This window comes from Schistocerca cancellata, unplaced genomic scaffold, assembly GCF_023864275.1.
Source record: "Schistocerca cancellata isolate TAMUIC-IGC-003103 unplaced genomic scaffold, iqSchCanc2.1 HiC_scaffold_1114, whole genome shotgun sequence".
NCBI classification, from domain to species: Eukaryota; Metazoa; Arthropoda; class Insecta; order Orthoptera; family Acrididae; genus Schistocerca; species Schistocerca cancellata.
The window spans coordinates 455,585-527,673 of NW_026047113.1; positions in this window are offsets into that span (position 1 = coordinate 455,585).

The window sequence follows — 72,089 nt, forward strand, 5'->3', positions numbered from 1 at the left end:
CACTATCAGTTTTTCGTCCGATTCGAAAATCTTTGACTCACTGCAGTACGGCCATAAGGTGCCCGAGGCAGCGATAGACCCATGGAGACAAGTCGGCTGGAGGACGATGTATTGAATCTAGACGCAATTTGAGTGTTCCATCGTCATTAGGTGGCCCTGAATGTTACAATTCACTATCAGTTTTTCGTCAGATTCTAAAATCTTTGACTCACATCAGAACGACCATAAGGTGCCAGAGGCAGCAATAGACCCATGGAGACAAGTCTGCTGGAGGACGATGTATTGAATCGGGACGCAATTTGAGTGTTCCATCGTCATTAGGAGGCCCTGAACGTTACAATTCACTATCAGTTTTTCGTCCCATTCGATAATCTAACCTCACAGCATAACGGCCATAAGGTGCCCGAGGCAGCAATAGACCCATGGAGACAAGTCGGCTGGAGGACGATGTATTGAATCGGGACGCAATTTGAGTGTTCCATCGTCATTAGGTGGCCCTGAAAGTTACAATTCATTATCAGTTTTTCGTCCGATTCGGAAATCTTTGACTCACAGCAGAACGGCCATAAGGTGCTCGAGGCAGCAATAGACCCATGGAGACAAGTCTGCTGGAGGACGATGTATTGAATCGGGACACAATTTGAGTGATCCATCGTCATTAGGTGGCCCTGAACGTTACAATTCACTATCAGTTTTTCGTCCCATTCGATAATCTAGACTCACAGCATAACGGCCATAAGGTGCCCGAGGCAGCAATAGACCCATGGAGACAAGTCGGCTGGAGGACGATGTATTGAATCGGGACGCTATTTGAGTGTTCCATCGTGATTAGGTGGCCCTGAATGTTACAATTAACTATCAGTTTTTCGTCAGATTCGAAAATCTTTGACTCACAGCAGAACGGCCATAAGGTGCCCGAGGCAGCAATAGACCCATGGAGACAAGTCTGCTGGAGGACGATGTTTTGAATCGGGACGCAATTTGAGTGTTCCATCGTCATTAGGAGGCCCTGAACGTTACAATTCACTATCAGTTTTTCGTCCGATTCGAAAATCTTTGACTCACAGCAGAACGGCCATAAGGTGCCCGAGGCAGCAATAGACCCATGGAGACAAGTCGGCTGGAGGACGATGTATTGAATCGAGACGCAATTTGAGTGTTCCATCGTCATTAGGTGGCCATGAACGTTACAATTCACTATCAGTTTTTCGTCCGATTCGAAAATCTTTGACTCACAGCAGAACGGTCATAAGGTGCCCGAGGCAGCAATAGACCCATGGAGACAAGTATGCTGGAGGACGATGTATTGAATCGGGACGCAATTTGAGTGTTCCATCGTCATTAGGAGGCCCTGAACGTTACAATTCACTATCAGTTTTTCGTCCGATTCGAAAATCTTTGACTCACAGCAGAACGGCCATAAGGTGCCCGAGGCAGCAATAGACGCATGGCGACAAGTTGGCTGGAGGACGATGTATAGAATCGGGACGCAATTTGAGTGATCCATCGTCATTTGGTGGCCCTCAACGTTACAATTCACTATCAGTTTTTCGTCCCATTCGATAATGTAGACTCACAGCAGAACGGCCATAAGGTGCCCGAGGCAGCAATAGACCCATGGAGTCAAGTCGGCTGGAGGACGATGTATTGAATCGGGACGCAATTTGTGTGGTCCATCGTCATTAGGTGGCCCTGAACGTTACAATTCACTATCAGTTTTTCGTCCGATTCGAAAATCTTTGACTCACAGCAGAACGGCCATAAGGTACCCGAGGCAGCAATAGACCCATGGAGACAAGTCTGCTGGAGGACGATGTATTGAATCGGGACACAATTTGAGTGATCCATCGTCATTAGGTGGCCCTGAACGTTACAATTCACTATCAGTTTTTCGTCCCATTCGATAATCTAGACTCACAGCATAACGGCCATAAGGTGCCCGAGGCAGCAATAGACCCATGGAGACAAGTCGGCTGGAGGACGATGTATTGAATCGAGACGCAATTTGAGTGTTCCATCGTCATTAGGTGGCCATGAACGTTACAATTCACTATCAGTTTTTCGTCCGATTCGAAAATCTTTGACTCACAGCAGAACGGTCATAAGGTGCCCGAGGCAGCAATAGACCCATGGAGACAAGTCTGCTGGAGGACGATGTATTGAATCGGGACGCAATTTGAGTGTTCCATCGTCATTAGGAGGCCCTGAACGTTACAATTCACTATCAGTTTTTCGTCCGATTCGAAAATCTTTGACTCACAGCAGAACGGCCATAAGGTGCCCGAGGCAGCAATAGACGCATGGCGACAAGTTGGCTGGAGGACGATGTATAGAATCGGGACGCAATTTGAGTGATCCATCGTCATTTGGTGGCCCTCAACGTTACAATTCACTATCAGTTTTTCGTCCCATTCGATAATCTAGACTCACAGCAGAACGGCCATAAGGTGCCCGAGGCAGCAATAGACCCATGGAGTCAAGTCGGCTGGAGGACGATGTATTGAATCGGGACGCAATTTGTGTGGTCCATCGTCATTAGGTGGCCCTGAACGTTACAATTCACTATCAGTTTTTCGTCCGATTCGAAAATCTTTGACTCACAGCAGAACGGCCATAAGGTACCCGAGGCAGCAATAGACCCATGGAGACAAGTCGGCTGGAGAACGATATATTGAATCCAGACGCAATTTGAGTGTTCCATCGTCATTAGGTGGCCCTGAACGTTACAATTCACTATCAGTTTTTCGTCAGATTGGAAAATCTTTGACTCACAGCAGAACGGCCATAAGGTGCCCGAGGCAGCAATAGACCCATGGAGACAAGTCGGCTGGAGGACGATGTATTGAATCAAGACGCAATTTGAGTGATCCATCGTCATTAGGTGGCCCTGAACGTAACAATTCACTATCAGTTTTTCGTCCGATTCGAAAATCTTTGACTCACAGCAGAACGGCCATAAGGTGCCCGAGGCAGCAATAGACCCATGGAGACAAGTCTGCTGGAGGACGATGTATTGAATCGGGACGCAATTTGAGTGTTCCATCGTCATTAGGAGGCCCTGAACGTTACAATTCACTATCAGTTTTTCGTCCCATTCGATAGTCTAACCTCACAGCATAACGGCCAAAAGGTGTTGTAGGCAGCAATAGACCCATGGAGACAAGTCGGCTGGAGGACGATGTATTGAATCGGAACTCAATTTGAGTGTTCCATCGTCATTAGGTGGCCCTGAATGTTACAATTAACTATCAGTTTTTCGTCCGATTCGAAAATCTTTGACTCACAGCAGAAAGGCCATTGGGTGCCCGAGCCAGCAATAGACCCATGGAGACAAGTCTGCTGGAGGACGATGTACTGAATCGGGACGCAATTTGAGTGATCCATCGTCATTAGGTGGCCCTGAACGTAACAATTCACTATCAGTTTTTCGTCCGATTCGAAAATCTTTGACTCACAGCAGAACGGCCATAAGGTGCCCGAGGCAGCAATAGACCCATGGAGACAAGTCTGCTGGAGGAGGATGTATTGAATCGGGACGCAATTTGAGTGTTCCTTCGTCATTAGGAGGCCCTGAACGTTACAATTCACTATCAGTTTTTCGTCAGATTCGAAAATCTATGACTCACAGCAGAACGGCCATAATGTACCCGAGCCAGCAATAGACCCATGGAGACAAGTCGGCTGGAGGACGATATATTGAATCCAGACGCAATTTGAGTGTTCCATCGTCATTAGGTGGCCCTGAACGTTACAATTCACTATCAGTTTTTCGTCAGATTCGAAAATCTTTGACTCACAGCAGAACGGCCATAAGGTGCCCGAGGCAGCAATAGACCCATGGAGACAAGTCTGCTGGAGGACGATGTATTGAATCAAGACGCAATTTGAGTGATCCATCGTCATTAGGTGGCCATGAACGTTACAATTCACTATCAGTTTTTCGTCCGATTCGAAAATCTTTGACTCACAGCAGAACGGCCATAAAGTGCCCGAGGCAGCAATAGACCCATGGAGACAAGTCTGCTGGAGGACGATGTATTGAATCGGGACGCAATTTGAGTGTTCCATCGTCATTAGGAGGCCCTGAACGTTACAATTCACTATCAGCTTTTCGTCCGATTCGAAAATCTTTGACTCACAGCAGAACGGCCATAAGGTGCCCGAGGCAGCAATAGACCCATGGAGACAAGTTTTACTGGAGGACGATGTATAGAATCGGGACGCAATTTGAGTGATCCATCGTCATTTGGTGGCCCTGAACGTTACAATTCACTATCAGTTTTTCGTCCCATTCGATAATCTAGACTCACAGCAGAACGGCCATAAGGTGCCCGAGGCAGCAATAGACCCATGGAGTCAAGTCGGCTGGAGGACGATGTATTGAATCGGGACGCAATTTGTGTGGTCCATCGTCATTAGGTGGCCCTGAATGTTACAATTCACTATCAGTTTCTCGTCCGATTCGAAAATCTTTGACTCACAGCAGAACGGCCATAAGGTGCCCGAGGCAGCAATTGACCCATGGAGACAAGTCTGCTGGAGGACGATGTATTGAATTGGGACGCAATTTGAGTGATCCATCGTCATTAGGTGGCCCTGAACGTTACAATTCACTATCAGTTTTTCGTCCGATTCGAAAATCTTTGACTCACAGCAGAACGGCCATAAGGTGCCCGAGGCAGCAATAGACCCATGGAGAGAAGTCTGCTGGAGGACGATGTATTGAATCGAGACGCAATTTGAGTGTTCCATCGTCATTAGGAGGCCCTGAACGTTACAAATCACTATCAGTCTTTCGTCCGATTCGAAAATCTTTGACTCACTGCAGAACGGCCATAAGGTGCCCGAGGCAGCAATAGACCCATGGAGACAAGTCGGCTGGAGGACGATGTATTGAATCGGGACTCAATTTGAGTGATTCATCGTCATTAGGTGGCTGTGAACGTTACAATTCACTATCAGTTTTTCGTCCGATTCGAAAATCTTTGACTCACAGTAGAACGGCCATAAGGTGCCCGAGGCAGCAATAGACCCATGGAGAAGAGTCGGCTGGAAGACGATGTATTGAATCGGGGCGCAATTTGAGTGATCCATCGTCATTAGGTGGCCCTGAAAGTTACAATACACTTACAGTTTTTCGTCCGATTCGAAAATCTTTGACTCACAGCAGAACGGCCATAAGGTGCCCGAGGCAGCAATAGACCCAAGGAGACAAGTCTGCAGGAGGAGGATGTATTGAATCGGGACGCAATTTGAGTGATACAACGTCATTAGGTGGCCCTGAAAGTTACAATTCACTATCAGTTTTTCGTCCCATTCGATAATCTAGACTCACAGCATAACGGCCATAAGGTGCCCGAGGCAGCAATAGACCCATGGAGACAAGTCGTCTGGAGGACGATGTATTGAATCGGGACGCAATTTGAGTGTTCCATCGTCATTAGGTGGCCATGAATGTTACAATTCACCATCAGTTTTTCGTCAGATTCGAAAATCTTTGACTCACAGCAGAACGGCCATAAGGTGCCCGAGGCAGCAATAGACCCATGGAGACAAGTCTGCTGGAGGACGATGTATTGAATCGGGACGCAATTTGAGTGATCCATCGTCATTAGGTGGCCCTGAACGTTACAATTCACTATCAATTTTTCGTCCGATTCGAAAATCTTTGATTCACAGCAGAACAGCCATAAGGTGCCCGAGCAGGCAATAGACCCATGGAGACAAGTCTGCTGGAGGACGATGTATTGAATCGGGACGCAATTTGAGTGTTCCATCGTCATTAGGAGGCCCTGAACGTTACAATTCAATATCAGTTTTTCGTCCGATTCGAAAATCTTTGACTCACAGCAGAACGGCCATAAGGTGCCCGAGGCAGCAATAGACCCATGGAGACAAGTCTGCTGGAGGACGATGTATTGAATCAAGACGCAATTTGAGTGATCCATCGTCATTAGGTGGCCATGAACGTTACAATTCACTATCAGTTTTTCGTCCGATTCGAAAATCTTTGACTCACAGCAGAACGGCCATAAAGTGCCCGAGGCAGCAATAGACCCATGGAGACAAGTCTGCTGGAGGACGATGTATTGAATCGGGACGCAATTTGAGTGTTCCATCGTCATTAGGAGGCCCTGAACGTTACAATTCACTATCAGCTTTTCGTCCGATTCGAAAATCTTTGACTCACAGCAGAACGGCCATAAGGTGCCCGAGGCAGCAATAGACCCATGGAGACAAGTTTTACTGGAGGACGATGTATAGAATCGGGACGCAATTTGAGTGATCCATCGTCATTTGGTGGCCCTGAACGTTACAATTCACTATCAGTTTTTCGTCCCATTCGATAATCTAGACTCACAGCAGAACGGCCATAAGGTGCCCGAGGCAGCAATAGACCCATGGAGTCAAGTCGGCTGGAGGACGATGTATTGAATCGGGACGCAATTTGTGTGGTCCATCGTCATTAGGTGGCCCTGAATGTTACAATTCACTATCAGTTTCTCGTCCGATTCGAAAATCTTTGACTCACAGCAGAACGGCCATAAGGTGCCCGAGGCAGCAATTGACCCATGGAGACAAGTCTGCTGGAGGACGATGTATTGAATTGGGACGCAATTTGAGTGATCCATCGTCATTAGGTGGCCCTGAACGTTACAATTCACTATCAGTTTTTCGTCCGATTCGAAAATCTTTGACTCACAGCAGAACGGCCATAAGGTGCCCGAGGCAGCAATAGACCCATGGAGAGAAGTCTGCTGGAGGACGATGTATTGAATCGAGACGCAATTTGAGTGTTCCATCGTCATTAGGAGGCCCTGAACGTTACAAATCACTATCAGTCTTTCGTCCGATTCGAAAATCTTTGACTCACTGCAGAACGGCCATAAGGTGCCCGAGGCAGCAATAGACCCATGGAGACAAGTCGGCTGGAGGACGATGTATTGAATCGGGACTCAATTTGAGTGATTCATCGTCATTAGGTGGCTGTGAACGTTACAATTCACTATCAGTTTTTCGTCCGATTCGAAAATCTTTGACTCACAGCAGAACGGCCATAAGGTGCCCGAGGCAGCAATAGACCCATGGAGAAGAGTCGGCTGGAAGACGATGTATTGAATCGGGGCGCAATTTGAGTGATCCATCGTCATTAGGTGGCCCTGAAAGTTACAATACACTTACAGTTTTTCGTCCGATTCGAAAATCTTTGACTCACAGCAGAACGGCCATAAGGTGCCCGAGGCAGCAATAGACCCAAGGAGACAAGTCTGCAGGAGGACGATGTATTGAATCGGGACGCAATTTGAGTGATACAACGTCATTAGGTGGCCCTGAAAGTTACAATTCACTATCAGTTTTTCGTCCCATTCGATAATCTAGACTCACAGCATAACGGCCATAAGGTGCCCGAGGCAGCAATAGACCCATGGAGACAAGTCGTCTGGAGGACGATGTATTGAATCGGGACGCAATTTGAGTGTTCCATCGTCATTAGGTAGCCATGAATGTTACAATTCACTATCAGTTTTTCGTCAGATTCGAAAATCTTTGACTCACAGCAGAACGGCCATAAGGTGCCCGAGGCAGCAATAGACCCATGGAGACAAGTCTGCTGGAGGACGATGTATTGAATCGGGACGCAATTTGAGTGATCCATCGTCATTAGGTGGCCCTGAACGTTACAATTCACTATCAATTTTTCGTCCGATTCGAAAATCTTTGATTCACAGCAGAACAGCCATAAGGTGCCCGAGCAGGCAATAGACCCATGGAGACAAGTCTGCTGGAGGACGATGTATTGAATCGGGACGCAATTTGAGTGTTCCATCGTCATTAGGAGGCCCTGAACGTTACAATTCAATATCAGTTTTTCGTCCGATTCGAAAATCTTTGACTCACAGCAGAACGGCCATAAGGTGCCCGAGGCAGCAATAGACCCATGGAGACAAGTCGGCTGGAGGACGATGTATTGAATCGAGACGTAATTTGAGTGTTCCATCGTCATTAGGTGGCCCGGAATGTTACAATTCAGTATCAGTTTTTCGTCAGATTCGAAAATCTTTGACTCACAGCAGAACGGCCATAAGGTGCCCGAGGCAGCAATAGACCCATGGAGTCAAGTCGGCTGGAGGACGATGTATTGAATCGGGACGCAATTTGTGTGGTCCATCGTCATTAGGTGGCCCTGAATGTTACAATTCACTATCAGCTTTTCGTCCGATTCGAAAATCTTTGACTCACAGCAGAACGGCCATAAGGTCCCCGAGGCAGCAATGGACCCATGGAGACAAGTCTGCTGGAGGACGATGTATTGAATCGGAACGCAATTTGAGTGTTCCATAGTCATTAGGAGGCCTTGAACGTTACAATTCACTATCAGTTTTTCGTCCGATTCGAAAATCTTTGAGTCACAGCAGAACGGCCATAATGTGCCCGAGGCAGCAATAGACCCATGGAAACAAGTCTGCTGGAGGACGATGTATTGAATCGGGACGCAATTTGAGTGTTCCATCGTCATTAGGAGGCCCTGAACGTTAAAATTCACTATCAGTTTTTCGTCCGATTCGAAAATCTTTGACTCACAGCTGAACGGCCATAAGGTGCCCGAGGCAGCAATAGACCCATGGAGACAAGTCTGCTGGAGGACGATGTATTGAATCGGGACGCAATTTGAGTGATCCATCGTCATTAGGTGGCCCTGAACGTTACAATTCACTATCAGTTATTCGTCCCATTCGATAATCTAGACTCACAGCATAACGGCCATAAGGTGCCCGAGGCAGCAATAGACCCATGGAGACAAGTCGGCTGGAGGACGATGTATTGAATCGGGACGCAATTTGAGTGTTCCATCGTCATTAGGTGGCCCTGAATGTTACAATTCACTATCAGTTTTTCGTCAGAATCGAAAATCTTTGACTAACAGCAGAACGGCCATAATGTGCCCGAGGCAGCAATAGACCCATGGAAACAAGTCTGCTGGAGGACGATGTATTGAATCAAGACGCAATTTGAGTGATCCATCGTCATTAGGTGGCCATGAACGTTACAATTCACTATCAGTTTTTCGTCCGATTCGAAAATCCTTGACTCACAGCAGATCGGCCATAAGGTGCCCGAGGCAGCAATAGACCCATGGAGACAAGTCTGCTGGAGGACGATGTATTGAATCGGAACGCAATTTGAGTGTTCCATAGTCATTAGGAGGCCTTGAACGTTGCAATTCACTATCAGTTTTTCGTCCGATTCGAAAATCTTTGAGTCACAGCAGAACGGCCATAATGTGCCCGAGGCAGCAATAGACCCATGGAAACAAGTCTGCTGGAGGACGATGTATTGAATCGGGACGCAATTTGAGTGATCCATCGTCATTAGGTGGCCCTGAACGTTACAATTCACTATCAGTTATTCGTCCCATTCGATAATCTAACCTCACAGCATAACGGCCAAAAGGTGTTCGAGGCAGCAATAGACCCATGGAGACAAGTCGGCTGGAGGACGATGTATTGAATCGGGACGCAATTTGAGTGTTCCATCGTCATTAGGTGGCCCTGAATGTTACAATTAACTATCAGTTTTTCGTCCGATTCGAAAATCTTTGACTCACAGCAGAACGGCCATTGGGTGCCCGAGCCAGCAATAGACCCATGGAGACAAGTCTGCTGGAGGACGATGTATTGAATCGGGACGCAATTTGAGTGATCCATCGTCATTTGGTGGCCCTGAACGTTACAATTCACTATCAGTTTTTCGTCCCATTCGATAATCTAGACTCACAGCAGAACGGCCATAAGGTGCCCGAGGCAGCAATAGACCCATGGAGACAAGTCTGCTGGAGGACGATGTACTGAATCCGGACGCAATTTGAGTGTTCCATCGTCATTAGGAGGCCCTGAACGTTACAATTCACTATCAGTTTTTCGTCCCATTCGATAATCTAACCTCACAGCATAACGGCCAAAAGGTGTTCGAGGCAGCAATAGACCCATGGAGACAAGTCGGCTGGAGGACGATGTATTGAATCGGGACGCAATTTGAGTGTTCCATCGTCATTAGGTGGCCCTGAATGTTACAATTAACTATCAGTTTTTCGTCCGATTCGAAAATCTTTGACTCACAGCAGAACGGCCATTGGGTGCCCGAGCCAGCAATAGACCCATGGAGACAAGTCTGCTGGAGGACGATGTATTGAATCGGGACGCAATTTGAGTGATCCATCGTCATTAGGTGGCCCTGAACGTAACAATTCACTATCAGTTTTTCGTCCGATTCGAAAATCTTTGACTCACAGCAGAACGGCCATAAGGTGCCCGAGGCAGCAATAGACCCATGGAGACAAGTCGGCTGGAGGACGATGTATTGAATCGGGACGCAATTTGAGTGTTCCATCGTCATTAGGAGGCCCTGAACGTTACAATTCACTATCAGTTTTTCGTCAGATTCGAAAATCTATGACTCACAGCAGAACGGCCATAATGTACCCGAGGCAGCAATAGACCCATGGAAACAAGTCGGCTGGAGGACGATATATTGAATCCAGACGCAATTTGAGTGTTCCATCGTCATTAGGTGGCCCTGAACGTTACAATTCACTATCAGTTTTTCGTCAGATTCGAAAATCTTTGACTCACAGCAGAACGGCCATAAGGTGCCCGAGGCAGCAATAGACCCATGGAGACAAGTCTGCTGGAGGACGATGTATTGAATCAAGACGCAATTTGAGTGATCCATCGTCATTAGGTGGCCATGAAGGTTACAATTCACTATCAGTTTTTCGTCCGATTCGAAAATCTTTGGCTCACAGCAGAACGGCCATAAGGTGCCCGAGGCAGCAATAGACCCATGGAGACAAGTCTGCTGGAGGACGATGTATTGAATCGGGACGCAATTTGAGTGTTCCATCGTCATTATAAGGCCCTGAACGTTACAATTCACTATCAGCTTTTCGTCCGATTCGAAAATCTTTGACTCACAGCAGAACGGCCATAAGGTGCCCGAGGCAGCAATAGACCCATGGAGACAAGTTGGCTGGAGGACGATGTATAGAATCGGGACGCAATTTGAGTGATCCATCGTCATTTGGTGGCCCTGAACGTTACAATTCACTATCAGTTTTTCGTCCCATTCGATAATCTAGACTCACAGCAGAACGGCCATAAGGTGCCCGAGGCAGCAATAGACCCATGGAGTCAAGTCGGCTGGAGGACGATGTATTGAATCGGGACTCAATTTGAGTGATTCATCGTCATTAGGTGGCTGTGAACGTTACAATTCACTATCAGTTTTTCGTCCGATTCGAAAATCTTTGACTCACAGCAGAACGGCCATAAGGTGCCCGAGGCAGCAATAGACCAATGGAGAAGAGTCGGCTGGAAGACGATGTATTGAATCGGGACGCAATTTGAGTGATCCATCGTCATTAGGTGGCCCTGAAAGTTACAATACACTTACAGTTTTTCGTCCGATTCGAAAATCTTTGACTCACAGCAGAACGGCCACAAGGTGCCCGAGGCAGCAATAGACCCAAGGAGACAAGTCTGCAGGAGGACGATGTATTGAATCGGGACGCAATTTGAGTGATACATCGTTATTAGGTGGCCCTGAAAGTTACAATTCACTATCAGTTTTTCGTCCCATTCGATATTCTAGACTCACAGCATAACGGCCATAAGGTGCCCGAGGCAGCAATAGACCCATGGAGACAAGTCGGCTGGAGGACGATGTATTGAATCGTGACGCAATTTGAGTGTTCCATCGTCATTAGGTGGCCATGAATGTTACAATTCACTATCAGTTTTTCGTCAGATTCTAAAATCTTTGACTCACAGCAGAACGGCCATAAGGTGCCCGAGGCAGCAATAGACCCATGGAGACAAGTCTGCTGGAGGACGATGAATTGAATCGGGACGCAATTTGAGTGATCCATCGTCATTAGGTGGCCCTGAACGTTACAATTCACTATCAATTTTTCGTCCGATTCGAAAATCTTTGATTCACAGCAGAACAGCCATAAGGTGCCCGAGCAGGCAATAGACCCATGGAGACAAGTCTGCTGGAGGACGATGTATTGAATCGGGACGCAATTTGAGTGTTCCATCGTCATTAGGAGGCCCTGAACGTTACAATTCAATATCAGTTTTTCGTCCGATTCGAAAATCTTTGACTCACAGCAGAACGGCCATAAGGTGCCCGAGGCAGCAATAGACCCATGGAGACAAGTCGGCTGGAGGACGATGTATTGAATCGGGACGCAATTTGTGTGGTCCATCGTCATTAGGTGGCCCTGAATGTTACAATTCACAATCAGCTTTTCGTCAGATTCGAAAATCTTTGACTCACAGCAGAACGGCCATAAGGTCCCCGAGGCAGCAATAGACCCATGGAGACAAGTCTGCTGGAGGACGATGTATTGAATCGGAACGCAATTTGAGTGTTCCATAGTCATTAGGGGCCTTGAACGTTACAATTCACTATCAGTTTTTCGTCCGATTCGAAAATCTTTGAGTCACAGCAGAACGGCCATAATGTGCCCGAGGCAGCAATAGACCCATGGAAACAAGTCTGCTGGAGGACGATGTATTGAATCGGGACGCAATTTGAGTGTTCCATCGTCATTAGGAGGCCCTGAACGTTACAATTCACTATCAGTTTTTCGTCCGATTCGAAAATCTTTGACTCACAGCAGAACGGCCATAAGGTGCCCGAGGCAGCAATAGACCCATGGAGACAAGTCTGCTGGAGGACGATGTATTGAATTGGGACGCAATTTGAGTGATCCATCGTCATTAGGTGGCCCTGAACGTTACAATTCACTATCAGTTATTCGTCCCATTCGATAATCTAGACTCACAGCATAACGGCCATAAGGTGCCCGAGGCAGCAATAGACCCATGGAGACAAGTCGGCTGGAGGACGATGTATTGAATCGGGACGCAATTTGAGTGATCCATCGTCATTAGGTGGCCCTGAACGTTACAATTCACTATCAGTTATTCGTCCCATTCGATAATCTAGACTCACAGCATAACGGCCATAAGGTGCCCGAGGCAGCAATAGACCCATGGAGACAAGTCGGCTGGAGGACGATGTATTGAATCGGGACGCAATTTCAGTGATCCATCGTCATTAGGTGGCCCTGAATGTTACAATTCACTATCAGTTTTTCGTCAGATTCGAAAATCTTTGACTCACAGCAGAACGGCCATAAGGTGCCCGAGGCAGCAATAGACCCATGGAGACAAGTCTGCTGGAGGACGATGTATTGAATCGGGACGCAATTTGAGTGATCCATCGTCATTAGGTGGCCCTGAACGTTACAATTCACTATCAGTTTTTCGTCCGATTCGAAAATCTTTGACTCACAGCAGAACGGCCATAAGGTGCCCGAGGCAGCAATAGACCCATGGAGACAAGTCTGCTGGAGGACGATGTATTGATTCGGGACGCAATTTGAGTGATCCATCGTCATTAGGTGGCCCTGAACCTTACAATTCACTATCAGTTTTTCGTCCGATTCGAAAATCTTTGACTCACAGCAGAACGGCCATAAGGTGCCCGAGGCAGCAATAGACCCATGGAGACAAGTCTGCTGGAGGACGATGTATTGAATCGGGACGCAATTTGAGTGTTCCATCGTCATTAGGAGGCCCTGAATGTTACAATTCACTATCAGTTTTTCGTCCGATTCGAAAATCTTTGACTCACAGCAGAACGGCCATAAGGTGCCCGAGGCAGCAATAGACACATGGAGACAAGTTGGCTGGAGGACGATGTATAGAATCGGGACGCAATTTGAGTGATCCATCGTCATTTGGTGGCCCTGAACGTTACAATTCACTATCAGTTTTTCGTCCCATTCGATAATCTAGACTCACAGCAGAACGGCCATAAGGTGCCCGAGGCAGCAATAGACCCATGGAGTCAAGTCGGTTGGAGGACGATGTATTGAATCGGGACGCAATTTGTGTGGTCCATCGTCATTAGGTGGCCCTGAATGTTACAATTCACTATCAGTTTCTCGTCCGATTCGAAAATCTTTGACTCACAGCAGAACGGCCATAAGGTGCCCGAGGCAGCAATAGACCCATGGAGACAAGTCTGCTGGAGGACGATGTATTGAATTGGGACGCAATTTGAGTGATCCATCGTCATTAGGTGGCCCTGAACGTTACAATTCAAAATCAGTTTTTCGTCCGATTCGAAAATCTTTGACTCACAGCAGAACGGCCATAAGGTGCCCGAGGCAGCAATAGACCCATGGAGACAAGTCTGCTGGAGGACGATGTATTGAATCGAGACGCAATTTGAGTGTTCCATCGTCATTAGGAGGCCCTGAACGTTACAAATCACTATCAGTCTTTCGTCCGATTCGAAAATCTTTGACTCACTGCAGAACGGCCATAAGGTGCCCGAGGCAGCAATAGACCCATGGAGACAAGTCGGCTGGAGGACGATGTATTGAATCGGGACTCAATTTGAGTGATTCATCGTCATTAGGTGGCTGTGAACGTTACAATTCACTATCAGTTTTTCGTCCGATTCGAAAATCTTTGACTCACAGCAGAACGGCCATAAGGTCCCCGAGGCAGCAATAGACCCATGGAGAAGAGTCGGCTGGAAGACGATGTATTGAATCGGGACGCAATTTGAGTGATCCATCGTCATTAGGTGGCCCTGACAGTTACAATACACTTACAGTTTTTCGTCCGATTCGAAAATCTTTGACTCACAGCAGAACGGCCATAAGGTGCCCGAGGCAGCAATAGACCCAAGGAGACAAGTCTGCAGGAGGACGATGTATTGAATCGGGACGCAATTTGAGTGATACATCGTCTTTAGGTGGCCCTGAAAGTTACAATTCACTATCAGTTTTTCGTCCCATTCGATAATCTAGACTCACAGCATAACGGCCATAAGGTGCCCGAGGCAGCAATAGACCCATGGAGACAAGTCGGCTGGAGGACGATGTATTGAATCGGGACGCAATTTGAGTGTTCCATCGTCATTAGGAGGCCCTGAACGATACAATTCACTATCAGTTTTTCGTCCGATTCGAAAATCTTTGAGTCACAGCAGAACGGCCATAAGGTGCCCGAGGCAGCAATAGACCCATGGAGACAAGTCTGCTGGAGGACGATGTATTGAATCGGGACGCAATTTGAGTGATCCATCGTCATTAGGTGGCCCTGAACGTTACAATTCACTATCAAATTTCGTCCGATTCGAAAATCTTTGATTCACAGCAGAACAGCAATAAGGTGCCCGAGCAGGCAATAGACCCATGGAGACAAGTCTGCTGGAGGACGATGTATTGAATCGGGACGCAATTTGAGTGTTCCATCGTCATTAGGAGGCCCTGAACGTTACAATTCAATATCAGTTTTTCGTCCGATTCGAAAATCTTTGACTCACAGCAGAACGGCCATAAGGTGCCCGAGGCAGCAATAGACCCATGGAGACAAGTCGGCTGGAGGACGATGTATTGAATCGAGACGCAATTTGAGTGTTCCATCGTCATTAGGTGGCCCTGAATGTTACAATTCACTATCAGTTTTTCTTCAGATTCGAAAATCTTTGACTCACAGCAGAACGGCCATAAGGTGCCCGAGGCAGCAATAGACCCATGGAGTCAAGTCGGCTGGAGGACGATGTATTGAATCGGGACGCAATTTGTGTGCTCCATCGTCATTAGGTGGCCCTGAATGTTATAATTCACTATCAGTTTTTCGTCAGATTCGAAAATCTTTGACTCACAGCAGAACGGCCATAAGGTGCCCGAGGCAGCAATAGACCCATGGAGACAAGTCTGCTGGAGGACGATGTATTGAATCGGGACGCAATTTGAGTGATCCAACGTCATTAGGTGGCCCTGAACGTAACAATTCACTATCAGTTTTTCGTCCGATTCGAAAATCTTTGACTCACAGCAGAACGGCCATAAGGTGCCCGAGGCAGCAATAGACCCATGGAGACAAGTCTGCTGGAGGACGATGTATTGAATCGGGACGCAATTTGAGTGTTCCATCGTCATTAGGAGGCCCTGAACGATACAATTCACTATCAGTTTTTCGTCCGATTCGAAAATCTTTGACTCACAGCAGAACGGCCATAAGGTGCCCGAGGCAGCAATAGACCCATGGAAACAAGTCTGCTGGAGGACGATGTATTGAATCGGGACGCAATTTGAGTGTTCCATCGTCATTAGGAGGCCCTGAACGTTACAATTCACTATCAGTTTTTCGTCCGATTCGAAAATCTTTGACTCACAGCAGAACGGCCATAAGGTGCCCGAGGCAGCAATAGACGCATGGCGACAAGTTGGCTGGAGGACGATGTATTGAATCGGGACGCAATTGGAGTGTTCCATCGTCATTAGGTGGCCATGAATGTTACAATTCACTATCAGTTTTTCGTCAGATTCGAAAATCTTTGACTCACAGCAGAACGGCCATAAGGTGCCGAGGCAGCAATAGACCCATGGAGACAAGTCTGCTGGAGGACGATGTATTGAATCGGGACGCAATTTGAGTGATCCATCGTCATTAGGTGGCCCTGAACGTTACAATTCACTATCAATTTTTCGTCCGATTCGAAAATCTTTGATTCACAGCAGAACAGCCATAAGGTGCCCGAGCAGGCAATAGACCCATGGAGACAAATCTGCTGGAGGTCGATGTATTGAATCGGGACGCAATTTGAGTGTTCCATCGTCATTAGGAGGCCCTGAACGTTACAATTCAATATCAGTTTTTCGTCCGATTCGAAAATCTTTGACTCACAGCAGAACGGCCATAAGGTGCCCGAGGCAGCAATAGACCCATGGAGACAAGTCGGCTGGAGGACGATGTATTGAATCGAGACGTAATTTGAGTGTTCCATCGTCATTAGGTGGCCCTGAATGTTACAATTCACTATCAGTTTTCCGTCAGATTCGAAAATCTTTGACTCACAGCAGAACGGCCATAAGGTGCCCGAGGCAGCAATAGACCCATGGAGTCAAGTCTGCTGGAGGACGATGTATTGAATCGGGACGCAATTTGTGTGGTCCATCGTCATTAGGTGGCCCTGAATGTGACAATTCACTATCAGCTTTTCGTCCGATTCGAAAATCTTTGACTCACAGCAGAACGGCCATAAGGTCCCCGAGGCAGCAATAGACCCATGGAGACAAGTCTGCTGGAGGACGAAGTATTGAATCGGAACGCAATTTGAGTGTTCCATAGTCATTAGGAGGCCTTGAACGTTACAATTCACTATCAGTTTTTCGTCCGATTCGAAAATCTTGGGTCACAGCAGAACGGCCATAATGTGCCCGAGGCAGCAATAGACCCATGGAAACAAGTCTGCTGGAGGACGATGTATTGAATCGGGACGCAATTTGAGTGTTCCATCGTCATTAGGAGGCCCTGAACGTTACAATTCACTATCAGCTTTTCGTCCGATTCGAAAATCTTTGACTCACAGCAGAACGGCCATAAGGTGCCCGAGGCAGCAATAGACCCATGGAGACAAGTTTTACTGGAGGACGATGTATAGAATCGGGACGCAATTTGAGTGATCCATCGTCATTTGGTGGCCCTGAACGTTACAATTCACTATCAGTTTTTCGTCCGATTCGAAAATCTTGGGTCACAGCAGAACGGCCATAATGTGCCCGAGGCAGCAATAGACCCATGGAAACAAGTCTGCTGGAGGACGATGTATTGAATCGGGATGCAATTTGAGTGATCCATCGTCATTAGGTGGCCCTGAACGTTACAATTCACTATCAGTTATTCGTCCCATTCGATAATCTAGACTCACAGCATAACGGCCATAAGGTGCCCGAGGCAGCAATAGACCCATGGAGACAAGTCGGCTGGAGGACGATGTATTGAATCGGGACGCAATTTGAGTGATCCATCGTCATTAGGTGGCCCTGAACGTTACAATTCACTATCAGTTATTCGTCCCATTCGATAATCTAGACTCACAGCATAACGGCCATAAGGTGCCCGAGGCAGCAATAGACCCATGGAGACAAGTCGGCTGGAGGACGATGTATTGAATCGGGACGCAATTTCAGTGACCCATCGTCATTAGGTGGCCCTGAATGTTACAATTCACTATCAGTTTTTCGTCAGATTCGAAAATCTTTGACTCACAGCAGAACGGCCATAAGGTGCCCGAGGCAGCAATAGACCCATGGAGACAAGTCTGCTGGAGGACGATGTATTGAATCGGGACGCAATTTGAGTGATCCATCGTCATTAGGTGGCCCTGAACGTTACAATTCACTATCAGTTTTTCGTCCGATTCGAAAATCTTTGACTCACAGCAGAACGGCCATAAGGTGCCCGAGGCAGCAATAGACCCATGGAGACAAGTCTGCTGGAGGACGATGTATTGATTCGGGACGCAATTTGAGTGATCCATCGTCATTAGGTGGCCCTGAACGTTACAATTCACTATCAGTTTTTCGTCCGATTCGAAAATCTTTGACTCACAGCAGAACGGCCATAAGGTGCCCGAGGCAGCAATAGACCCATGGAGACAAGTCTGCTGGAGGACGATGTATTGAATCGGGACGCAATTTGAGTGTTCCATCGTCATTAGGAGGCCCTGAATGTTACAATTCACTATCAGTTTTTCGTCCGATTCGAAAATCTTTGACTCACAGCAGAACGGCCATAAGGTGCCCGAGACAGCAATAGACACATGGAGACAAGTTGGCTGGAGGACGATGTATTGAATCGGGACGCAATTTGAGTGATCCATCGTCATTTGGTGGCCCTGAACGTTACAATTCACTATCAGTTTTTCGTCCCATTCGATAATCTAGACTCACAGCAGAACGGCCATAAGGTGCCCGAGGCAGCAATAGACCCATGGAGTCAAGTCGGTTGGAGGACGATGTATTGAATCGGGACGCAATTTGTGTGGTCCATCGTCATTAGGTGGCCCTGAATGTTACAATTCACTATCAGTTTTTCGTCCGATTCGAAAATCTTGGGTCACAGCAGAACGGCCATAATGTGCCCGAGGCAGCAATAGACCCATGGAAACAAGTCTGCTGGAGGACGATGTATTGAATCGGGACGCAATTTGAGTGTTCCATCGTCATTAGGAGGCCCTGAACGTTACAATTCACTATCAGTTTTTCGTCCGATTCGAAAATCTTTGACTCACAGCAGAACGGCCATAAGGTGCCCGAGGCAGCAATAGACCCATAGAGACAAGTCTGCTGGAGGACGATGTATTGAATCGGGATGCAATTTGAGTGATCCATCGTCATTAGGTGGCCCTGAACGTTACAATTCACTATCAGTTATTCGTCCCATTCGATAATCTAGACTCACAGCATAACGGCCATAAGGTGCCCGAGGCAGCAATAGACCCATGGAGACAAGTCGGCTGGAGGACGATGTATTGAATCGGGACGCAATTTGAGTGATCCATCGTCATTAGGTGGCCCTGAACGTTACAATTCACTATCAGTTATTCGTCCCATTCGATAATCTAGACTCACAGCATAACGGCCATAAGGTGCCCGAGGCAGCAATAGACCCATGGAGACAAGTCGGCTGGAGGACGATGTATTGAATCGGGACGCAATTTCAGTGATCCATCGTCATTAGGTGGCCCTGAATGTTACAATTCACTATCAGTTTTTCGTCAGATTCGAAAATCTTTGACTCACAGCAGAACGGCCATAAGGTGCCCGAGGCAGCAATAGACCCATGGAGAGAAGTCTGCTGGAGGACGATGTATTGAATCGGGACGCAATTTGAGTGATCCATCGTCATTAGGTGGCCCTGAACGTTACAATTCACTATCAGTTTTTCGTCCGATTCGAAAATCTTTGACTCACAGCAGAACGGCCATAAGGTGCCCGAGGCAGCAATAGACCCATGGAGACAAGTCTGCTGGAGGACGATGTATTGATTCGGGACGCAATTTGAGTGATCCATCGTCATTAGGTGGCCCTGAACGTTACAATTCACTATCAGTTTTTCGTCCGATTCGAAAATCTTTGACTCACAGCAGAACGGCCATAAGGTGCCCGAGGCAGCAATAGACCCATGGAGACAAGTCTGCTGGTGGACGATGTATTGAATCGGGACGCAATTTGAGTGTTCCATCGTCATTAGGAGGCCCTGAATGTTACAATTCACTATCAGTTTTTCGTCCGATTCGCAAATCTTTGACTCACAGCAGAACGGCCACAAGGTGCCCGAGGCAGCAATAGACACATGGAGAAAAGTTGGCTGGAGGACGATGTATTGAATCGGGACGCAATTTGAGTGATCCATCGTCATTTGGTGGCCCTGAACGTTACAATTCACTATCAGTTTTTCGTCCCATTCGATAATCTAGACTCACAGCAGAACGGCCATAAGGTGCCCGAGGCAGCAATAGACCCATGGAGTCAAGTCGGTTGGAGGACGATGTATTGAATCGGGACGCAATTTGTGTGGTCCATCGTCATTAGGTGGCCCTGAATGTTACAATTCACTATCAGTTTCTCGTCCGATTCGAAAATCTTTGACTCACAGCAGAACGGCCATAAGGTGCCCGAGGCAGCAATAGACCCATGGAGACAAGTCTGCTGGAGGACGATGTATTGAATTGGGACGCAATTTGAGTGATCCATCGTCATTAGGTGGCCCTGAACGTTACAATTCACTATCAGTTTTTCGTCCGATTCGAAAATCTTTGACTCACAGCAGAACGGCCATAAGGTGCCCGAGGCAGCAATAGACCCATGGAGAGAAGTCTGCTGGAGGACGATGTATTGAATCGAGACGCAATTTGAGTGTTCCATCGTCATTAGGAGGCCCTGAACGTTACAAATCACTATCAGTCTTTCGTCCGATTCGAAAATCTTTGACTCACTGCAGAACGGCCATAAGGTGCCCGAGGCAGCAATAGACCCATGGAGACAAGTCGGCTGGAGGACGATGTATTGAATCGGGACTCAATTTGAGTGATTCATCGTCATTAGGTGGCTGTGAACGTTACAATTCACTATCAGTTTTTCGTCCGATTCGAAAATCTTTGACTCACAGCAGAACGGCCATAAGGTGCCCGAGGCAGCAATAGACCCATGGAGAAGAGTCGGCTGGAAGACGATGTATTGAATCGGGACGCAATTTGAGTGATCCATCGTCATTAGGTGGCCCTGACAGTTACAATACACTTACAGTTTTTCGTCCGATTCGAAAATCTTTGACTCACAGCAGAACGGCCATAAGGTGCCCGAGGCAGCAATAGACCCAAGGAGACAAGTCTGCAGGAGGACGATGTATTGAATCGGGACGCAATTTGAGTGATACATCGTCATTAGGTGGCCCTGAAAGTTACAATTCACTATCAGTTTTTCGTCCCATTCGATAATCTAGACTCACAGCATAACGGCCATAAGGTGCCCGAGGCAGCAATAGACCCATGGAGACAAGTCGGCTGGAGGACGATGTATTGAATCGGGACGCAATTTGAGTGTTCCATCGTCATTAGGTGGCCATGAATGTTACAATTCACTATCAGTTTTTCGTCAGATTCGAAAATCTTTGACTCACAGCAGAACGGCCATAAGGTGCCCGAGGCAGCAATAGACCCATGGAGACAAGTCTGCTGGAGGACGATGTATTGAATCGGGACGCAATTTGAGTGATCCATCGTCATTAGGTGGCCCTGAACGTTACAATTCACTATCAAATTTCGTCCGATTCGAAAATCTTTGATTCACAGCAGAACAGCAATAAGGTGCCCGAGCAGGCAATAGACCCATGGAGACAAGTCTGCTGGAGGACGATGTATTGAATCGGGACGCAATTTGAGTGTTCCATCGTCATTAGGAGGCCCTGAACGTTACAATTCAATATCAGTTTTTCGTCCGATTCGAAAGTCTTTGACTCACAGCAGAACGGCCATAAGGTGCCCGAGGCAGCAATAGACCCATGGAGACAAGTCGGCTGGAGGACGATGTATTGAATCGAGACGCAATTTGAGTGTTCCATCGTCATTAGGTGGCTCTGAATGTTACTATTCACTATCAGTTTTTCGTCAGATTCGAAAATCTTTGACTCACAGCAGAACGGCCATAAGGTGCCCGAGGCAGCAATAGACCCATGGAGTCAAGTCGGCTGGAGGACGATGTATTGAATCGGGACGCAATTTGTGTGGTCCATCGTCATTAGGTGGCCCTGAATGTTATAATTCACTATCAGTTTTTCGTCAGATTCGAAAATCTTTGACTCACAGCAGAACGGCCATAAGGTCCCCGAGGCAGCAATAGACCCATGGAGACAAGTCTGCTGGAGGACGATGTATTGAATCGGGACGCAATTTGAGTGATCCATCGTCATTAGGTGGCCCTGAACGTAACAATTCACTATCAGTTTTTCGTCCGATTCGAAAATCTTTGACTCACAGCAGAACGGCCATAAGGTGCACGAGGCAGCAATAGACCCATGGAGACAAGTCTGCTGGAGGACGATGTATTGAATCGGGACGCAATTTTAGTGTTCCATCGTCATTAGGAGGCCCTGAACGATACAATTCACTATCAGTTTTTCGTCCGATTCGAAAATCTTTGACTCACAGCAGAACGGCCATAAGGTGCCCGAGGCAGCAATAGACCCATGGAGACAAGTCGGCTGGAGGACGATGTATTGAATCGAGACGTAATTTGAGTGTTCCATCGTCATTAGGTGGCCCTGAATGTTACAATTCACTATCAGTTTTCCGTCAGATTCGAAAATCTTTGACTCACAGCAGAACGGCCATAAGGTGCCCGAGGCAGCAATAGACCCATGGAGTCAAGTCGGCTGGAGGACGATGTATTGAATCGGGACGCAATTTGTGTGGTCCATCGTCATTAGGTGGCCCTGAATGTTACAATTCACTATCAGCTTTTCGTCCGATTCGAAAATCTTTGACTCACAGCAGAACGGCCATAAGGTCCCCGAGGCAGCAATAGACCCATGGAGACAAGTCTGCTGGAGGACGAAGTATTGAATCGGAACGCAATTTGAGTGTTCCATAGTCATTAGGAGGCCTTGAACGTTACAATTCACTATCAGTTTTTCGTCCGATTCGAAAATCTTTGAGTCACAGCAGAACGGCCATAATGTGCCCGAGGCAGCAATAGACCCATGGAAACAAGTCTGCTGGAGGACGATGTATTGAATCGGGACGCAATTTGAGTGTTCCATCGTCATTAGGAGGCCCTGAACGTTACAATTCACTATCAGTTTTTCGTCCGATTCGAAAATCTTTGACTCACAGCAGAACGGCCATAAGGTGCCCGAGGCAGCAATAGACCCATGGAGACAAGTCTGCTGGAGGACGATGTATTGAATCGGGATGCAATTTGAGTGATCCATCGTCATTAGGTGGCCCTGAACGTTACAATTCACTATCAGTTATTCGTCCCATTCGATAATCTAGACTCACAGCATAACGGCTATAAGGTGCCCGAGGCAGCAATAGACCCATGGAGACAAGTCGGCTGGAGGACGATGTATTGAATCGGGACGCAATTTGAGTGAACCATCGTCATTAGGTGGCCCTGAACGTTACAATTCACTATCAGTTATTCGTCCCATTCGATAATCTAGACTCACAGCATAACGGCCATAAGGTGCCCGAGGCAGCAATAGACCCATGGAGACAAGTCGGCTGGAGGACGATGTATTGAATCGGGACGCAATTTCAGTGACCCATCGTCATTAGGTGGCCCTGAATGTTACAATTCACTATCAGTTTTTCGTCAGATTCGAAAATCTTTGACTCACAGCAGAACGGCCATAAGGTGCCCGAGGCAGCAATAGACCCATGGAGACAAGTCTGCTGGAGGACGATGTATTGAATCGGGACGCAATTTTAGTGATCCATCGTCATTAGGTGGCCCTGAACGTTACAATTCACTATCAGTTTTTCGTCCGATTCGAAAATCTTTGACTCACAGCAGAACGGCCATAAGGTGCCCGAGGCAGCAATAGACCCATGGAGACAAGTCTGCTGGAGGACGATGTATTGATTCGGGACGCAATTTGAGTGATCCATCGTCATTAGGTGGCCCTGAACGTTACAATTCACTATCAGTTTTTCGTCCGATTCGAAAATCTTTGACTCACAGCAGAACGGCCATAAGGTGCCCGAGGCAGCAATAGACCCATGGAGACAAGTCTGCTGGAGGACGATGTATTGAATCGGGACGCAATTTGAGTGTTCCATCGTCATTAGGAGGCCCTGAATGTTACAATTCACTATCAGTTTTTCGTCCGATTCGAAAATCTTTGACTCACAGCAGAACGGCCATAAGGTGCCCGAGGCAGCAATAGACACATGGAGACAAGTTGGCTGGAGGACGATGTATTGAATCGGGACGCAATTTGAGTGATCCATCGTCATTTGGTGGCCCTGAACGTTACAATTCACTATCAGTTTTTCGTCCCATTCGATAATCTAGACTCACAGCAGAACGGCCATAAGGTGCCCGAGGCAGCAATAGACCCATGGAGTCAAGTCGGTTGGAGGACGATGTATTGAATCGGGACGCAATTTGTGTGGTCCATCGTCATTAGGTGGCCCTGAATGTTACAATTCACTATCAGTTTTTCGTCCGATTCGAAAATCTTGGGTCACAGCAGAACGGCCATAATGTGCCCGAGGCAGCAATAGACCCATGGAAACAAGTCTGCTGGAGGACGATGTATTGAATCGGGACGCAATTTGAGTGTTCCATCGTCATTAGGAGGCCCTGAACGTTACAATTCACTATCAGTTTTTCGTCCGATTCGAAAATCTTTGACTCACAGCAGAACGGCCATAAGGTGCCCGAGGCAGCAATAGACCCATGGAGACAAGTCTGCTGGAGGACGATGTATTGAATCGGGATGCAATTTGAGTGATCCATCGTCATTAGGTGGCCCTGAACGTTACAATTCACTATCAGTTATTCGTCCCATTCGATAATCTAGACTCACAGCATAACGGCCATAAGGTGCCCGAGGCAGCAATAGACCCATGGAGACAAGTCGGCTGGAGGACGATGTATTGAATCGGGACGCAATTTGAGTGATCCATCGTCATTAGGTGGCCCTGAACGTTACAATTCACTATCAGTTATTCGTCCCATTCGATAATCTAGACTCACAGCATAACGGCCATAAGGTGCCCGAGGCAGCAATAGACCCATGGAGACAAGTCGGCTGGAGGACGATGTATTGAATCGGGACGCAATTTCAGTGATCCATCGTCATTAGGTGGCCCTGAATGTTACAATTCACTATCAGTTTTTCGTCAGATTCGAAAATCTTTGACTCACAGCAGAACGGCCATAAGGTGCCCGAGGCAGCAATAGACCCATGGAGAGAAGTCTGCTGGAGGACGATGTATTGAATCGGGACGCAATTTGAGTGATCCATCGTCATTAGGTGGCCCTGAACGTTACAATTCACTATCAGTTTTTCGTCCGATTCGAAAATCTTTGACTCACAGCAGAACGGCCATAAGGTGCCCGAGGCAGCAATAGACCCATGGAGACAAATCTGCTGGAGGACGATGTATTGATTCGGGACGCAATTTGAGTGATCCATCGTCATTAGGTGGCCCTGAACGTTACAATTCACTATCAGTTTTTCGTCCGATTCGAAAATCTTTGACTCACAGCAGAACGGCCATAAGGTGCCCGAGGCAGCAATAGACCCATGGAGACAAGTCTGCTGGTGGACGATGTATTGAATCGGGACGCAATTTGAGTGTTCCATCGACATTAGGAGGCCCTGAATGTTACAATTCACTATCAGTTTTTCGTCCGATTCGCAAATCTTTGACTCACAGCAGAACGGCCACAAGGTGCCCGAGGCAGCAATAGACACATGGAGAAAAGTTGGCTGGAGGACGATGTATTGAATCGGGACGCAATTTGAGTGATCCATCGTCATTTGGTGGCCCTGAACGTTACAATTCACTATCAGTTTTTCGTCCCATTCGATAATCTAGACTCACAGCAGAACGGCCATAAGGTGCCCGAGGCAGCAATAGACCCATGGAGTCAAGTCGGTTGGAGGACGATGTATTGAATCGGGACGCAATTTGTGTGGTCCATCGTCATTAGGTGGCCCTGAATGTTACAATTCACTATCAGTTTCTCGTCCGATTCGAAAATCTTTGACTCACAGCAGAACGGCCATAAGGTGCCCGAGGCAGCAATAGACCCATGGAGACAAGTCTGCTGGAGGACGATGTATTGAATTGGGACGCAATTTGAGTGATCCATCGTCATTAGGTGGCCCTGAACGTTACAATTCACTATCAGTTTTTCGTCCGATTCGAAAATCTTTGACTCACAGCAGAACGGCCATAAGGTGCCCGAGGCAGCAATAGACCCATGGAGAGAAGTCTGCTGGAGGACGATGTATTGAATCGAGACGCAATTTGAGTGTTCCATCGTCATTAGGAGGCCCTGAACGTTACAAATCACTATCAGTCTTTCGTCCGATTCGAAAATCTTTGACTCACTGCAGAACGGCCATAAGGTGCCCGAGGCAGCAATAGACCCATGGAGACAAGTCGGCTGGAGGACGATGTATTGAATCGGGACTCAATTTGAGTGATTCATCGTCATTAGGTGGCTGTGAACGTTACAATTCACTATCAGTTTTTCGTCCGATTCGAAAATCTTTGACTCACAGCAGAACGGCCATAAGGTGCCCGAGGCAGCAATAGACCCATGGAGAAGAGTCGGCTGGAAGACGATGTATTGAATCGGGACGCAATTTGAGTGATCCATCGTCATTAGGTGGCCCTGACAGTTACAATACACTTACAGTTTTTCGTCCGATTCGAAAATCTTTGACTCACAGCAGAACGGCCATAAGGTGCCCGAGGCAGCAATAGACCCAAGGAGACAAGTCTGCAGGAGGACGATGTATTGAATCGGGACGCAATTTGAGTGATACATCGTCATTAGGTGGCCCTGAAAGTTACAATTCACTATCAGTTTTTCGTCCCATTCGATAATCTAGACTCACAGCATAACGGCCATAAGGTGCCCGAGGCAGCAATAGACCCATGGAGACAAGTCGGCTGGAGGACGATGTATTGAATCGGGACGCAATTTGTGTGGTCCATCGTCATTAGGTGGCCCTGAATGTTATAATTCACTATCAGTTTTTCGTCAGATTCGAAAATCTTTGACTCACAGCAGAACGGCCATAAGGTCCCCGAGGCAGCAATAGACCCATGGAGACAAGTCTGCTGGAGGACGATGTATTGAATCGGGACGCAATTTGAGTGATCCATCGTCATTAGGTGGCCCTGAACGTAACAATTCACTATCAGTTTTTCGTCCGATTCGAAAATCTTTGACTCACAGCAGAACGGCCATAAGGTGCACGAGGCAGCAATAGACCCATGGAGACAAGTCTGCTGGAGGACGATGTATTGAATCGGGACGCAATTTTAGTGTTCCATCGTCATTAGGAGGCCCTGAACGATACAATTCACTATCAGTTTTTCGTCCGATTCGAAAATCTTTGACTCACAGCAGAACGGCCATAAGGTGCCCGAGGCAGCAATAGACCCATGGAGACAAGTCGGCTGGAGGACGATGTATTGAATCGAGACGTAATTTGAGTGTTCCATCGTCATTAGGTGGCCCTGAATGTTACAATTCACTATCAGTTTTCCGTCAGATTCGAAAATCTTTGACTCACAGCAGAACGGCCATAAGGTGCCCGAGGCAGCAATAGACCCATGGAGTCAAGTCGGCTGGAGGACGATGTATTGAATCGGGACGCAATTTGTGTGGTCCATCGTCATTAGGTGGCCCTGAATGTTACAATTCACTATCAGCTTTTCGTCCGATTCGAAAATCTTTGACTCACAGCAGAACGGCCATAAGGTCCCCGAGGCAGCAATAGACCCATGGAGACAAGTCTGCTGGAGGACGAAGTATTGAATCGGAACGCAATTTGAGTGTTCCATAGTCATTAGGAGGCCTTGAACGTTACAATTCACTATCAGTTTTTCGTCCGATTCGAAAATCTTTGAGTCACAGCAGAACGGCCATAATGTGCCCGAGGCAGCAATAGACCCATGGAAACAAGTCTGCTGGAGGACGATGTATTGAATCGGGACGCAATTTGAGTGTTCCATCGTCATTAGGAGGCCCTGAACGTTACAATTCACTATCAGTTTTTCGTCCGATTCGAAAATCTTTGACTCACAGCAGAACGGCCATAAGGTGCCCGAGGCAGCAATAGACCCATGGAGACAAGTCTGCTGGAGGACGATGTATTGAATCGGGATGCAATTTGAGTGATCCATCGTCATTAGGTGGCCCTGAACGTTACAATTCACTATCAGTTATTCGTCCCATTCGATAATCTAGACTCACAGCATAACGGCTATAAGGTGCCCGAGGCAGCAATAGACCCATGGAGACAAGTCGGCTGGAGGACGATGTATAGAATCGGGACGCAATTTGAGTGATCCATCGTCATTAGGTGGCCCTGAACGTTACAATTCACTATCAGTTATTCGTCCCATTCGATAATCTAGACTCACAGCATAACGGCCATAAGGTGCCCGAGGCAGCAATAGACCCATGGAGACAAGTCGGCTGGAGGACGATGTATTGAATCGGGACGCAATTTGAGTGATCCATCGTCATTAGGTGGCCCTGAATGTTACAATTCACTATCAGTTTTTCGTCAGATTCGAAAATCTTTGACTCACAGCAGAACGGCCATAAGGTGCCCGAGGCAGCAATAGACCCATGGAGACAAGTCTGCTGGAGGACGATGTATTGAATCGGGACGCAATTTTAGTGATCCATCGTCATTAGGTGGCCCTGAACGTTACAATTCACTATCAGTTTTTCGTCCGATTCGAAAATCTTTGACTCACAGCAGAACGGCCATAAGGTGCCCGAGGCAGCAATAGACCCATGGAGACAAGTCTGCTGGAGGACGATGTATTGATTCGGGACGCAATTTGAGTGATCCATCGTCATTAGGTGGCCCTGAACGTTACAATTCACTATCAGTTTTTCGTCCGATTCGAAAATCTTTGACTCACAGCAGAACGGCCATAAGGTGCCCGAGGCAGCAATAGACCCATGGAGACAAGTCTGCTGGAGGACGATGTATTGATTCGGGACGCAATTTGAGTGATCCATCGTCATTAGGTGGCCCTGAACGTTACAATTCACTATCAGTTTTTCGTCCGATTCGAAAATCTTTGACTCACAGCAGAACGGCCATAAGGTGCCCGAGGCAGCAATAGACCCATGGAGACAAGTCTGCTGGAGGACGATGTATTGAATCGGGACGCAATTTGAGTGTTCCATCGTCATTAGGAGGCCCTGAATGTTACAATTCACTATCAGTTTTTCGTCCGATTCGAAAATCTTTGACTCACAGCAGAACGGCCATAAGGTGCCCGAGGCAGCAATAGACACATGGAGACAAGTTGGCTGGAGGACGATGTATTGAATCGGGACGCAATTTGAGTGATCCATCGTCATTTGGTGGCCCTGAACGTTACAATTCACTATCAGTTTCTCGTCCGATTCGAAAATCTAGACTCACAGCAGAACGGCCATAAGGTGCCCGAGGCAGCAATAGACCCATGGAGACAAGTCTGCTGGAGGACGATGTATTGAATTGGGACGCAATTTGAGTGATCCATCGTCATTAGGTGGCCCTGAACGTTACAATTCACTATCAGTTTTTCGTCCGATTCGAAAATCTTTGACTCACAGCAGAACGGCCATAAGGTGCCCGAGGCAGCAATAGACCCATGGAGACAAGTCTGCTGGAGGACGATGTATTGAATCGAGACGCAATTTGAGTGTTCCATCGTCATTAGGAGGCCCTGAACGCTACAAATCACTATCAGTCTTTCGTCCGATTCGAAAATCTTTGACTCACTGCAGAACGGCCATAAGGTGCCCGAGGCAGCAATAGACCCATGGAGACAAGTCGGCTGGAGGACGATGTATTGAATCGGGACTCAATTTGAGTGATTCATCGTCATTAGGTGGCTGTGAACGTTACAATTCACTATCAGTTTTTCGTCCGATTCGAAAATCTTTGACTCACAGCAGAACGGCCATAAGGTGCCCGAGGCAGCAATAGACCCATGGAGAAGAGTCGGCTGGAAGACGATGAATTGAATCGGGACGCAATTTGAGTGATCCATCGTCATTAGGTGGCCCTGACAGTTACAATACACTTACAGTTTTTCGTCCGATTCGAAAATCTTTGACTCACAGCAGAACGGCCATAAGGTGCCCGAGGCAGCAATAGACCCAAGGAGACAAGTCTGCAGGAGGACGATGTATTGAATCGGGACGCAAATTGAGTGATACATCGTCATTAGGTGGCCCTGAAAGTTACAATTCACTATCAGTTTTTCGTCCCATTCGATAATCTAGACTCACAGCATAACGGCCATAAGGTGCCCGAGGCAGCAATAGACCCATGGAGACAAGTCGGCTGGAGGACGATGTATTGAATCGGGACGCAATTTGAGTGTTCCATCGTCATTAGGTGGCCATGAATGTTACAATTCACTATCAGTTTTTCGTCAGATTCGAAAATCTTTGACTCACAGCAGAACGGCCATAAGGTGCCCGAGGCAGCAATAGACCCATGGAGACAAGTCTGCTGGAGGACGATGTATTGAATCGGGACGCAATTTGAGTGATCCATCGTCATTAGGTGGCCCTGAACGTTACAATTCACTATCAAATTTCGTCCGATTCGAAAATCTTTGATTCACAGCAGAACAGCAATAAGGTGCCCGAGCAGGCAATAGACCCATGGAGACAAGTCTGCTGTAGGACGATGTATTGAATCGGGACGCAATTTGAGTGTTCCATCGTCATTAGGAGGCCCTGAACGTTACAATTCAATATCAGTTTTTCGTCCGATTCGAAAGTCTTTGACTCACAGCAGAACGGCCATAAGGTGCCCGAGGCAGCAATAGACCCATGGAGACAAGTCGGCTGGAGGACGATGTATTGAATCGAGACGCAATTTGAGTGTTCCATCGTCATTAGGTGGCCCTGAATGTTACAATTCACTATCAGTTTTTCGTCAGATTCGAAAATCTTTGACTCACAGCAGAACGGCCATAAGGTGCCCGAGGCAGCAATAGACCCATGGAGTCAAGTCGGCTGGAGGACGATGTATTGAATCGGGACGCAATTTGTGTGGTCCATCGTCATTAGGTGGCCCTGAATGTTATAATTCACTATCAGTTTTTCGTCAGATTCGAAAATCTTTGACTCACAGCAGAACGGCCATAAGGTCCCCGAGGCAGCAATAGACCCATGGAGACAAGTCGGCTGGAGGACGATGTATTGAATCGGGACGCAATTTGAGTGATCCATCGTCATTAGGTGGCCCTGAACGTAACAATTCACTATCAGTTTTTCGTCCGATTCGAAAATCTTTGACTCACAGCAGAACGGCCATAAGGTGCCCGAGGCAGCAATAGACCCATGGAGACAAGTCTGCTGGAGGACGATGTATTGAATCGGGACGCAATTTGAGTGTTCCATCGTCATTAGGAGGCCCTGAACGATACAATTCACTATCAGTTTTTCGTCCGATTCGAAAATCTTTGACTCACAGCAGAACGGCCATAAGGTGCCCGAGGCAGCAATAGACCCATGGAAACAAGTCTGCTGGAGGACGATGTATTGAATCGGGACGCAATTTGAGTGTTCCATCGTCATTAGGAGGCCCTGAACGTTACAATTCACTATCAGTTTTTCGTCCGATTCGAAAATCTTTGACTCACAGCAGGACGGCCATAAGGTGCCCGAGGCAGCAATAGACGCATGGCGACAAGTTGGCTGGAGGACGATGTATTGAATCGGGACGCAATTAGAGTGTTCCATCGTCATTAGGTGGCCATGAATGTTACAATTCACTATCAGTTTTTCGTCAGATTCGAAAATCTTTGACTCACAGCAGAACGGCCATAAGGTGCCCTAGGCAGCAATAGACCCATGGAGACAAGTCTGCTGGAGGACGATGTATTGAATCGGGACGCAATTTGAGTGTTCCATCGTCATTAGGAGGCCCTGAACGTTACAATTCAATATCAGTTTTTCGTCCGATTCGAAAATCTTTGACTCACAGCAGAACGGCCATAAGGTGCCCGAGGCAGCAATAGACCCATGGAGACAAGTAGGCTGGAGGACGATGTATTGAATCGAGACGTAATTTGAGTGTTCCATCGTCATTAGGTGGCCCTGAATGTTACAATTCACTATCAGTTTTCCGTCAGATTCGAAAATCTTTGACTCACAGCAGAACGGCCATAAGGTGCCCGAGGCAGCAATAGACCCATGGAGTCAAGTCGGCTGGAGGACGATGTATTGAATCGGGACGCAATTTGTGTGGTCCATCGTCATTAGGTGGCCCTGAATGTTACAATTCACTATCAGCTTTTCGTCCGATTCGAAAATCTTTGACTCACAGCAGAACGGCCATAAGGTCCCCGAGGCAGCAATAGACCCATGGAGACAAGTCTGCTGGAGGACGATGTATTGAATCGGGACGCAATTTGAGTGTTCCATCGTCATTAGGTGGCCCTGAACGTTACAATTCACTATCAGTTTTTCGTCCGATTCGAAAATCTTTGACTCACAGCAGAACGGCCATAAGGTGCCCGAGGCAGCAATAGACCCATGGAGACAAGTCTGCTGGGGGACGATGTATTGAATCGGGACGCAATTTGAGTGTTCCATCGTCATTAGGAGGCCCTGAATGTTACAATTCACTATCAGTTTTTCGTCCGATTCGAAAATCTTTGACTCACAGCAGAACGGCCATAAGGTGCCCGAGGCAGCAATAGACCCAAGGAGACAAGTCTGCAGGAAGACGATGTATTGAATCGGGACGCAATTTGAGTGATACATCGTCATTAGGTGGCCCTGAAAGTTACAATTCACTATCATTTTTTCGTCCCATTCGATAATCTAGACTCACAGCATAACGGCCATAAGGTGCCCGAGGCAGCAATAGACCCATGGAGACAAGTCGGCTGGAGGACGATGTATTGAATCGGGACGCAATTTGAGTGTTCCATCGTCATTAGGTGGCCATGAATGTTACAATTCACTATCAGTTTTTCGTCAGATTCGAAAATCTTTGACTCACAGCAGAACGGCCATAAGGTGCCCGAGGCAGCAATAGACCCATGGAGACAAGTCTGCTGGAGGACGATGTATTGAATCGGGACGCAATTTGAGTGATCCATCGTCATTAGGTGGCCCTGAACTTTACAATTCACTATCAAATTTCGTCCGATTCGAAAATCTTTGATTCACAGCAGAACAGCAATAAGGTGCCCGAGCAGGCAATAGACCCATGGAGACAAGTCTGCTGGAGGACGATGTATTGAATCGGGACGCAATTTGAGTGTTCCATCGTCATTAGGAGGCCCTGAACGTTACAATTCAATTTCAGTTTTTCGTCCGATTCGAAAGTCTTTGACTCACAGCAGAACGGCCATAAGGTGCCCGAGGCAGCAATAGACCCATGGAGACAAGTCGGCTGGAGGACGATGTATTGAATCGAGACGCAATTTGAGTGTTCCATCGTCATTAGGTGGCTCTGAATGTTACAATTCACTATCAGTTTTTCGTCAGATTCGAAAATCTTTGACTCACAGCAGAACGGCCATAAGGTGCCCGAGGCAGCAATAGACCCATGGAGTCAAGTCGGCTGGAGGACGATGTATTGAATCGGGACGCAATTTGTGTGGTCCATCGTCATTAGGTGGCCCTGAATGTTATAATTCACTATCAGTTTTTCGTCAGATTCGAAAATCTTTGACTCACAGCAGAACGGCCATAAGGTCCCCGAGGCAGCAATAGACCCATGGAGACAAGTCTGCTGGAGGACGATGTATTGAATCGGGACGCAATTTGAGTGATCCATCGTCATTAGGTGGCCCTGAACGTAACAATTCACTATCAGTTTTTCGTCCGATTCGAAAATCTTTGACTCACAGCAGAACGGCCATAAGGTGCCCGAGGCAGCAATAGACCCATGGAGACAAGTCTGCTGGAGGACGATGTATTGAATCGGGACGCAATTTGAGTGTTCCATCGTCATTAGGAGGCCCTGAACGATACAATTCACTATCAGTTTTTCGTCCGATTCGAAAATCTTTGACTCACAGCAGAACGGCCATAAGGTGCCCGAGGCAGCAATAGACCCATGGAAACAAGTCTGCTGGAGGACGATGTATTGAATCGGGACGCAATTTGAGTGTTCCATCGTCATTAGGAGGCCCTGAACGTTACAATTCACTATCAGTTTTTCGTCCGATTCGAAAATCTTTGACTCACAGCAGAACGGCCATAAGGTGCCCGAGGCAGCAATAGACGCATGGCGACAAGTTGGCTGGAGGACGATGTATTGAATCGGGACGCAATTTGAGTGTTCCATCGTCATTAGGTGGCCATGAATGTTACAATTCACTATCAGTTTTTCGTCAGATTCGAAAATCTTTGACTCACAGCAGAACGGCCATAAGGTGCCCGAGGCAGCAATAGACCCATGGAGACAAGTCTGCTGGAGGACGATGTATTGAATCGGGACGCAATTTGAGTGATCCATCGTCATTAGGTGGCCCTGAACGTTACAATTCACTATCAACTTTTCGTCCGATTCGAAAATCTTTGATTCACAGCAGAACAGCCGTAAGGTGCCCGAGCAGGCAATAGACCCATGGAGACAAGTCTGCTGGAGGACGATGTATTGAATCGGGACGCAATTTGAGTGTTCCATCGTCATTAGGAGGCCCTGAACGTTACAATTCAATATCAGTTTTTCGTCCGATTCGAAAATCTTTGACTCACAGCAGAACGGCCATAAGGTGCCCGAGGCAGCAATAGACCCATGGAGACAAGTCGGCTGGAGGACGATGTATTGAATCGAGACGTAATTTGAGTGTTTCATCGTCATTAGGTGGCCCTGAATGTTACAATTCACTATCAGTTTTCCGTCAGATTCGAAAATCTTTGACTCACAGCAGAACGGCCATAAGGTGCCCGAGGCAGCAATAGACCCATGGAGTCAAGTCGGCTGGAGGACGATGTATTGAATCGGGACGCAATTTGTGTGGTCCATCGTCATTAGGTGGCCCTGAATGTTACAATTCACTATCAGCTTTTCGTCCGATTCGAAAATCTTTGACTCACAGCAGAACGGCCATAAGGTCCCCGAGGCAGCAATAGACCCATGGAGACAAGTCTGCTGGAGGACGATGTATTGAATCGGAACGCAATTTGAGTGTTCCATAGTCATTAGGAGGCCTTGAACGTTACAATTCACTATCAGTTTTTCGTCCGATTCGAAAATCTTTGAGTCACAGCAGAACGGCCATAATGTGCCCGAGGCAGCAATAGACCCATGGAAACAAGTCTGCTGGAGGACGATGTATTGAATCGGGACGCAATTTGAGTGTTCCATCGTCATTAGGAGGCCCTGAACGTTACAATTCACTATCAGTTTTTCGTCCGATTCGAAAATCTTTGACTCACAGCAGAACGGCCATAAGGTGCCCGAGGCAGCAATAGACCCATGGAGACAAGTCTGCTGGAGGACGATGTATTGAATCGGGACGCAATTTGAGTGATCCATCGTCATTAGGTGGCCCTGAACGTTACAATTCACTATCAGTTATTCGTCCCATTCGATAATCTAGACTCACAGCATAACGGCCATAAGGTGCCCGAGGCAGCAATAGACCCATGGAGACAAGTCGGCTGGAGGACGATGTATTGAATCGGGACGCAATTTGAGTGTTCCATCGTCATTAGGTGGCCCTGAATGTTACAATTCACTATGAGTTTTTCGTCCGATTCGAAAATCTTTGACTCACAGCAGAACGGCCATAAGGTGCCCGAGCAGGCAATAGACCCATGGAGACAAGTCTGCTGGAGGACGATGTATTGAATCGGGACGCAATTTGAGTGTTCCATCGTCATTAGGTGGCCCTGAACGTTACAATTCACTATCAGTTTTTCGTCCGATTCGAAAATCTTTGACTCACAGCAGAACGGCCATAAGGTGCCCGAGGCAGCAATAGACCCATGGAGACAAGTTGGCTGGAGGACGATGTATAGAATCGGGACGCAATTTGTGTGGTCCATCGTCATTAGGTGGCCCTGAATGTTACAATTCACTATCAGTTTCTCGTCCGATTCGAAAATCTTTGACTCACAGCAGAACGGCCATAAGGTGCCCGAGGCAGCAATAGACCCATGGAGACAAGTCTGCTGGAGGACGATGTATTGAATTGGGACGCAATTTGAGTGATCCATCGTCATTAGGTGGCCTTGAACGTTACAATTCACTATCAGTTTTTCGTCCGATTCGAAAATCTTTGACTCACAGCAGAACGGCCATAAGGTGCCCGAGGCAGCAATAGACCCATGGAGACAAGTCTGCTGGAAGACGATGTATTGAATCGAGACGCAATTTGAGTGTTCCATCGTCATTAGGAGGCCCTGAACGTTACAAATCACTATCAGTCTTTCGTCCGATTCGAAAATCTTTGACTCACTGCAGAACGGCCATAAGGTGCCCGAGGCAGCAATAGACCCATGGAGACAAGTCGGCTGGAGGACGATGTATTGAATCGGGACTCAATTTGAGTGATTCATCGTCATTAGGTGGCTGTGAACGTTACAATTCACTATCAGTTTTTCGTCCGATTCGAAAATCTTTGACTCACAGCAGAACGGCCATAAGGTGCCCGAGGCAGCAATAGACCCATGGAGAAGAGTCGGCTGGAAGACGATGTATTGAATCGGGACGCAATTTGAGTGATCCATCGTCATTAGGTGGCCCTGAAAGTTACAATACACTTACAGTTTTTCGTCCGATTCGAAAATCTTTGACTCACAGCAGAACGGCCATAAGGTGCCCGAGGCAGCAATAGACCCAAGAAGACAAGTCTGCAGGAGGACGATGTATTGAATCGGGACGCAATTTGAGTGATACATCGTCATTAGGTGGCCCTGAAAGTTACAATTCACTATCAGTTTTTCGTCCCATTCGATAATCTAGACTCACAGCATAACGGCCATAAGGTGCCCGAGGCAGCAATAGACCCATGGAGACAAGTCGGCTGGAGGACGATGTATTGAATCGGGACGCAATTTGAGTGTTCCATCGTCATTAGGTGGCCATGAATGTTACAATTCACTATCAGTTTTTCGTCAGATTCGAAAATCTTTGACTCACAGCAGAACGGCCATAAGGTGCCCGAGGCAGCAATAGACCCATGGAGACAAGTCTGCTGGAGGACGATGTATTGAATCGGGACGCAATTTGAGTGATCCATCGTCATTAGGTGGCCCTGAACGTTACAATTCACTATCAAATTTCGTCCGATTCGAAAATCTTTGATTCACAGCAGAACAGCAATAAGGTGCCCGAGCAGGCAATAGACCCATGGAGACAAGTCTGCTGGAGGACGATGTATTGAATCGGGACGCAATTTGAGTGTTCCATCGTCATTAGGAGGCCCTGAACGTTACAATTCAATATCAGTTTTTCGTCCGATTCGAAAATCTTTGACTCACAGCAGAACGGCCATAAGGTGCCCGAGGCAGCAATAGACCCATGGAGACAAGTCGGCTGGAGGACGATGTATTGAATCGGGACGCAATTTGTGTGGTCCATCGTCATTAGGTGGCCCTGAATGTTATAATTCACTATCAGTTTTTCGTCAGATTCGAAAATCTTTGACTCACAGCAGAACGGCCATAAGGTCCCCGAGGCAGCAATAGACCCATGGAGACAAGTCTGCTGGAGGACGATGTATTGAATCGGGACGCAATTTGAGTGATCCATCGTCGTTAGATGGCCCTGAACGTAACAATTCACTATCAGCTTTTCGTCCGATTCGAAAATCTTTGACTCACAGCAGAACGGCCATAAGGTGCCCGAGGCAGCAATAGACCCATGGAGACAAGTCTGCTGGAGGACGATGTATTGAATCGGGACGCAATTTGAGTGTTCTATCGTCATTAGGAGGCCCTGAACGTTACAATTCACTATCAGTTTTTCGTCCGATTCGAAAATCTTTGACTCACAGCAGAACGGCCATAAGGTGCCCGAGGCAGCAATAGACCCATGGAAACAAGTCGGCTGGAGGACGATGTATTGAATCGAGACGCAATTTGAGTGTTCCATCTTCATTAGGTGGCCATGAACGTTACAATTCACTATCAGTTTTTCGTCCGATTCGAAAATCTTTGACTCACAGCAGAACGGTCATAAGGTGCCCGAGGCAGCAATAGACCCATGGAGACAAGTCTGCTGGAGGACGACGTATTGAATCGGGACGCAATTTGAGTGTTCCATCGTCATTAGGAGGCCCTGAACGTTACAATTCACTATCAGTTTTTCGTCCGATTCGAAAATCTTTGACTCACAGCAGAACGGCCATAAGGTGCCCGAGGCAGCAATAGACGCATGGCGACAAGTTGGCTGCAGGACGATGTATAGAATCGGGACGCAATTTGAGTGATCCATCGTCATTTGGTGGCCCTCAACGTTACAATTCACTATCAGTTTTTCGTCCCATTCGATAATCTAGACTCACAGCAGAACGGCCATAAGGTGCCCGAGGCAGCAATAGACCCATGGAGACAAGTCTGCTGGAGGACGATGTATTGAATCGGAACGCAGTTTGAGTGATCCATCGTCATTAGGTGGCCCTGAACGTTACAATTCACTATCAGTTTTTCGTCCGATTCGAAAATCTTTGACTCACAGCAGAACGGCCATAAGGTGCCCGAGGCAGCAATAGACCCATGGAGACAAGTCTGGTGGAGGACGATGTATTGAATCGGGACGCAATTTGAGTGATCCATCGTCATTAGGTGGCCATGAACGTTACAATTCACTATCAGTATTTCGTCCGATTCGAAAATCTTTGACTCACAGCAGAACGGCCATAAGGTGCCCGAGGCAGCAATAGACCCATGGAGACAAGTCTGCTGGAGGACGATGTATTGAATCGGGACGCAATTTGAGTGTTCCATCGTCATTAGGAGGCCCTGAACGTTACAATTCACTACCAGTTTTTCGTCCGATTCGAAAATCTTTGACTCACAGCAGAACGGCCATAAGGTGCCCGAGGCAGCAATAGACCCATGGAGACAAGTTGGCTGGAGGACGATGTATTGAATCGGGACGCAATTTGAGTGATCCATCGTCATTTGGTGGCCCTGAACGTTACAATTCACTATCAGTTTTTCGTCCCATTCGATAATCTAGACTCACAGGAGAACGGCCATAAGGTGCTCGAGGCAGCAATAGACCCACGGAGTCAAGTCGGCTGGAGGACGATGTATTGAATCGGGACGCAATTTGTGTGGTCCATCGTCATTAGGTGGCCCTGAATGTTACAATTCACTATATGTTTTTCGTCCGATTCGAAAATCTTTGACTCACAGCAGAACGGCCATAAGGTGCCCGAGGCAGCAATAGACCCATGGAGACAAGTCTGCTGGAGGACGATGTATTGATTCGGGACGCAATTTGAGTGATACATCGTCATTAGGTGGCCCTGAACGTTACAATTCACTATCAGTTTTTCGTCCGATTCGAAAATCTTTGACTCACAGCAGAACGGCCATAAGGTGCCCGAGGCAGCAATAGACCCATGGAGACAAGTCTGCTGGAGGACGATGTATTGAATCGGGACGCAATTTGAGTGTTCCATCGTCATTAGGAGGCCCTGAATGTTACAATTCACTATCAGTTTTTCGTCCGATTCGAAAATCTTTGACTCACAGCAGAACGGCCATAAGGTACCCGAGGCAGCAATAGACACATGGAGACAAGTTGGCTGGAGGACGATGTATAGAATCGGGACGCAATTTGAGTGATCCATCGTCATTTGGTGGCCCTGAACGTTACAATTCACTATCAGTTTTTCGTCCCATTCGATAATCTAGACTCACAGCAGAACGGCCATAAGGTGCCCGAGGCAGCAATAGACCCATGGAGTCAAGTCGGCTGGAGGTCGATGTATTGAATCGGGACGCAATTTGTGTGGTCCATCGTCATTAGGTGGCCCTGAATGTTACAATTCACTATCAGTTTCTCGTCCGATTCGAAAATCTTTGACTCACAGCAGAACGGCCATAAGGTGCCCGAGGCAGCAATAGACCCATGGAGACAAGTCTGCTGGAGGACGATGTATTGAATTGGGACGCAATTTGAGTGATCCATCGTCATTCGGTGGCCCTGAACGTTACAATTCACTATCAGTTTTTCGTCCGATTCGAAAATCTTTGACTCACAGCAGAACGGCCATAAGGTGCCCGAGGCAGCAATAGACCCATGGAGACAAGTCTGCTGGAGGACGATGTATTGAATCGAGACGCAATTTGAGTGTTCCATCGTCATTAGGAGGCCCTGAACGTTACAAATCACTATCAGTCTTTCGTCCCATTCGAAAATCTTTGACTCACTGCAGAACGGCCATAAGGTGCCCGAGGCAGCAATAGACCCATGGAGACAAGTCGGCTGGAGGACGATGTATTGAATCGGGACTCAATTTGAGTGATTCATCGTCATTAGGTGGCTGTGAGCGTTACAATTCACTATCAGTTTTTCGTCCGATTCGAAAATCTTTGACTCACAGCAGAACGGCCATAAGGTGCCCGAGGCAGCAATAGACCCATGGAGAAGAGTCGGCTGGAAGACGATGTATTGAATCGGGACGCAATTTGAGTGATCCATCGTCATTAGGTGGCCCTGAAAGTTACAATACACTTACAGTTTTTCGTCCGATTCGAAAATCTTTGACTCACAGCAGAACGGCCATAAGGTGCCCGAGGCAGCAATAGACCCAAGGAGACAAGTCTGCAGGAGGACGATGTATTGAATCGGGACGCAATTTGAGTGATACATCGTCATTAGGTGGCCCTGAAAGTTACAATTCACTATCAGTTTTTCGTCCCATTCGATAATCTAGACTCACAGCATAACGGCCATAAGGTGCCCGAGGCAGCAATAGACCCATGGAGACAAGTCGGTTGGAGGACGATGTATTGAATCGGGACGCAATTTGAGTGTTCCATCGTCATTAGGTGGCCATTAATGTTACAATTCACTATCAGTTTTTCGTCAGATTCGAAAATCTTTGACTCACAGCAGAACGGCCATAAGGTGCCCGAGGCAGCAATAGACCCATGGAGACAAGTCTGCTGGAAGACGATGTATTGAATCGGGACGCAATTTGAGTGATCCATCGTCATTAGATGGCCGTGAACGTTACAATTCACTATCAAATTTCGTCCGATTCGAAAATCTTTGATTCACAGCAGAACAGCAATAAGGTGCCCGAGCAGGCAATAGACCCATGGAGACAAGTCTGCTGGAGGACGATGTATTGAATCGGAACGCAATTTGAGTGTTCCATCGTCATTAGGAGGCCCTGAACGTTACAATTCAATATCAGTTTTTCGTCCGATTCGAAAATCTTTGACTCACAGGAGAACGGCCATAAGGTGCCCGAGGCAGCAATAGACCCATGGAGACAAGTCAGCTGGAGGACGATGTATTGAATCGAGACGCAATCTGAGTGTTCCATGGTCATTAGGTGGCCCTGAATGTTACAATTCACTATCAGTTTTTCGTCAGATTCGAAAATCTTTGACTCACAGCAGAACGGCCATAAGGTGCCCGAGGCAGCAATAGACCCATGGAGTCAAGTCGGCTGGAGGACGATGTATTGAATCGGGACGCAATTTGTGTGGTCCATCGTCATTAGGTGGCCCTGAATGTTATAATTCACTATCAGTTTTTCGTCAGATTCGAAAATCTTTGACTCACAGCAGAACGGCCATAAGGTCCCCGAGGCAGCAATAGACCCATGGAGACAAGTCTGCTGGAGGACGATGTATTGAATCGGGACGCAATTTGAGTGATCCATCGTCATTAGGTGGCCCTGAACGTAACAATTCACTATCAGTTTTTCGTCCGATTCGAAAATCTTTGACTCACAGCAGAACGGCCATAAGGTGCCCGAGGCAGCAATAGACCCATGGAGACAAGTCTGCTGGAGGACGATGTATTGAATCGGGACGCAATTTGAGTGTTCCATCGTCATTAGGAGGCCCTGAACGTTACAATTCACTTTCAGTTTTTCGTCCGATTCGAAAATCTTTGACTCACAGCAGAACGGCCATAAGGTGCCCGAGGCAGCAATAGACCCATGGAAACAAGTCGGCTGGAGGACGATGTATTGAATCGAGACGCAATTTGAGTGTTCCATCGTCATTAGGTGGCCATGAACGTTACAATTCACTATCAGTTTTTCGTCCGATTCGAAAATCTTTGACTCACAGCAGAACGGTCATAAGGTGCCCGAGGCAGCAATAGACCCATGGAGACAAGTCTGCTGGAGGACGATGTATTGAATCGGGACGCAATTTGAGTGTTCCATCGTCATTAGGAGGCCCTGAACGTTACAATTCACTATCAGTTTTTCGTCCGATTCGAAAATCTTTGACTCACAGCAGAATGGCCATAAGGTGCCCGAGGCAGCAATAGACGCATGGCGACAAGTTGGCTGGAGGACGATGTATAGAATCGGGACGCAATTTGAGTGATCCATCGTCATTTGGTGGCCCTCAACGTTACAATTCACTATCAGTTTTTCGTCCCATTCGATAATCTAGACTCACAGCAGAACGGCCATAAGGTGCCCGAGGCAGCAATAGACCCATGGAGTCAAGTCGGCTGGAGGACGATGTATTGAATCGGGACGCACTTTGTGTGGTCCATCGTCATTAGGTGGCCCTGAATGTTACAAATCACTATCAGTTTTTCGTCCGATTCGAAAATCTTTGACTGACTGCAGTACGGCCATAAGGTGCCCGAGGCAGCAATAGACCCATGGAGACAAGTTTGCTGGAGGACGATGTATTGAATCTAGACGCAATTTGAGTGTTCCATCGTCATTAGGTGGCCCTGAATGTTACAATTCACTATCAGTTTTTCGTCAGATTCGAAAATCTTTGACTCACATCAGAACGACCATAAGGTGCCCGAGGCAGCAATAGACCCATGGAGACAAGTCTGCTGGAGGACGATGTATTGAATCGGGACGCAATTTGAGTGTTCCATCGTCATTAGGAGGCCCTGAACGTTACAATTCACTATCAGTTTTTCGTCCCATTCGATAATCTAACCTCACAGCATAACGGCCATAAGGTGCCCGAGGCAGCAATAGACCCATGGAGACAAGTCGGCTGGAGGACGATGTATTGAATCGGGACGCAATTTGAGTGTTCCATCGTCATTAGGTGGCCCTGAATGTTACAATTAACTATCAGTTTTTCGTCAGATTCGAAAATCTTTGACTTACAGCAGAACGGCCATTGGGTGCCCGAGGCAGCAATAGACCCATGGAGACAAGTCTGCTGGGGGACGATGTATTGAATCGGGACGCAATTTGAGTGATCCATCGTCATTAGGTGGCCCTGAACGTAACAATTCACTATCAGTTTTTCGTCCGATTCGAAAATATTTGACTCACAGCAGAACGGCCATAATGTGCCCGAGGCAGCAATAGACCCATGGAGACAAGTCTGCTGGAGGACGATGTATTGAATCGGGACGCAATTTGAGTGTTCCATCGTCATTAGGAGGCCCTGAACGTTACAATTCACTATCAGTTTTTCGTCCGATTCGAAAATCTTTGACTCACAGCAGAACGGCCATAAGGTACCCGAGGCAGCAATAGACCCATGGAGACAAGTCGGCTGGAGGACGATATATTGAATCCAGACGCAATTTGAGTGTTCCATCGTCATTAGGTGGCCCTGAATGTTACAATTCACTATCAGTTTTTCGTCAGAATCGAAAATCTTTGACTAACAGCAGAACGGCCATAAGGTGCCCGAGGCAGCAATGGACCCATGGAAACAAGTCTGCTGGAGGACGATGTATTGAATCAAGACGCAATTTGAGTGATCCATCGTCATTAGGTGGCCATGAACGTTACAATTCACTATCAGTTTTTCGTCCGATTCGAAAATCCTTGACTCACAGCAGAACGGCCGTAAGGTGCCCGAGGCAGCAATAGACCCATGGAGACAAGTCTGCTGGAGGACGATGTATTGAATCGGGACGCAATTTGAGTGTTCCATCGTCATTAGGAGGCCCTGAACGTTACAATTCACTATCAGTTTTTCGTCCGATTCGAAAATCTTTGACTCACAGCAGAACGGCCATAAGGTACCCGAGGCAGCAATAGACCCATGGAGACAAGTCGGCTGGAGGACGATATATTGAATCCAGACGCAATTTGAGTGTTCCATCGTCATTAGGTGGCCCTGAACGTTACAATTCACTATCAGTTTTTCGTCAGATTCGAAAATTTTGACTCACAGCAGAACGGCCATAAGGTGCCCGAGGCAGCAATAGACCCATGGAGACAAGTCTGCTGGAGGACGATGTATTGAATCAAGACGCAATTTGAGTGATCCATCGTCATTAGGTGGCCATGAACGTTACAATTCACTATCAGTTTTTCGTCCGATTGGAAAATCTTTGACTCACAGCAGAACGGCCATAAGGTGCCCGAGGCAGCAATAGACCCATGGAGACAAGTCTGCTGGAGGACGATGTATTGAATCGGGACGCAATATGAGTGTTCCATCGTCATTAGGAGGCCCTGAACGTTACAATTCACTATCAGTTTTTCGTCCCATTCGATAATCTAACCTCACAGCATAACGGCCAAAAGGTGTTCGAGGCAGCAATAGACCCATGGAGACAAGTCGGCTGGAGGACGATGTATTGAATCGGGACGCAATTTGAGTGTTCCATCGTCATTAGGTGGCCCTGAATGTTACAATTAACCATCAGTTTTTCGTCCGATTCGAAAATCTTTGACTCACAGCAGAACGGCCATTGGGTGCCCGAGCCAGCAATAGACCCATGGAGACAAGTCTGCTGGAGGACGATGTATTGAATCGGGACGCAATTTGAGTGATCCATCGTCATTAGGTGGCCCTGAACGTAACAATTCACTATCAGTTTTTCGTCCGATTCGAAAATCTTTGACTCACAGCAGAACGGCCATAAGGTGCCCGAGGCAGCAATAGACCCATGGAGACAAGTCTGCTGGAGGACGATGTATTGAATCGGGACGCAATTTGAGTGTTCCATCGTCATTAGGAGGCCCTGAACGTTACAATTCACTATCAGTTTTTCGTCAGATTCGAAAATCTATGACTCACAGCAGAACGGCCATAAGGTACCCGAGGCAGCAATAGACCCATGGAGACAAGTCGGCTGGAGGACGATATATTGAATCCAGACGCAATTTGAGTGTTCCATCGTCATTAGGTGGCCCTGAACGTTACAATTCACTATCAGTTTTTCGTCCGATTCGAAAATCTTTGACTCACAGCAGAACGGCCATAAGGTGCCCGAGGCAGCAATAGACCCATGGAGACAAGTTGGCTGGAGGACGATGTATAGAATCGGGACGCAATTTGAGTGATCCATCGTCATTTGGTGGCCCTGAACGTTACAATTCACTATCAGTTTTTCGTCCCATTCGATAATCTAGACTTACAGCAGAACGGCCATAAGGTGCCCGAGGCAGCAATAGACCCATGGAGTCAAGCCGGCTGGAGGACGATGTATTGAATCGGGACGCAATTTGAGTGTTCCATCGTCATTAGGTGGCCCTGAATGTTACAATTCACTATCAGTTTCTCGTCCGATTCGAAAATCTTTGACTCACAGCAGAACGGCCATAAGGTGCCCGAGGCAGCAATAGACCCATGGAGACAAGTCTGCTGGAGGACGATGTATTGAATTGGGACGCAATTTGAGTGATCCATCGTCATTAGGTGGCCCTGAACGTTACAATTCACTATCAGTTTTTCGTCCGATTCGAAAATCTTTGACTCACAGCAGAACGGCCATAAGGTGCCCGAGGCAGCAATAGACCCATGGAGAGAAGTCTGCTGGAGGACGATGTATTGAATCGAGACGCAATTTGAGTGTTCCATCGTCATTAGGAGGCCCTGAACGTTACAAATCACTATCAGTCTTTCGTCCGATTCGAAAATCTTTGACTCACTGCAGAACGGCCATAAGGTGCCCGAGGCAGCAATAGACCCATGGGGACAAGTCGGCTGGAGGACGATGTATTGAATCGGGACTCAATTTGAGTGATTCATCGTCATTAGGTGGCTGTGAACGTTACAATTCACTATCAGTTTTTCGTCCGATTCGAAAATCTTTGACTCACAGCAGAACGGCCATAAGGTGCCCGAGGCAGCAATAGACCCATGGAGAAGAGTCGGCTGGAAGACGATGTATTGAATCGGGACGCAATTTGAGTGATCCATCGTCATTAGGTGGCCCTGAAAGTTACAATTCACTATCAGTTTTTCGTCCCATTCGATAATCTAGACTCACAGCATAACGGCCATAAGGTGCCCGAGGCAGCAATAGACCCATGGAGACAAGTCGGCTGGAGGACGATGTATTGAATCGGGACGCAATTTGAGTGTTCCATCGTCATTAGGTGGCCCTGAATGTTACAATTAACTATCAGTTTTTCGTCCGATTCGAAAATCTTTGACTCACAGCAGAACGGCCATTGGGTGCCCGAGGCAGCAATAGACCCATGGAGACAAGTCTGCTGGAGGACGATGTATTGAATCGGGACGCAATTTGAGTGATCCATCGTCATTAGGTGGCCCTGAACGTAACAATTCACTATCAGTTTTTCGTCCGATTCGAAAATCTTTGACTCACAGCAGAACGGCCATAAGGTGCCCGAGGCAGCAATAGACCCATGGAGACAAGTCTGCTGGAGGACGATGTATTGAATCGGGACGCAATTTGAGTGTTCCATCGTCATTAGGAGGCCCTGAACGTTACAATTCACTATCAGTTTTTCGTCAGATTCGAAAATCTATGACTCACAGCAGAACGGCCATAAGGTACCCGAGGCAGCAATAGACCCATGGAGACAAGTCGGCTGGAGGACGATATATTGAATCCAGTCGCAATTTGAGTGTTCCATCGTCATTAGGTGGCCCTGAACGTTACAATTCACTATCAGTTTTTCGTCCGATTCGAAAATCTTTGACTCACAGCAGAACGGCCATAAGGTGCCCGAGGCAGCAATAGACCCATGGAGAGAAGTCTGCTGGAGGACGATGTATTGAATCGAGACGCAATTTGAGTGTTCCATCGTCATTAGGAGGCCCTGAACGTTACAAATCACTATCAGTCTTTCGTCCGATTCGAAAATCTTTGACTCACTGCAGAACGGCCATAAGGTGCCCGAGGCAGCAATAGACCCATGGAGACAAGTCGGCTGGAGGACGATGTATTGAATCGGGACGCAATTTGAGTGTTCCATCGTCATTAGGAGGCCCTGAACGTTACAATTCACTATCAGTTTTTCGTCCGATTCGAAAATCTTTGACTCACAGCAGAACGGCCATAAGGTGCCCGAGGCAGCAATAGACCCATGGAGACAAGTTGGCTGGAGGACGATGTATAGAATCGGGACGCAATTTGAGTGATCCATCGTCATTTGGTGGCCCTGAACGTTACAATTCACTATCAGTTTTTCGTCCCATTCGATAATCTAGACTCACAGCAGAACGGCCATAAGGTGCCCGAGGCAGCAATAGACCCATGGAGTCAAGTCGGCTGGAGGACGATGTATTGAATCGGGACGCAATTTGAGTGTTCCATCGACATTAGGTGGCCCTGAATGTTACAATTCACTATCAGTTTCTCGTCCGATTCGAAAATCTTTGACTCACAGCAGAACGGCCATAAGGTGCCCGAGGCAGCAATAGACCCATGGAGACAAGTCTGCTGGAGGACGATGTATTGAATTGGGACGCAATTTGAGTGATCCATCGTCATTAGGTGGCCCTGAACGTTACAATTCACTATCAGAATTTCGTCCGATTCGAAAATCTTTGACTCACAGCAGAACGGCCATAAGGTGCCCGAGGCAGCAATAGACCCATGGAGAGAAGTCTGCTGGAGGACGATGTATTGAATCGAGACGCAATTTGAGTGTTCCATCGTCATTAGGAGGCCCTGAACGTTACAAATCACTATCAGTCTTTCGTCCGATTCGAAAATCTTTGACTCACTGCAGAACGGCCATAAGGTGCCCGAGGCAGCCATAGACCCATGGAGACAAGTCGGCTGGAGGACGATGTATTGAATCGGGACTCAATTTGAGTGATTCATCGTCATTAGGTGGCTGTGAACGTTACAATTCACTATCAGTTTTTCGTCCGATTCGAAAATCTTTGACTCACAGCAGAACGGCCATAAGGTGCCCGAGGCAGCAATAGACCCATGGAGAAGAGTCGGCTGGAAGACGATGTATTGAATCGGGACCCAATTTGAGTGATCCATCGTCATTAGGTGGCCCTGAAAGTTACAATTCACTATCAGTTTTTCGTCCCATTCGATAATCTAGACTCACAGCATAACGGCCATAAGGTGCCCGAGGCAGCAATAGACCCATGGAGACAAGTCTGCTGGAGGACGATGTATTGAATCGGGACGCAATTTGAGTGATCCATCGTCATTAGGTGGCCCTGAACGTTACAATTCACTATCAATTTTTCGTCCGATTCGAAAATCTTTAATTCACAGCAGAACAGCCATAAGGTGCCCGAGCAGGCAATAGACCCATGGAGACAAGTCTGCTGGAGGACGATGTATTGAATCGGGACGCAATTTGAGTGTTCCATCGTCATTAGGAGGCCCTGAACGTTACAATTCAATATCAGTTTTTCGTCCGATTCGAAAATCTTTGACTCACAGCAGAACGGCCATAAGGTGCCCGAGGCAGCAATAGACCCATGGAGACAAGTCGGCTGGAGGACGATGTATTGAATCGGGACGCAATTTGAGTGTTCCATCGTCATTAGGAGGCCCTGAACGTTACAATTCACTATCAGTTTTTCGTCAGATTCGAAAATCTATGACTCACAGCAGAACGGCCATAAGGTACCCGAGGCAGCAATAGACCCATGGAGACAAGTCGGCTGGAGGACGATATATTGAATCCAGACGCAATTTGAGTGTTCCATCGTCATTAGGTGGCCCTGAACGTTACAATTCACTATCAGTTTTTCGTCCGATTCGAAAATCTTTGACTCACAGCAGAACGGCCATAAGGTGCCCGAGGCAGCAATAGACCCATGGAGAGAAGTCTGCTGGAGGACGATGTATTGAATCGAGACGCAATTTGAGTGTTCCATCGTCATTAGGAGGCCCTGAACGTTACAAATCACTATCAGTCTTTCGTCCGATTCGAAAATCTTTGACTCACTGCAGAATGGCCATAAGGTGCCCGAGGCAGCAATAGACCCATGGAGACAAGTCTGCTGGAGGACGATGTATTGGATCGGGACGCAATTTGAGTGTTCCATCGTCATTAGGAGGCCCTGAACGTTACAATTCACTATCAGTTTTTCGTCCGATTCGAAAATCTTTGACTCACAGCAGAACGGCCATAAGGTGCCCGAGGCAGCAATAGACCCATGGAGACAAGTTGGCTGGAGGACGATGTATAGAATCGGGACGCAATTTGAGTGATCCATCGTCATTTGGTGGCCCTGAACGTTACAATTCACTATCAGTTTTTCGTCCCATTCGATAATCTAGACTCACAGCAGAACGGCCATAAGGTGCCCGAGGCAGCAATAGACCCATGGAGTCAAGTCGGCTGGAGGACGATGTATTGAATCGGGACGCAATTTGAGTGTTCCATCGACATTAGGTGGCCCTGAATGTTACAATTCACTATCAGTTTCTCGTCCGATTCGAAAATCTTTGACTCACAGCAGAACGGCCATAAGGTGCCCGAGGCAGCAATAGACCCATGGAGACAAGTCTGCTGGAGGACGATGTATTGAATTGGGACGCAATTTGAGTGATCCATCGTCATTAGGTGGCCCTGAACGTTACAATTCACTATCAGTTTTTCGTCCGATTCGAAAATCTTTGACTCACAGCAGAACGGCCATAAGGTGCCCGAGGCAGCAATAGACCCATGGAGAGAAGTCTGCTGGAGGACGATGTATTGAATCGAGACTCAATTTGAGTGTTCCATCGTCATTAGGAGGCCCTGAACGTTACAAATCACTATCAGTCTTTCGTCCGATTCGAAAATCTTTGACTCACTGCAGAACGGCCATAAGGTGCCCGAGGCAGCAATAGACCCATGGAGACAAGTCGGCTGGAGGACGATGTATTGAATCGGGACTCAATTTGAGTGATTCATCGTCATTAGGTGGCTGTGAACGTTACAATTCACTATCAGTTTTTCGTCCGATTCGAAAATCTTTGACTCACAGCAGAACGGCCATAAGGTGCCCGAGGCAGCAATAGACCCATGGAGAAGAGTCGGCTGGAAGACGATGTATTGAATCGGGACCCAATTTGAGTGATCCATCGTCATTAGGTGGCCCTGAAAGTTACAATTCACTATCAGTTTTTCGTCCCATTCGATAATCTAGACTCACAGCATAACGGCCATAAGGTGCCCGAGGCAGCAATAGACCCATGGAGACAAGTCGGCTGGAGGACGATGTATTGAATCGGGACGCAATTTGAGTGTTCCATCGTCATTAGGTGGCCATGAATGTTACAATTCACTATCAGTTTTTCGTCAGATTCGAAAATCTTTGACTCACAGCAGAACGGCCATAAGGTGCCCGAGGCAGCAATAGACCCATGGAGACAAGTCTGCTGGAGGACGATGTATTGAATCGGGACGCAATTTGAGTGATCCATCGTCATTAGGTGGCCCTGAACGTTACAATTCACTATCAATTTTTCGTCCGATTCGAAAATCTTTAATTCACAGCAGAACAGCCATAAGGTGCCCGAGCAGGCAATAGACCCATGGAGACAAGTCTGCTGGAGGACGATGTATTGAATCGGGACGCAATTTGAGTGTTCCATCGTCATTAGGAGGCCCTGAACGTTACAATTCAATATCAGTTTTTCGTCCGATTCGAAAATCTTTGACTCACAGCAGAACGGCCATAAGGTGCCCGAGGCAGCAATAGACCCATGGAGACAAGTCGGCTGGAGGACGATGTATTGAATCGAGACGTAATTTGAGTGTTCCATCGTCATTAGGTGGCCCTGAATGTTACAATTCACTATCAGTTTTTCGTCAGATTCGAAAATCTTTGACTCACAGCAGAACGGCCATAAGGTGCCCGAGGCAGCAATAGACCCATGGAGTCAAGTCGGCTGGAGGACGATGTATTGAATCGGGACGCAATTTGTGTGGTCCATCGTCATTAGGTGGCCCTGAATGTTACAATTCACTATAAGCTTTTCGTCCGATTCGAAAATCTTTGACTCACAGCAGAACGGCCATAAGGTCCCCGAGGCAGCAATAGACCCATGGAGACAAGTCTGCTGGAGGACGATGTATTGAATCGGAACGCAATTTGAGTGTTCCATAGTCATTAGGAGGCCTTGAACATTACAATTCACTATCAGTTTTTCGTCCGATTCGAAAATCTTTGACTCACAGCAGAACGGCAATAAGGTGCCCGAGGCAGCAATAGACCCATGGAGACAAGTCTGCTGGAGGACGATGTATTGTATCGGGACGCAATTTGAGTGATCCATCGTCATTAGGTGGCCCTGAACGTTACAATCCACTATCAGTTTTTCGTCCCATTCGATAATCTAGACTCACAGCATAACGGCCATAAGGTGCCCGAGGCAGCAATAGACCCATGGAGACAAGTCGGCTGGAGGACGATGTATTGAATCGGGACGCAATTTTTTGTGTTCCATCGTCATTAGGTGGCCCTGAATGTTACAATTCACTATGAGTTTTTCGTCCGATTCGAAAATCTTTGACTCACAGCAGAACGGCCATAAGGTGCCCGAGCAGGCAATAGACCCATGGAGACAAGTCTGCTGGAGGACGATGTATTGAACCGGGACGCAATTTGAGTGATCCATCGTCATTAGGTGGCCATGAACGTTGCAATTCACTATCAGTTTTTCGTCCGATTCGAAAATCTTTGACTCACAGCAGAACGGCCATAAGGTGCCCGAGGCAGCAATAGACCCATGGAAACAAGTCGGCTGGAGGACGATGTATTGAATCGAGACGCAATTTGAGTGTTCCATCGTCATTAGGTGGCCATGAACGTTACAATTCACTATCAGTTTTTCGTCCGATTCGAAAATCTTTGACTCACAGCAGAACGGTCATAAGGTGCCCGAGGCAGCAATAGACCCATGGAGACAAGTCTGCTGGAGGACGATGTATTGAATCAAGACGCAATTTGAGTGATCCATCGTCATTAGGTGGCCATGAACGTTACAATTCACTATCAGTTTTTCGTCCGATTCGAAAATCTTTGACTCACAGCAGAACGGCCATAAGGTGCCCGAGGCAGCAATAGACCCATGGAGACAAGTCTGCTGGAGGACGATGTATCGAATCGGGACGCAATTTGAGTGTTCCATCGTCATTAGGAGGCCCTGAACGTTACAATTCACTATCAGTTTTTCGTCCGATTCGAAAATCTTTGACTCACAGCAGAACGGCCATAAGGTGCCCGAGGCAGCAATAGACCCATGGAGACAAGTTGGCTGGAGGACGATGTATAGAATCGGGACGCAATTTGAGTGATCCATCGTCATTTGGTGGCCCTGAACGTTACAATTCACTATCAGTTTTTCGTCCCATTCGATAATCTAGACTCACAGCAGAACGGCCATAAGGTGCCCGAGGCAGCAATAGACCCATGGAGTCAAGTCGGCTGGAGGACGATGTATTGAATCGGGACGCAATTTGAGTGTTCCATCGACATTAGGTGGCCCTGAATGTTACAATTCACTATCAGTTTCTCGTCCGATTCGAAAATCTTTGACTCACAGCAGAACGGCCATAAGGTGCCCGAGGCAGCAATAGACCCATGGAGTCAAGTCGGCTGGAGGACGATGTATTGAATCGGGACGCAATTTGTGTGGTCCATCGTCATTAGGTGGCCCTGAATGTTACAATTCACTATAAGCTTTTCGTCCGATTCGAAAATCTTTGACTCACAGCAGAACGGCCATAAGGTCCCCGAGGCAGCAATAGACCCATGGAGACAAGTCTGCTGGAGGACGATGTATTGAATCGGAACGCAATTTGAGTGTTCCATAGTCATTAGGAGGTCTTGAACATTACAATTCACTATCAGTTTTTCGTCCGATTCGAAAATCTTTGACTCACAGCAGAACGGCAATAAGGTGCCCGAGGCAGCAATAGACCCATGGAGACAAGTCTGCTGGAGGACGATGTATTGAATCGGGACGCAATTTGAGTGATCCATCGTCATTAGGTGGCCCTGAACGTTACAATCCACTATCAGTTTTTCGTCCCATTCGATAATCTAGACTCACAGCATAACGGCCATAAGGTGCCCGAGGCAGCAATAGACCCATGGAGACAAGTCGGCTGGAGGACGATGTATTGAATCGGGACGCAATTTTTTGTGTTCCATCGTCATTAGGTGGCCCTGAATGTTACAATTCACTATGAGTTTTTCGTCCGATTCGAAAATCTTTGACTCACAGCAGAACGGCCATAAGGTGCCCGAGCAGGCAATAGACCCATGGAGACAAGTCTGCTGGAGGACGATGTATTGAATCGGGACGCAATTTGAGTGTTCCATCGTCATTAGGAGGCCCTGAACGTTACAATTCACTATCAGTTTTTCGTCAGATTCGAAAATCTTTGACTCACAGCAGAACGGCCATAAGGTGCCCGAGGCAGCAATAGACCCATGGAGACAAGTCTGCTGGAGGACGATGTATTGAACCGGGACGCAATTTGAGTGATCCATCGTCATTAGGTGGCCATGAACGTTGCAATTCACTATCAGTTTTTCGTCCGATTCGAAAATCTTTGACTCACAGCAGAACGGCCATAAGGTGCCCGAGGCAGCAATAGACCCATGGAAACAAGTCGGCTGGAGGACGATGTATTGAATCGAGACGCAATTTGAGTGTTCCATCGTCATTAGGTGGCCATGAACGTTACAATTCACTATCAGTTTTTCGTCCGATTCGAAAATCTTTGACTCACAGCAGAACGGTCATAAGGTGCCCGAGGCAGCAATAGACCCATGGAGACAAGTCTGCTGGAGGACGATGTATTGAATCAAGACGCAATTTGAGTGATCCATCGTCATTAGGTGGCCATGAACGTTACAATTCACTATCAGTTTTTCGTCCGATTCGAAAATCTTTGACTCACAGCAGAACGGCCATAAGGTGCCCGAGGCAGCAATAGACCCATGGAGACAAGTCTGCTGGAGGACGATGTATCGAATCGGGACGCAATTTGAGTGTTCCATCGTCATTAGGAGGCCCTGAACGTTACAATTCACTATCAGTTTTTCGTCCGATTCGAAAATCTTTGACTCACAGCAGAACGGCCATAAGGTGCCCGAGGCAGCAATAGACCCATGGAGACAAGTTGGCTGGAGGACGATGTATAGAATCGGGACGCAATTTGAGTGATCCATCGTCATTTGGTGGCCCTGAACGTTACAATTCACTATCAGTTTTTCGTCCCATTCGATAATCTAGACTCACAGCAGAACGGCCATAAGGTGCCCGAGGCAGCAATAGACCCATGGAGTCAAGTCGGCTGGAGGACGATGTATTGAATCGGGACGCAATTTGAGTGTTCCATCGACATTAGGTGGCCCTGAATGTTACAATTCACTATCAGTTTCTCGTCCGATTCGAAAATCTTTGACTCACAGCAGAACGGCCATAAGGTGCCCGAGGCAGCAATAGACCCATGGAGACAAGTCTGCTGGAGGACGATGTATTGAATTGGGACGCAATTTGAGTGTTCCATCGTCATTAGGTGGCCATGAATGTTACAATTCACTATCAGTTTTTCGTCAGATTCGAAAATCTTTGACTCACAGCAGAACGGCCATAAGGTGCCCGAGGCAGCAATAGACCCATGGAGACAAGTCTGCTGGAGGACGATGTATTGAATCGGGACGCAATTTGAGTGATCCATCGTCATTAGGTGGCCCTGAACGTTACAATTCACTATCAATTTTTCGTCCGATTCGAAAATCTTTAATTCACAGCAGAACAGCCATAAGGTGCCCGAGCAGGCAATAGACCCATGGAGACAAGTCTGCTGGAGGACGATGTATTAAATCGGGACGCAATTTGAGTGTTCCATCGTCATTAGGAGGCCCTGAACGTTACAATTCAATATCAGTTTTTCGTCCGATTCGAAAATCTTTGACTCACAGCAGAACGGCCATAAGGTGCCCGAGGCAGCAATAGACCCATGGAGACAAGTCGGCTGGAGGACGATGTATTGAATCGAGACGTAATTTGAGTGTTCCATCGTCATTAGGTGGCCCTGAATGTTACAATTCACTATCAGTTTTTCGTCAGATTCGAAAATCTTTGACTCACAGCAGAACGGCCATAAGGTGCCCGAGGCAGCAATAGACCCATGGAGTCAAGTCGGCTGGAGGACGATGTATTGAATCGGGACGCAATTTGTGTGGTCCATCGTCATTAGGTGGCCCTTAATGTTACAATTCACTATAAGCTTTTCGTCCGATTCGAAAATCTTTGACTCACAGCAGAACGGCCATAAGGTCCCCGAGGCAGCAATAGACCCATGGAGACAAGTCTGCTGGAGGACGATGTATTGAATCGGAACGCAATTTGAGTGTTCCATAGTCATTAGGAGGCCTTGAACATTACAATTCACTATCAGTTTTTCGTCCGATTCGAAAATCTTTGACTCACAGCAGAACGGCCATAAGGTGCCCGAGGCAGCAATAGACCCATGGAGACAAGTCTGCTGGAGGACGATGTATTGAATCGGGACGCAATTTGAGTGATCCATCGTCATTAGGTGGCCCTGAACGTTACAATCCACTATCAGTTTTTCGTCCCATTCGATAATCTAGACTCACAGCATAACGGCCATAAGGTGCCCGAGGCAGCAATAGACCCATGGAGACAAGTCGGCTGGAGGACGATGTATTGAATCGGGACGCAATTTTTTGTGTTCCATCGTCATTAGGTGGCCCTGAATGTTACAATTCACTATGAGTTTTTCGTCCGATTCGAAAATCTTTGACTCATAGCAGAACGGCCATAAGGTGCCCGAGCAGGCAATAGACCCATGGAGACAAGTCTGCTGGAGGACGATGTATTGAATCGGGACGCAATTTGAGTGTTCCATCGTCATTAGGAGGCCCTGAACGTTACAATTCACTATCAGTTTTTCGTCAGATTCGAAAATCTTTGACTCACAGCAGAACGGCCATAAGGTGCCCGAGGCAGCAATAGACCCATGGAGACAAGTCTGCTGGAGGACGATGTATTGAATCGGGACGCAATTTGAGTGATCCATCGTCATTAGGTGGCCATGAACGTTGCAATTCACTATCAGTTTTTCGTCCGATTCGAAAATCTTTGACTCACAGCAGAACGGCCATAAGGTGCCCGAGGCAGCAATAGACCCATGGAAACAAGTCGGCTGGAGGACGATGTATTGAATCGAGACGCAATTTGAGTGTTCCATCGTCATTAGGTGGCCATGAACGTTACAATTCACTATCAGTTTTTCGTCCGATTCGAAAATCTTTGACTCACAGCAGAACGGTCAGAAGGTGCCCGAGGCAGCAATAGACCCATGGAGGCAAGTCTGCTGGAGGACGATGTATTGAATCGGGACGCAATTTGAGTGTTCCATCGTCATTAGGAGGCCCTGAACGTTACAATTCACTACCAGTTTTTCGTCCGATTCGAAAATCTTTGACACACAGCAGAACGGCCATAAGGTGCCCGAGGCAGCAATAGACCCATGGAGACAAGTTGGCTGGAGGACGATGTATTGAATCGGGACGCAATTTGAGTGATCCATCGTCATTTGGTGGCCCTGAACGTTACAATTCACTATCAGTTCTTCGTCCCATTCGATAATCTAGACTCACAGCAGAACGGCCATAAGGTGCTCGAGGCAGCAATAGACCCACGGAGTCAAGTCGGCTGGAGGACGATGTATTGAATCGGGACGCAATTTGTGTGGTCCATCGTCATTAGGTGGCCCTGAATGTTACAATTCACTATATGTTTTTCGTCCGATTCGAAAATCCTTGACTCACAGCAGAACGGCCATAAGGTGCCCGAGGAAGCAATAGACCCATGGAGGCAAGTCTGCTGGAGGACGATGTATTGATTCGGGACGCAATTTGAGTGATCCATCGTCATTAGGTGGCCCTGAACGTTACAATTCACTATCAGTTTTTCGTCCGATTCGAAAATCTTTGACTCACAGCAGAACGGCCATAAGGTGCCCGAGGCAGCAATAGACCCATGGAGACAATTCTGCTGGAGGACGATGTATTGAATCGGGACGCAATTTGAGTGTTCCATCGTCATTAGGAGGCCCTGAATGTTACAATTCACTATCAGTTTTTCGTCCGATTCGAAAATCTTTGACTCACAGCAGAACGGCCATAAGGTGCCCGAGGCAGCAATAGACACATGGAGATAAATTGGCTGGAGGACGATGTATAGAATCGGGACGCAATTTGAGTGATCCATCGTCATTTGGTGGCCCTGAACGTTACAATTCACTATCAGATTTTCGTCCCATTCGATAATCTAGACTCACAGCAGAACGGCCATAAGGTGCCCGAGGCAGCAATAGACCCATGAAGTCAAGTCGGCTGGAGGACGATGTATTGAATCGGGACGCAATTTGTGTGGTCCATCGTCATTAGGTGGCCCTGAATGTTACAATTCACTATCAGTTTCTCGTCCGATTCGAAAATCTTTGACTCACAGCAGAATGGCCATAAGGTGCCCGAGGCAGCAATAGACCCATGGAGACAAGTCTGCTGGAGGACGATGTATTGAATTGGGACGCAATTTGAGTGATCCATCGTCTTTAGGTGGCCCTGAACGTTACAATTCACTATCAGTTTTTCGTCCGATTCGAAAATCTTTGACTCACAGCAGAACGGCCATAAGGTGCCCGAGGCAGCAATAGACCCATGGAGACAAGTCTGCTGGAGGACGATGTATTGAATCGAGACGCAATTTGAGTGTTCCATCGTCATTAGGAGGCCCTGAACGTTACAAATCACTATCAGTCTTTCGTCCGATTCGAAAATCTTTGACTCACTGCAGAACGGCCATAAGGTGCCCGAGGCAGCAATAGACCCATGGAGACAAGTCGGCTGGAGGACGATGTATTGAATCGGGACTCAATTTGAGTGATTCATCGTCATTAGGTGGCTGTGAACGTTACAATTCACTATCAGTTTTTCGTCCGATTCGAAAATCTTTGACTCACAGCAGAACTGCCGTAAGGTGCCCAAGGCAGCAATAGACCCATGGAGAAGAGTCGGCTGGAAGACGATGTATTGAATCGGTACGCAATTTGAGTGTTCCATCGTCATTAGGTGGCCCTGAAAGTTACAATACACTTACAGTTTTTCGTCCGATTCGAAAATCTTTGACTCACAGCATAACGGCCGTAAGGTGCCCGAGGCAGCAATAGACCCAAGGAGACAAATCAGCAGGAGGACGATGTATTGAATCGGGACGCAATTTGAGTGATACATCGTCATTAGGTGGCCCTGAAAGTTACAATTCACTATCAGTTTTTCGTCCCATTCGATAATCTAGACTCACAGCATAACGGCCATAAGGTGCCCGAGGCAGCAATAGACCCATGGAGACAAGTCGGCTGGAGGACGATGTATTGAATCGGGACGCAATTTGAGAGTTCCATCGTCATTAGGTGGCCATGAATGTTACAATTCACTATCAGTTTTTCGTCAGATTCGAAAATCTTTGACTCACAGCAGAACGGCCATAAGGTGCCCGAGGCAGCAATAGACCCATGGAGACAAGTCTGCTGGGGGACGATGTATTGAATCGGGACGCAATTTGAGTGATCCATCGTCATTAGGTGGCCCTGAACGTTACAATTCACAATCAATTTTTCGTCCGATTCGAAAATCTTTGATTCACAGCAGAACAGCCATAAGGTGCCCGAGCAGGCAATAGACCCATGGAGACAAGTCTGCTGGAGGACGATGTATTGAATCGGGACGCAATTTGAGTGTTCCATCGTCATTAGGAGGCCCTGAACGTTACAATTCAATATCAGTTTTTCGTCCGATTCGAAAATCTTTGACTCACAGCAGAACGGCCATAAGGTGCCCGAGGCAGCAATAGACCCATGGAGACATGTCGGCTGGAGGACGATGTATTGAATCGAGACGCAATTTGAGTGTTCCATCGTCATTAGGTGGCCCTGAATGTTACAATTCACTATCAGTTTTTCGTCAGATTCGAAAATCTTTGACTCACAGCAGAACGGCCATAAGGTGCCCGAGGCAGCAATAGACCCATGGAGTCAAGACGGCTGGAGGACGATGTATTGAATCGGGACGCAATTTGTGTGGCCCATCGTCATTAGGTAGCCCTGAATGTTATAATTCACTATCAGCTCTTCGTCCGATTCGAAAATCTTTGACTCACAGCAGAACGGCCATAAGGTCCCCGAGGCAGCAATAGACCCATGGAGACAAGTCTGCTGGAGGACGATGTATTGAATCGGGACGCAATTTGAGTGTTCCATCGTCATTAGGAAGCCCTGAACGTTACAATTCACTATCAGTTTTTCGTCCGATTCGAAAATCTTTGACTCACAGCAGAACGGCCATAAGGTGCCCGAGGCAGCAATAGACCCATGGAGACAAGTCTGCTGGAGGACGATGTATTGAATCGGGACGCAATTTGAGTGATCCATCGTCATTAGGTGGCCCTGAACGTTACAATTCACTATCAGTTTTTCGTCCCATTCGATAATCTAGACTCACAGCATAACGGCCATAAGGTGCCCGAGGCAGCAATAGACCCATGGAGACAAGTCGGCTGGAGGACGATGTATTGAATCGGGACGCAATTTGAGTGTTCCATCGTCATTAGGTGGCCCTGAATGTTACAATTCACTATGAGTTTTTCGTCCGATTCGAAAATCTTTGACTCACAGCAGAACGGCCATAAGGTGCCCGAGCAGGCAATAGACCCATGGAGACAAGTCTGCTGGAAGACGATGTATTGAATCGGGACGCAATTTGAGTGATCCATCGTCATTTGGTGGCCCTTAACGTTACAATTCACTATCAGTTTTTCGTCCCATTCGATAATCTAGACTCACAGCAGAACGGCCATAAGGTGCTCGAGGCAGCAATAGACCCATGGAGTCAAGTCGGCTGGAGGACGATGTATTGAATCGGGACGCAATTTGTGTGGTCCATCGTCATTAGGTGGCCCTGAATGTTACAATTCACTATATGTTTTTCGTCCGATTCGAAAATCTTTGACTCACAGCAGAACGGCCATAAGGTGCCCGAGGCAGCAATAGACCCATGGAGACAAGTCTGCTGGAGGACGATGTATTGATTCGGGACGCAATTAGAGTGATCCATCGTCATTAGGTGGCCCTGAACGTTACAATTCACTATCAGTTTTTCGTCCGATTCAAAAATCTTTGACTCACAGCAGAACGGCCATAAGGTGCCCGAGGCAGCAATAGACCCATGGAGACAAGTCTGCTGGAGGACGATGTATTGAATCGGGACGCAATTTGAGTGTTCCATCGTCATTAGGAGGCCCTGAATGTTACAATTCACTATCAGTTTTTCGTCCGATTCGAAAATCTTTGACTCACAGCAGAACGGCCATAAGGTGCCCGAGGCAGCAATAGACACATGGAGACAAGTTAGCTGGAGGACGATGTATTGAATCGGGACGCAATTTGAGTGATCCATCGTGATTTGTGGTCCTGAACATTACAATTCACTATCAGTTTTTCGTCCCATTCGATAATCTAGACCCACAGCAGGACGGCCATAAGGTGCCCGAGGCAGCAATAGACCCATGGAGTCAAGTCGGCTTGAGGACGATTTATTGAATCGGGACGCAATTTGTGTGGTCCATCGTCATTAGGTGGCCCTGAATGTTACAATTCACTATCAGTTTTTCGTCCGATTCGAAAATCTTTGACTCACAGCAGAACGGCCATAAGGTGCCCGAGGCAGCAATATACCCATGGAGACAAGTCTGCTGGACGACGATGTATTGAATCGGGACGCAATTTGAGTGATCCATCGTCATTAGGTGGCCCTGAACGTTACAATTCACTATCAGTTTTTCGTCCCATTCGATAATCTAGACTCACAGCAGAACGGCCATAAGGTGCTCGAGGCAGCAATAGACCCACGGAGTCAAGTCGGCTGGAGGACGATGTATTGAATCGGGACGCAATTTGTGTGGTCCATCGTCATTAGGTGGCCCTGAATGTTACAATTCACTATATGTTTTTCGTCCGATTCGAAAATCCTTGACTCACAGCAGAACGGCCATAAGGTGCCCGAGGAAGCAATAGACCCATGGAGGCAAGTCTGCTGGAGGACGATGTATTGATTCGGGACGCAATTTGAGTGATCCATCGTCATTAGGTGGCCCTGAACGTTACAATTCACTATCAGTTTTTCGTCCGATTCGAAAATCTTTGACTCACAGCAGAACGGCCATAAGGTGCCCGAGGCAGCAATAGACCCATGGAGACAATTCTGCTGGAGGACGATGTATTGAATCGGGACGCAATTTGAGTGTTCCATCGTCATTAGGAGGCCCTGAATGTTACAATTCACTATCAGTTTTTCGTCCGATTCGAAAATCTTTGACTCACAGCAGAACGGCCATAAGGTGCCCGAGGCAGCAATAGACACATGGAGATAAATTGGCTGGAGGACGATGTATAGAATCGGGACGCAATTTGAGTGATCCATCGTCATTTGGTGGCCCTGAACGTTACAATTCACTATCAGATTTTCGTCCCATTCGATAATCTAGACTCACAGCAGAACGGCCATAAGGTGCCCGAGGCAGCAATAGACCCATGAAGTCAAGTCTGCTGGAGGACGATGTATTGAATCGGGACGCAATTTGTGTGGTCCATCGTCATTAGGTGGCCCTGAATGTTACAATTCACTATCAGTTTCTCGTCCGATTCGAAAATCTTTGACTCACAGCAGAATGGCCATAAGGTGCCCGAGGCAGCAATAGACCCATGGAGACAAGTCTGCTGGAGGACGATGTATTGAATTGGGACGCAATTTGAGTGATCCATCGTCATTAGGTGGCCCTGAACGTTACAATTCACTATCAGTTTTTCGTCCGATTCGAAAATCTTTGACTCACAGCAGAACGGCCATAAGGTGCCCGAGGCAGCAATAGACCCATGGAGACAAGTCTGCTGGAGGACGATGTATTGAATCGAGACGCAATTTTAGTGTTCCATCGTCATTAGGAGGCCCTGAACGTTACAAATCACTATCAGTCTTTCGTCCGATTCGAAAATCTTTGACTCACTGCAGAACGGCCATAAGGTGCCCGAGGCAGCAATAGACCCATGGAGACAAGTCGGCTGGAGGACGATGTATTGAATCGGGACTCAATTTGAGTGATTCATCGTCATTAGGTGGCTGTGAACGTTACAATTCACTATCAGTTTTTCGTCCGATTCGAAAATCTTTGACTCACAGCAGAACTGCCGTAAGGTGCCCAAGGCAGCAATAGACCCATGGAGCAGAGTCGGCTGGAAGACGATGTATTGAATCGGGACGCAATTTGAGTGTTCCATCGTCATTAGGTGGCCCTGAAAGTTACAATACACTTACAGTTTTTCGTCCGATTCGAAAATCTTTGACTCACAGCATAACGGCCGTAAGGTGCCCGAGGCAGCAATAGACCCAAGGAGACAAATCTGCAGGAGGACGATGTATTGAATCGGGACGCAATTTGAGTGATACATCGTCATTAGGTGGCCCTGAAAGTTACAATTCACTATCAGTTTTTCGTCCCATTCGATAATCTAGACTCACAGCATAACGGCCATAAGGTGCCCGAGGCAGCAATAGACCCATGGAGACAAGTCGGCTGGAGGACGATGTATTGAATCGGGACGCAATTTGAGTGTTCCATCGTCATTAGGTGGCCATGAATGTTACAATTCACTATCAGTTTTTCGTCAGATTCGAAAATCTTTGACTCACAGCAGAACGGCCATAAGGTGCCCGAGGCAGCAATAGACCCATGGAGACAAGTCTGCTGGGGGACGATGTATTGAATCGGGACGCAATTTGAGTGATCCATCGTCATTAGGTGGCCCTGAACGTTACAATTCACAATCAATTTTTCGTCCGATTCGAAAATCTTTGATTCACAGCAGAACAGCCATAAGGTGCCCGAGCAGGCAATAGACCCATGGAGACAAGTCTGCTGGAGGACGATGTATTGAATCGGGACGCAATTTGAGTGTTCCATCGTCATTAGGAGGCCCTGAACGTTACAATTCAATATCAGTTTTTCGTCCGATTCGAAAATCTTTGACTCACAGCAGAACGGCCATAAGGTGCCCGAGGCAGCAATAGACCCATGGAGACATGTCGGCTGGAGGACGATGTATTGAATCGAGACGCAATTTGAGTGTTCCATCGTCATTAGGTGGCCCTGAATGTTACAATTCACTATCAGTTTTTCGTCAGATTCGAAAATCTTTGACTCACAGCAGAACGGCCATAAGGTGCCCGAGGCAGCAATAGACCCATGGAGTCAAGACGGCTGGAGGACGATGTATTGAATCGGGACGCAATTTGTGTGGCCCATCGTCATTAGGTAGCCCTGAATGTTATAATTCACTATCAGCTCTTCGTCCGATTCGAAAATCTTTGACTCACAGCAGAACGGCCATAAGGTCCCCGAGGCAGCAATAGACCCATGGAGACAAGTCTGCTGGAGGACGATGTATTGAATCGGGACGCAATTTGAGTGTTCCATCGTCATTAGGAAGCCCTGAACGTTACAATTCACTATCAGTTTTTCGTCCGATTCGAAAATCTTTGACTCACAGCAGAACGGCCATAAGGTGCCCGAGGCAGCAATAGACCCATGGAGACAAGTCTGCTGGAGGACGATGTATTGAATCGGGACGCAATTTGAGTGATCCATCGTCATTAGGTGGCCCTGAACGTTACAATTCACTATCAGTTTTTCGTCCCATTCGATAATCTAGACTCACAGCATAACGGCCATAAGGTGCCCGAGGCAGCAATAGACCCATGGAGACAAGTCGGCTGGAGGACGATGTATTGAATCGGGACGCAATTTGAGTGTTCCATCGTCATTAGGTGGCCCTGAATGTTACAATTCACTATGAGTTTTTCGTCCGATTCGAAAATCTTTGACTCACAGCAGAACGGCCATAAGGTGCCCGAGCAGGCAATAGACCCATGGAGACAAGTCTGCTGGAAGACGATGTATTGAATCGGGACGCAATTTGAGTGATCCATCGTCATTTGGTGGCCCTTAACGTTACAATTCACTATCAGTTTTTCGTCCCATTCGATAATCTAGACTCACAGCAGAACGGCCATAAGGTGCTCGAGGCAGCAATAGACCCATGGAGTCAAGTCGGCTGGAGGACGATGTATTGAATCGGGACGCAATTTGTGTGGTCCATCGTCATTAGGTGGCCCTGAATGTTACAATTCACTATATGTTTTTCGTCCGATTCGAAAATCTTTGACTCACAGCAGAACGGCCATAAGGTGCCCGAGGCAGCAATAGACCCATGGAGACAAGTCTGCTGGAGGACGATGTATTGATTCGGGACGCAATTTGAGTGATCCATCGTCATTAGGTGGCCCTGAACGTTACAATTCACTATCAGTTTTTCGTCCGATTCAAAAATCTTTGACTCACAGCAGAACGGCCATAAGGTGCCCGAGGCAGCAATAGACCCATGGAGACAAGTCTGCTGGAGGACGATGTATTGAATCGGGACGCAATTTGAGTGTTCCATCGTCATTAGGAGGCCCTGAATGTTACAATTCACTATCAGTTTTTCGTCCGATTCGAAAATCTTTGACTCACAGCAGAACGGCCATAAGGTGCCCGAGGCAGCAATAGACACATGGAGACAAGTTAGCTGGAGGACGATGTATTGAATCGGGACGCAATTTGAGTGATCCATCGTGATTTGTGGTCCTGAACATTACAATTCACTATCAGTTTTTCGTCCCATTCGATAATCTAGACCCACAGCAGGACGGCCATAAGGTGCCCGAGGCAGCAATAGACCCATGGAGTCAAGTCGGCTTGAGGACGATTTATTGAATCGGGACGCAATTTGTGTGGTCCATCGTCATTAGGTGGCCCTGAATGTTACAATTCACTATCAGTTTTTCGTCCGATTCGAAAATCTTTGACTCACAGCAGAACGGCCATAAGGTGCCCGAGGCAGCAATATACCCATGGAGACAAGTCTGCTGGACGACGATGTATTGAATCGGGACGCAATTTGAGTGATCCATCGTCATTAGGTGGCCCTGAACGTTACAATTCACTATCAGTTTTTCGTCCGATTCGGAAATCTTTGACTCACAGCAGAACGGCCATAAGGTGCCCGAGGCAGCAATAGAGGAGGACGATGTATTGAATCGGGACGCAATTTGAGTGTTCCATCGTCATTAGGAGGCCCTGAACGTTACAAATCTCTATCAGTTTTTCGTCAGATTCGAAAATCTTTGACTCACAGCAGAACGGCCATAAGGTGCCCGAGGCAGCAATAGACGCATGGAGAGAAGTCGGCTGGAGGACGATGTATTGAATCGGGACGCAATTTGAGTGATCCATCGTCATTACGTGGCCCTGAATGTTACAATTCACTATCAGTTTTTCGTCAGATTCGAAAATCTTTGACTCACAGCAGAACGGCCATAAGGTGCCCGAGGCAGCAATAGACCCATGGAGACAAGTCTGCTGGAGGACGATGTATTGAATCGGGACGCAATTTGAGTGATTCATCGTAATTAGGTGGCCGTGAACGTTACAATTCACTATCAGTTTTTCGTCCGATTCGAAAATCTTTGACTCACAGCAGAACGGCCATAAGGTGCCCGAGGCAGAAATAGACCCATGGAGACAAGTCGGCTGGAGGACGATGTATTGAATCGGGACGCAATTTCAGTGATCCATCGTCATTAGGAGGCCCTGAACGTTACAATTCACTATCAGTTTTTCGTCCGATTCGAAAATCTTTGAGTCACAGCAGAAAGGCCATAAGGTGTCCGAGGCAGCAATAGACCCATGGAGACAAGTCTGCTGGAGGACTATGTATTGAATTGGGACGCAATTTGAGTGTTCCATCGTCATTAGGAGGCCCTGAACGTTACAATTCACTATCAGTTTTTCGTCCGATTCGAAAATCTTTGACTCACAGCAGAACGGCCATAATGTGCCCGAGGCAGCAATAGACCCATGGAAACAAGTCTGCTGGAGGACGATGTATTGAATCGGGACGCAATTTGAGTGATCCATCGTCATTACGTGGCCCTGAACGTTACAATTCACTATCAGTTTTTCGTCCGATTCGAAAATCTTTGACTCACAGCAGAACGGCCATAAGGTGCCCGAGGCAGCAATGGACCCATGAAGACAAGTCGGCTGGAGGACGATGTATTGAATCGGGACGCAATTTGAGTGATCCATCGTCATTAGGTGGCCGTGAATGTCACAATTCACTATCAGTTTTTCGTCAGATTCGAAAATCTTTGACTCACAGCAGAACGGCCATAAGGTGCCCGAGGCAGCAATGGACCCATGGAGACAAGTCTGCTGGAGGACGATGTATTGAATCGGGACGCAATTTGAGTGATCCATCGTCATTTAGTGGCCCTGAACGCTACAATTCACTATCAGTTTTTCGTCCGATTCGAAAATCTTTGACTCACAGCAGAACGGCCATAAGGTGCCCGAGGCAGCAATAGACCCATGGAGACAAGTCGGCTGGAGGACGATGTATTGAATCGGGACGCAATTTGAGTGATCCATCGTCATTACGTGGCCCTGAATGTTACAATTCACTATCAGCTTTTCGTTAGATTCGAAAATCTTTGACTCACAGCAGAACGGCCATAGGGTGCCCGAGGCAGCAATAGGCCCATGGAGACAAGTCTGCTGGAGGACGATGTATTGAATCGGGACGCAATTTGAGTGATTCATCGTCATTAGGTGGCCGTGAACGTTACAATTCACTATCAGTTTTTCGTCCGATTCGAAATTCTTTGACTCACAGCAGAACGGCCATAAGGTGCCCGAGGCAGCAATAGACCCATGGAGACAAGTCTGCTGGACGACGATGTATTGAATCGGGACGCAATTTGAGTGATCCATCGTCATTAGGTGGCCCTGAACGTTACAATTCACTATCAGTTTTTCGTCCGATTCGGAAATCTTTGACTCACAGCAGAACGGCCATAAGGTGCCCGAGGCAGCAATAGAGGAGGACGATGTATTGAATCGGGACGCAATTTGAGTGTTCCATCGTCATTAGGAGGCCCTGAACGTTACAAATCTCTATCGGTTTTTCGTCAGATTCGAAAATCTTTGACTCACAGCAGAACGGCCATAAGGTGCCCGAGGCAGCAATAGACCCATGGAGACAAGTCTGCTGGAGGACTATGTATTGAATCGGGACGCAATTTGAGTGTTCCATCGTCATTAGGAGGCCCTGAACGTTACAATTCACTATCAGTTTTTCGTCCGATTCGAAAATCTTTGAGTCACAGCAGAACGGCCATAAGGTGCCCGAGGCAGCAATAGACGCATGGAGACAAGTCGGCTGGAGGACGATGTATTGAATCGGGACGCAATTTGAGTGATCCATCGTCATTACGAGGCCCTGAATGTTACAATTCACTATCAGTTTTTCGTCAGATTCGAAAATCTTTGACTCACAGCAGAACGGCCATAAGGTGCCCGAGGCAGCTATAGACCCATGGAGTCAAGTCGGCTGGAGGACGATGTATTGAATCGGGACGCAATTTGTATGGTCCATCGTCATTAGGTGGCCCTGAATGTTACAATTCACTATCAGTTTTTCGTCCGATCCGAAAATCTCTGACTCACAGCAGAACGGCCATAAGGTGCCCGAGGCAGCAATAGACCCATGGAGACAAGTCCGCTGCAGGACTATGTATTGAATTGGGACGCAATTTGAGTGTTCCATCGTCATTAGGAGGCCCTGAACGTTACAATTCACTATCAGTTTTTCGTCCGATTCGAAAATCTTTGACTCACTGCAGAACGGCCATAATGTGCCCGAGGCAGCAATAGACCCATGGAAACAAGTCTGCTGGAGGACGATGTATTGAATCGGGACGCAATTTGAGTGATCCATCGTCATTACGTGGCCCTGAACGTTACAATTCACTATCAGTTTTTCGTCCGATTCGAAAATCTTTGACTCACAGCAGAACGGCCATAAGGTGCCCGAGGCAGCAATGGACCCATGAAGACAAGTCGGCTGGAGGACGATTTATTGAATCGGGACGCAATTTGAGTGATCCATCGTCATTAGGTGGCCGTGAATGTCACAATTCACTATCAGTTTTTCGTCAGATTCGAAAATCTTTGACTCACAGCAGAACGGCCATAAGGTGCCCGAGGCAGCAATAGACCTATGGAGACAAGTTTGCTGGAGGACGATGTATTTAATCGGGACGCAATTTGAGTGATTCTTCGTCATTAGGTGGCCGTGAACGTTACAATTCACTATCAGTTTTTCGTCCGATTCGAAATTCTTTGACTCACAGCAGAACGGCCATAAGGTGCCCGAGGCAGCAATAGACCCATGGAGACAAGTCGGCTGGAGAACGATGTATTTAATCGAGACGCAATTTGAGTGTTCCATCGTCATTAGGTGGCCCTGAATGTTACAATTCACTATCAGTTTTTCGTCAGATTCGAAAATCTTTGACTCACAGCAGAACGGCCATAAGGTGCCCGAGGCAGCAATAGACCCATGGAGTCAAGTCGGCTGGAGGACGATATATAGAATCGGGACGCAATTTGTATGGTCCATCGTCATTAGGTGGCCCTGATTGTTACAATTCACTATCAGTTTTTCGTCCGATTCGAAAATCTCTGACTCACAGCAGAACGGCCATAAGGTGCCCGAGGCAGCAATAGACCCATGGAAACAAGTCTGCTGGAGGACGATGTATTGAATCGGGACGCAATTTGAGTGATCCATCGTCATTAGGAGGCCCTGAACGTTACAATTCACTATCAGTTTTTCGTCCGATTCGAAAATTTTTGACTCACAGCAGAACGGCCATAAGGTGCCCGAGGCAGCAATAGACCCATGGAGTCAAGTCGGCTGGAGGACGATGTATTGAATCGGGACGCAATTTGTGTGGTCCATCGTCATTAGGTAGTCTTGAATGTTACAATTAACTATCAGTTTTTCGTCCGATTCCGAAATCTTTGACTCACAGCAGAACGGCCATAAGGTGCCCGAGGCAGCAAGAGACCCATGGAGAAAAGTCTGCTGGAGGACGATGTATTGAATCGGGACTCAATTTGAGTGTTCCATCGTCATTAGGATGCCCTGAACGTTACAATTCACTATCAGTTTTTCGTCCGATTCAAAAATCTTTGAGTCACAGCAGAACGGCCATAATGTGCCCGAGGCAGCAATAGACCCATGGAGACAAGTCGGCTGGAAAACGATGTATTGAATCAGGACGCAATTTCAGTGATCCATCGTCATTAGGTGGCCCTGAAAGTTACAATTCACTATCAGTTTTTCGTCCGATTCGGAAATCTTTGACTCACAGCAGAACGGCCATGAGGTGCTCGAGGCAGCAATAGACCCATGGAGACAAGTCTGCTGGAGGACGATGTATTGAATCGGGACGCAATTTGAGTGATCCATCGTCATTAGGTGGCCATGAACGTTACAATTCACTATCAGTTTTTCGTCCGATTCGAAAATCTTTGACTCACAGCAGAACGGCCATAATGTGCCCGAGGCAGCAATAGACCCATGGAGACAAGTCTGCTGGAGGACGATGTATTGAATCGGGACGCAATTTGAGTGTTCCATCGTCATTAGGAGGCCCTGAACGTTACAATTCTCTATCAGTTTTTCGTCAGATTCGAAAATCTTTGACTCACAGCAGAACGGCCATAATGTGCCCGAGGCAGCAATAGACCCATGGAGACAAGTCTGCTGGAGGACGATGTATTGAATCGGGACGCAATTTGAGTGTTCCATCGTCAGATTCGAAAATCTTTGACTCACAGCAGAACGGCCATAAGGTGCCCGAGGCAGCAATAGACCCATGGAGACAATTCTGCTGGAGGACGATGTATTGAATCGGGACGCAATTTGAGTGTTCCATCGTCATTACGTGGCCCTGAATTTAACGATTCACTATCAGTTTTTCGTCCGATTCGGAAATCTTTGACTCACAGCAGAACGGCCATGAGGTGCTCGAGGCAGCAATAGACCCATGGAGACAAGTCTGCTGGAGGACGATGTATTGAATCGGGACGCAATTTGAGTGATCCATCGTCATTAGGTGGCCATGAACGTTACAATTCACTATCAGTTTTTCGTCCGATTCGAAAATCTTTGACTCACAGCAGAACGGCCATAAGGTGCCCGAGGCAGCAATAGACCCATGGAGACAAGTTGGCTGGAGGCGACGTATTGAATCGGGACGCAATTTGAGTGATCCATCGTGATTTGGTGGCCCTGAACGTTACAATTCACTATCAGTTTTTCGTCCCATTCGATAATCTAGACTCACAGCAGGACGGCCATAAGGTGCCCGAGGCAGCAATAGACCCATGGAGTCAAGTCGGCTGGAGGACGATGTATTGAATCGGGACGCAATTTGTGCGGTCCATCGTCATTAGGTGGCCCTGAATGTTACAATTCACTATCAGTTTTTCGTCCGATTCGAAAATCTTTGACTCACAGCAGAACGGCCATAAGGTGCCCGAGGCAGCAATAGACCCAAGGAGACAAGTCTGCTGGAGGACGATGCACTGAATCGGGACGCAATTTGAGTGTTCCATTGTCATTAGGAGGCCCTGAACGTTACAATTCACTATCAGTTCTTCGTCCGATTCGAAAATCTTTGACTCACAGCAGAGCGGCCGTAAGATGCCCGAGGCAGCAATAGACCCATGGGGAAGAGTCGGCTGGAAGACGATGTATTGAATCGGGAGGCAATTTGAGTGATCCATCGTCATTAGGTGGCCCTGAAAGTTGCAATACACTATCAGTCATTCATCCGATTCGAAAATCTTTGACTCACAGCATAACGGCCATAAGGTGCCCGAGGCAGCAATAGACCCATGGAGACAAGTCGGCTGGAGGACAATGTATTGAATCGGGACGCAATTTGAGTGTTCCATCGTCATTAGGAGGCCCTGAACGTTACAATTCACTATCAGTCTTTCGTCCGATTCGAAAATCTTTGACTCACTGCAGAACGGCCATAATGTGCCCGAGGCAGCAATAGACCCATGGAAACAAGTCTGCTGGAGGACGATGTATTGAATCGGGACGCAATTTGAGTGATCCATCGTCATTAGGTGGCCCTGAACGTTACAATTCACTATCAGTTTTTCGTCAGATTCGAAAATCTTTGACTCACAGCAGAACGGCCATAAGGTGCCCGAGGCAGCAATAGACCCATGGAGACAAGTCTGCTGGAGGACGATGTATTGAATCGGGACGCAATTTGAGTGTTCCATCGTCATTAGGAGGCCCTGAACGTTACAAATCTCTATCAGTTTTTCGTCAGATTCGAAAATCTTTGACCCACAGCAGAACGGCCATAAGGTGCCCGAGGCAGCAATAGACCCATGGAGACAAGTCGGCTGGAGGACGATGTATTGAATCGGGACGCAATTTGAGTGATCCATCGTCATTAGGTGGCCCTGAACGCTACATTTCACTATCAGTTTTTCGTCCGATTCGAAAATCTTTGACTCACAGCAGAACGGCCATAATGTGCCCGAGGCAGCAATAGACCCATGGAGACAAGT